The 72,089-nt window shown below is 44.2% G+C and overlaps 1 protein-coding gene across 4 annotated transcripts; it reads left to right on the top strand.

Annotated features, from left to right (window-relative positions):
• Nucleotides 1-1,712: 1,712 nt before the first annotated feature.
• Nucleotides 1,713-45,973, top strand: FEM1C (fem-1 homolog C). Of its 4 annotated transcripts, none has more exons than XM_054032228.1 (3): nt 1,713-1,730; nt 18,368-19,087; nt 39,715-45,973. In XM_054032228.1, exons 2-3 carry the CDS (start codon nt 18,544-18,546, stop codon nt 41,022-41,024), a joined length of 1,854 nt encoding a protein of 617 aa, XP_053888203.1. In that variant the 5' UTR covers nt 1,713-1,730; nt 18,368-18,543; the 3' UTR covers nt 41,025-45,973. The 4 variants fall into 4 exon arrangements, with proteins under 4 accessions (XP_053888203.1, XP_053888202.1, XP_053888204.1 ...); XM_054032227.1 differs by lacking the exon at nt 1,713-1,730 and adding an exon at nt 17,450-17,574; XM_054032229.1 differs by lacking the exon at nt 1,713-1,730 and adding an exon at nt 17,617-17,634.
• Nucleotides 45,974-72,089: the final 26,116 nt, after the last annotated feature.

Here is a 72,089-nt window from a genome sequence, read left to right on the forward strand (position 1 = left end):
ACCAAAGCGACACACAGGTGAGCAGCATACGGACCTGGTCTGAAGCCGCATGCATGCAGGAGATGCACCCTTGCATCCGGGGTTACCCTCGAGTGAGATACCTGGTTTGCTTACCCCAGCCTGTGGAAAAGGGTGCCGATATTCAGAATACTCTCCCTAGGTGCGTGTAGTGAGCCTCTTTGCCAACCACTCAGACCCTGTGTCCCTTCTTGCCCATTCATACTTTCTAATCCTCCCCCCACCCTACCATATTTGGGACTCTTGCTGACCTGTGTGCTAGCCAAGGGACAATGAAAAAGAGGTGTATGTGACTTTGGTGATTCATGGCTTTGAATGTACTCAATACTGTCTCTGTTCATTGTTTCTTTGGGTTCTGCAAATGTGCCCTCGAGGACTAACTCCTATATACTGGCAGAGCACCTCCGTCAGACAAGGAGGCAAACCAGGAGGAATAAGGAGGATATGTTTAGAGAAGTGCTGCAGTCAACAGATCCAGCACATAGTGAAACAAGAGCATGGAGGGAGACAGTTAATGAAAAACTCAGGCTGGGTAGCCTGGAAAGGAGACTGGGCAGGAGCAGATGGTAAAGCTACTCAGATGCTCAAATCCCTCATAGTGCTGCAGGCTGAACACATCCATGCATGACTCCCCTTGCAGCCAATACATAACGCTGTTCCATGCCCTCCTCATACTCACTCAACACCTTCCTTGCATGTTCCCACTCTGTCGCCATATCCCTTGCACTCCACCCCTAGAGAGTGGTTTCATGATGAAATCTTGAAATTTTGCGAACAGGGGCTGCTAACAGGGAGTTTCGCAAGGGAGTTTGGAAGGGGAGCAGGAAGGGGGCGAGGGTCCCTTGCCGGTTCTATCCGTTTTCTCTCTATTTCCCTTAAAACCTATAACCAACTACATTCAAAACTTCTTGCTTAAACAACCCTTTCAGCGGACAGGGGGCTGCAGACGGGAGTTTGACAGAGGGAGGCTTACGATGGTTAGGAAGACCCGCAACACCTGTGCCAGCACTGCTTCTGTCTCTTCCACCTGTGCCTGTAGCCAGACAGAGCACCTGAGCATGGATGCTTCTACCCAGATCCTGGTGTGGTTTTGCAGAGACTGTAACTTGCAATTTCCACTTACTGATATCCAGGCTGGGGGGACCATCCAATGTGAGAGGTGCCTGCTGGTGGAATCTCTCAGGCAGCAGGTGGGAGAGCTACAGGAGGAGGTGGCTAGGTTGAGGAGCATCCGAATCCACGAGCAATTCCTTGACGGTGTCCATGTGGAGACAGCTGAGGTAGCTGTCCCAGTACACAGGACTGCTGATACACCACTGGTGGAGGAGGAGATGGCTCAGGGTGGACACTGGCAGCTGGTTACTTCTGGCAGCAGGCAGTGCTCCACCCCTGCTCCGAACCCTCCTGCCGTGGTAATAGGTAACCGTTATGCTCTTCTTGATACAGGAAAGAAGGAATCACCCCCTACAGTAAAGGAGGAGAAGCCTCGTACCCCTAAGGCTGGGAGGTCTGCTGCCACCACTGCGAATAGGAAACGTAGGGTAGTGGTGGTCGGAGACTCTCTGCTGAGGGGGACGGAGGCGCCCATCTGTCGCCCTGACATTTCATCTCGGGAGATATGCTGCCTGCCGGGAGCCCATATCCGAGACGTTACGGAGGCATTGTCGAGGATTATCCAGCCCTCTGATTACTACCCCATGCTACTCATCCATGTGGGTACAAATGATACTGCGCCGTGTGACACTGAGCGGATCAAGAGTGACTACAGGGCTCTGGGAGTACAGGTGAAGGAGTTTGGAGCGCAGGTGGTATTCTCTTCAATTCTTCCTGTCAAAGGTAGGGGCCCAGGCAGGGACAGATGCATCATGGAGGTGAATGCCTGGCTGCGAAGATGGTGTCGCCAGGAGGGCTTTGGCTTCCTAGACCACGGGATGCTATTTGAGGAAGGACTGCTAGGCAGAGATGGTGTTCACCTTTCGAGGAGGGGAAAGACCCTATCTGGACACAGACTGGCTAACCTAGTGAGGAGGGCTTTAAACTAGGTTCGATGGGGACAGGTGAGCAAAGCCCACAGGTAAGTGGGGAACATGGAGACCGGGGAGATGGGTTGGAAACGAGAGGGAGTGTGGGCTATATTGGCAGAGAGAAAGGAGGGTCAGGACAAAACTGGGAGGAAAGATCAAACCAGTATCTTAGATGCCTATATACAAATGTGAGAAGTATGGGGAATAAGCAGGAAGAACTGGAAGTGCTAATAAATAAATACAACTATGACATTGTTGGCATCACTGAAACGTGGTGGGATAATACACATGATTGGAATGTTGGTGTGGATGGGTACAGCTTGCTCAGGAAGGATAGACAGGGGAAAAAGGGAGGAGGTGTTGCCTTGTATATTAAAAATGTACACACTTGGACTCAGGTAGAGATGGACATAGGAGACGGAAGTGTTGAGAGTCTCTGGGTTAGGCTTAAAGGGGTAAAAAACAAGGGAGATGTCATGCTAGGAGTCTACTACAGGCCACCTAACCAGGTGGAAGAGGTGGATGAGGCTTTTTTTAAGCAACTAACAAAATCATCCAAAGCCCAAGATTTGGGTGGTGATGGGGGACTTCAACTATCCGGATATATGTTGGGAAAATAACACAGCAGGGCACAGACTATCCAACAAATTCTTGGACTGCATTGCAGACAACTTTTTATTTCAGAAGGTTGAAAAAGCTACTAGGGGGGAAGCTGTTCTAGACTTGATTTTAACAAATAGGGAGGAACTCATTGAGAATTTGAAAGTAGAAGGCAGCCTGGGTGAAAGTGATCATGAAATCATAGAGTTTGCAATTCTAAGGAAGGGTAGAAGGGAGAACAGCAAAATAGAGACAATGGATTTCAGGAAGGCAGATTTTGGTAAGCTCAGAGAGCTGATAGGTAAGGTCCCATGGGAATCAAGACTGAGGGGAAAAACAACTGAGGAGAGTTGGCAGTTTTTCAAAGGGACACTATTGAGGGCCCAAAAGCAAGCTATTCCGCTGGTTAGGAAAGATAGAAAATGTGGCAAAAGACCACCTTGGCTTAACCACGAGATCTTGCATGATCTAAAAAATAAAAAGGAGTCATATAAAAAATGGAAACTGGGACAGATTACAAAGGATGAATATAGGCAAACAACACAGGAATGCAGGGGCAAGATTACAAAGGCAAAGGCACAAAATGAGTTCAAACTAGCTACAGGAATAAAGGGAAACAAGAAGACTTTTTATCAATACATTAGAAGCAAGAGGAAGACCAAAGACAGGGTAGGCCCACTGCTTAGTGAAGAGGGAGAAACAGTAACAAGAAACTTGGAAATAGCAGAGATGCTTAATGACTTCTTTGTTTCGGTCTTCACCGAGAAGTCTGAAGGAATGCCTAACATAGTGAATGCTAATGGGAAGGGGGTAGGTTTAGCAGATAAAATAAAAAAAAGAACAAGTTAAACATCACTTAGAAAAGTTAGATGCCTGCAAGTCACCAGGGCCTGATGAAATGCATCCTAGAATACTCAAGGAGCTAATAGAGGAGGTATCTGAGCCTCTAGCTATTATCTTTGGAAAATCATGGGAGACAGGAGAGATTCCAGACGACTGGAAAAGGGCAAATATAGTGCCTATCTATAAAAAGGGAAATAAAAACAACCCAGGAAACTACAGACCAGTTAGTTTAACTTCTGTGCCAGGGAAGATAATGGAGCAAGTAATTAAGGAAATCATCTGCAAACACTTGGAAGGTGGTAAGGTGATAGGGAACAGCCAGCATGGATTTGTGAAGAACAAATCATGTCAAACCAATCTGATAGCTTTCTTTGATAGGATAACGAGTCTTGTGGATAAGGGTGAAGCGGTGGATGTGGTATACTTAGACTTTAGTAAGGCATTTGATACGGTCTCGCATGATATTCTTATCGATAAACTAGGCAAATACAATTTAGATGGGGCTACTATAAGGTGGGTGCATAACTGGCTGGATAACCGTACTCAGAGAGTTGTTATTAATGGTTCCCAATCCTGCTGGAAAGGCGTAACGAGTGGGGTACCGCAGGGGTCTGTTTTGGGACCGGCTCTGTTCAATATCTTCATCAATGACTTAGATATTGGCATAGAAAGTACGCTTATTACGTTTGTGGATGATACCAAACTGGGAGGGATTGCAACTGCTTTGGAGGACAGGGTCATAATTCAAAATGATCTGGACAAATTGGAGAAATGGACTGAGTTAAACAGGATGAAGTTTAACAAAGACAAATGCAAAGTGCTCCACTTAGGAAGAAAAAATCAGTTTCACACACACAGAATGGGGCGAGACTGTCTAGGAAGGAGTACGGCAGAAAGGGATCTAGGGGTTATAGTGGACCACAGGCTAAATATGAGTCAACAGTGTGATGCTGTTGCAAAAAAAAGCAAACATGATTCTGGGATGTATTAACAGGTGTGTTGTGAGCAAGACACGAGAAGTCATTCTTCCGTTCTGCTCTGCTCTGGTTAGGCCTCAGCTGGAGTACTGTGTCCAGTTCTGGGCACCGCATTTTAAAAAAGATGTGGAGAAATTGGAAAGGGTCCAGAGAAGAGCAACAAGAATGATTAAAGGTCTTGAGAACATGACCTATGAAGGAAGGCTGAAAGAATTGGGTTTGTTTAGTTTGGAAAAGAGAAGACTGAGAGGGGACATGATAGCAGTTTTCAGGTATTTAAAAGGGTGTCATAAGGAGGAGGGAGAAAACTTGTTCACCTTAGCCTCTAAGGATAGAAGAAGAAGCAATGGGTTTAAACTGCAGAAAGAGAGGTCTAGGTTGGACATTAGGAAAAAGTTCCTAACTGTCAGGGTGGTTAAACACTGGAATAAATTGCCTAGGGAGGTTGTGGAATCTCCATCTCTGGAGATATTTAAGAGTAGGTTAGATAAATGTCTATCAGGGATGGTCTAGACAGTATTTGGTCCTGCCATGCGGGCAGGGGACTGGACTCAATGACCTCTCGAGGTCCCTTCCAGTCCTAGAATATATGAATCTATGAATCTGGAGTTACACACAGCTGTGAGAGCCTTAACGGAGAGAGACTGTTCATCATTGCCATGTCCCCCGTTTCGCCAAAAAAAAAAAAAAAAAAAAACATGTTTTATCCTTTAAATAAAAATGTATCCTTATTTGTTTAATGCACACCGTAGTTGCTGATAAAATTCAAACACAGTGGCTATAGGCAGGAACATTTGCTCACTACAATTAAAGCTCAGGAAGCAAGCATTACTAGGTTCATTTAAGGTGATAAGTAAATATTGCCTGGCTAAATGCATCACATAACGACACGCTACTGGGAATCGTTGTCAAAATGCTCCTTCAAAGCCTCCCTGATTCAAATAGCCCAACGCTGAGCCCCTCTAACTGCCCTGGTATCTGGCTGTTCCAAATCAGCGCTCCACCACTGGGAAAACTTTTCCCCTTTGCGTCCCCAATATTATGCAGAACACAGCGGGCTGCTATGACCATCATAATATTTTCTTCATTGAGGTCTAACCTGACAAAAAGGCAGTGCCAGCAACCTTTTAATCAGCCAAAGGCACATTCAGCAGTCATTTGGCACCTGCTGAGCCTGTGGTTGAAGCACTCCTTGCTGCTGTATAGGTTCCTGGTGTAAGGCTTCATGAGCTACAGGAGCATGGGATAGGCATCATCTCCCAGGATCACTATGGGCATTTGCACATCCCCCACTGGAATCTTCTGGTCTGAAAAGGAAGTCCCAGCGTGCACCTTTCTATACTGTCCAGTGTTCCTAAAGATATGTGCATCATGAACTTTCCCTGACCAACCTGCATTGATGTCAGTGAAATGACCCCAGTGAAACAATCCACCAGTGCCTGGAAGACCATGGAGAAGTAGCCCTTTTGGTTGATGTACTCCATCACATGATGGTCTGGGGCCAAAATTGGAATGGGTATGCCACCCCACCGCAGTAAAGGAATCCCATTGCCACAAAGCCATCAATTATTTCCTGCACGTTACCCAGAGTCACAGTCTGTAACAGGAGGTGGTTAATAGCCCTGCGCACATGCATCACCGCAACCCCCCCCCAGTGGACTTTACAACTCCAAACTGATTCGCAACTGACTGGCAGCAGTCTGAATTTGCCAGCTTACACACTGCGATCACCACTTGCTTTTCCACAGTGAGGGCAGTTCTCATTCTGGTGTCCTTGCACCGCAGGACAGGGGTGAGCTCCACCCACAGTCCCCAGAAGTTGCTTTGTATATCCGAAAGTTCTGCAGCCACTGCTTGTCATCCCATACATGCATCACAATGCAATCCCACCACTCAGTGCCTGTTTCCTGAATCCAGTACCCACGGTCCACCCTGTGTGCAACTGCTCTGTGAATGCCAGCAGCAATTTTGAATTCTTTCTTTCTGTTGTACACAGCAGAGCAGGCACCACAGATTCACTTTCTGTTTCCTAGCTCATGAAATACTGCAAGACCAGCCATGTTGTGTTCATAACACTCATCACCAGACTGGTCAGCAGTTCAGGATCCATGCTTTCAAGCAGAGATGGCAGGTGCACAGTTTACAGGGGCTGTTCAAAAACAGTGCAAAACAAAGTTGGAAGCCCATGGAATGATGGGACAGAAAGAACTGCATCATGGGACCACGATGTACTGTGATCTGTTCCCATATCTCCCAGTAGCAGAGCGTGGCAAGTTGCACAGTAGGATAACTATCCACGATGCAATACTCTCTCTCTCGATGCAAGAGCACTGACTGTAGACGCACTCCACCAACACAAGGACATGCACAACCAATGTAATTAACACCACATATGATCGTTGAAGTAACTTAAGTTGACTTAACTCTGTAGTGTAGACAAGGTCTTAGGCTTTGTCTACACTGCCAATTGAACAACAAAACTTTTGTCATTCAAAGGTGCTTAAAAAAGCCCCCCCTGAAAGACAAAAGTTTTGCTGCAGCAAGTGGCAATGTAAATGACTTACTGTTGGTAGGAGCGCTCTCCTGTCGACAACACAAACCCCGCTCGTAGGGGGTGGAAGTAACCGCATTTAGACTGCCTGACTTTTAGCAACACAGCCATGTCGCTAAAAGCTGTGTAGTGTAGCTAAAGCCTCAGTGTGGTATCCAGCTGATGACTGCCTGTATCAGTCCCTGGATATTAGACAGACAAGGCGGGTGAAGTAATGCCTTTTACTGGACCAACTTCTGTTGGTGAGAGAATGTCTTTTGACTGCAGAGGTGGTTATGGACCACTCGACCTTGAATGGTCCCTCAGAATACGTACTATCTACTTCTGCTAAACAATCGGTTCCACCTTGCATTTAGCTGTGATGCTGGAGTACCTTTTCCAGACCTGAAGAAGAGCTCTGTGTGGCTCAAAAGCTTTTCTCTCAGTAACAGAAGTTGATCCAATAGAAGATACTACTTCACCCATCTTGTTCCTGACAATTAAGTGAATGTCTGGCTGGGAGTTAGTGTTACTGACTTCAGCCAAATCAAACTTCTGTTGTCTGTCGTAAGCTGAAATTCTGTTATGATTCTTGTTCAGCACTACTTTCGGGTCGGACACATTCTAATGCCAGCACAATGCTATAAGATGCTCAGATACCCTAGTGCTGAATGTGGTATTAAAAAGGTACATAGAGATTTTTATGGCAGGGAGATGAAAGTAGTATATGTATGAAGAAAAGCCCAACAAAGACCCACATTATCCAAGTGTAATTATATTGTCTGTATAATTATATATTTTGACTGATTATAGATTATAAGTGATGCATTTTAATTTTCCTAAAGGGCTAACAAAGTGCTAAGGCTATAATTAACATGACTAGGCTATTTAGTTGGTTGTTTCTTTTCTAAAAATGTACCCATTACAAAACTTCTGGGAGCATGTAGAAAATACCTATCAACCAAATCAACAAATGGCATAACATGAACTGTCCTCATTACTATCTCACCCTAGCCCCATCCATCACTAAGACAAAAGGCAGAGTAAATACATAAGCCTTCCATTGCTCCCTGAATATCAACAGACTCTAGCTCTGTGGGACCAATAAAGGAAACAAATTCCAGAGCCAAAGGCCCTCCACTGAGAATGCATTTCAGCACTGCCACTAGTCCAGGGGTCGGCAACGTTTGGCACACGGCTCGCCAGGGTGCTTACCCTGGTGAGCCGCGTGCCAAACGTTGCCGACCCCTGCACTAGTCCCTAAGAACTCAACTCTGAGCCTGTTAGGAGCACCTCATCTGATACATATTGTCAGGATGATACATAAGGAAAGAGGCAATCTCTGAATAGCCAACACCCAAAGGATTTATAGATATAAAATGAGAGCCCATGTAATCTATGGCACTAATAAGCTCCCTACAGGTAGCACTACAAAGCAAGCAAACAGCTGCAATCTGCTGTAACTAAAGCTTCTGAGGGGTCTTCGTGAGTAGCCCTATATAGAGTTCATTTTAGTAATCCAATTTGGAGAGCACAGAGTAGGCATTCACATACTACATAACCTGGATAAAGGAAGAGTTGACAAAATAAATAACTACTGCAAAGCCTAAATAAGAGTAAAAGTTGTAACTCCTTAGTCAAATGCAGCTAGCAAAAGGAATTTATGGACACCACTGCCACCCAAGAATGCTAGAGAAGATAGAAATCCAGGAGGATTTCACAAATTACAACTCTCTTTGACAAAGGATAGGCACAACTCAATAGGCAGTTAAGTCAGAATGAGAATGACATCAGCGTCTCTGATGATTGCTACTGCTGGAGAAGAAACTGGGCCAACCTGCCTTAGGCACCCAGATAGTGAGACAGAGGGGAGGGATAGAAACTGGGAGAGAGAGGAATGGTACAAACAGGATGTTGCAAGTCCTTTCTATATTCATTCCTTCACTCATTCCAGATGGCCTGTTGGGCTTTTTATGAACTGATGCCAGCACAATTTCCTCTATAAGTAGAAGATCCAACTATCATTCTCCCTGCTCTACAGCAGTATATTTGGCCTCAGAGGACCAACCAGAACATCAGTATTTGGACCACATGACACCTACAAACACTGGGGTTGCTGATGCTTCTCAAGCCAGAATGCAGCTATGCTTCTGAACATAGCTACCCTATCTACCCCTATTCTCAGTTTCTCTAGGGCAGGGGTTCTCAAACTTTTTTGCTGGGACCCCCTCTGAAAATATTTCAGGCTGTGATGACCCCCACCCCTCAAAAATTCCATGCCATGCTACCCTTACTTCTATGGAGCTGCTGGTGTTGGTGCTGCTTTCTGAGCTCTCCGCCCCCCCAGCTCTGAAGGCAGCACCACCATCAGCAGCAGCGCAAAAGTAAGGGTGGCAATACTATACCATCTCACGACCCCCACCCAGCCACCACAATAGCCTTGCAACCCCCTTCTGGGTCAGAACCCCCATTTTGAGAAATGCTGCTCTAGAGACAGGTTTAAGTCATCACACAGCAGATTAACAGGCAAGTTTTTATTAATAATTTAACAGGCAGCTACTCCCAGACAGGTCCATGGGCTAACTGGTCACATGCTCACTTCCAGATAGCTACTCCCAGATGATTCAAAACAGGAAATATGAGCAGAAAACTAAACAGTAAACAGAAATGAGCCAAAACAGCCCATTGCATGTGAGCTCTGAACACACACTGCATTTCCATATATACTACTACCTACCTTGGTGCGTGCACACAACCGACTGCTGTGAATTTTGATTTTTTGCTAGGAATATGAGAGACGCTAGTAAGTATGACAGTGTGAGAGGTCATGACTAGTATAAATTACTAAACACTTGTGCTTTTGCAAACTTCCAATGACAGTTACAGCTGCAGATGTCTAAAATATAAAGACACTTATAGCAATCTGCATCTGAAGCCAAGGACTGAAATACTATCACAACGTTCTCAGTCAGTTATTAGCTTCTATGGGAACTGCAGTGTTTCAATCCAGATCGTTGCCTAGCAGTTGTATTCTGTTTTCTTTGCTCACTGTGTTCATACTATGTGGTTCTTATGCTAAATGGAACATTTTTTTGATATTGCCCTCTTCCCCCAGCTTTTTTTTTTTCTTCTACTGATGTTTATTTCAGGAAAATTAAACTAAAACAGAATAACACTGCATGGGTGCTAGCTTTCAACCACAATGTACCCTATTGAGCCTTTAAAGCTCTTTACCAGTTTACTGTGCTCCCTGAATAATCAGCTATGTAATTACTCTCTGCAGTGGAACTAATTTAGGGGTCCATACCAATGCCCAGGGGGTGAGGTATGTATACTCACATGCATCACGACGAGTCTGGTAGATTCTATTGTAAGTAAAATGTCTGTTCTGTATTTAGAAAGCAGGAGGTGTTGGGTGTGGTTCTTTACCCACTATGAAAATCTTAGATTTAACATGAAGATTTAATGCCTAGAGCTTTGTATCTCTATATTTACATTATGGGGTATATCCCTTCACTGTGCTGGAGAGCAAGGAGAGGAGAAGGTGTAGGAGGGTGCTGCATATGAAGTAAGGGGTGGGAGGCAGAGGGAATCTGACATGATGTACAAGACTGCTCAGATAGCTACACTTCTGTAATGCACCAAGGACCATGCCACAGTCAGTAGGAGAGTCTTTTGAAGGTAAAAGGGTGTGGCTAGGCTGCAAACACAGCAGAAAATTAGTCAAACAACCAGGGGTGCTGGATCAATTTATATAGTGAGGTGCCAAAAGCCATTGAACCAAACTGTATATAAACCCGGTATATAGTGGAAACCACTTCAAGCCAGGGAGTGCAGCAGCACTCTAGTTCCAGTGCCTATGCAAACAACTTACATGGTTCCTCCTTAGAGAAGCAGCAACACATGCCGAACAAGCCAGTTTGGTAGTCCATAAACATTCCTGCCTTACTATGGCAAAATACCTCTTGTGCTTGATGTGGCAAGCAACATGAAAATATCATGCTGTGCTGCTGTCTGCCTCCAAATTTGCTGCATTCAAACTGCAAGTTGAGTTGCTAGACATATACTATAGTTGAGATTTTTCATAGCAATCTAGGGCAGCATTTCCCAAAGAATGGGACTGCAAAGGAGTAGTTGAGGGGGCATTGAAAATGTATAAATTAAGATGAATAGGCCTTTTACATCACATGTTTAGGGTTACTAGGTGGGGGGAAGTGCAGAATTGCTTTCATTTTATCATAGTGGAGGCTCAGCTTTCAAAAGACTAACAAGTCCTGGTCTAGAGAAGCCATTAATTTTACTGGTAGATGTGGGTCTAAATTCCCTAGCTTGCTTTGAAAATCTCAATTTATGTTAATAAACCTTCCAGGATCTCCTGAAAAAAAAAAATACTGATCTTATGCTGTTTGACTACGGACCATCAGAATAGTAAGCAGAAATGTAGATTAATTAGACAATTTCAACATTCTGGAGTTTCCCTTTCAGAGTATCAATGTACCTGCCCTATTTGTACTTTCACAGAAACATCCATTTCACGTGGAGCAGCATCAGTTTCACATGGTATACTTGAACAACCCAACAATGTGTATTACACAAGCCTTCTGCTTCTAAACAAGTGTATGCCTTTTGGGGAAGGTCATCATCATCATCATCACTCCCATAACTGCATTGGTCACTGGGGCATCATCACTGATGATAAATCAACCAATTAACTCCACCCCTGACGATTGTGTGTCAGTGCTTTGGTTTCTGCGAAGTCCATTCCTGTCCACTCTTTTATGTTGTCAATCCATCTCTTCTTCTATCTACCTCTTCTTCTCTTCCCCTGTACTGTCCCTTGGAGAATGACCTTGAATAGGCCAGAGAATCTTGTTACATGGCCGTACCACTTCAGCTTGCGCTTCTTCATGGTCGTCAGGAGGTCTTCATATGACCTAGCTCATTGGGTGATAATGTTGCAGACCTCTTCATTAGTGACATGGTCAACGTAGGAGATGCCCAGGATTTTACGGAAGTATCTCATCTCTACTACCTATATTTTCCATTCAAATTCTGCCGTAAGGGTCCATGTCTCATGTGCATACAGAAAAATGGAGCTGACTAGTGCGTGCAGCAATTTCAGTCTGGATTCCAGGGAGATGTTCTTGTTCCTCCAAATTGGCTTTAGCTTTGCCACTGTTGCTGTTGTTTGTGCAGTTCTTGCCAGAATTTCTGCCTTTGATCCTTCATCGGTGATGATTGCCCTCAAATACTTGAACTGTTTCACTGTCTCCAGCTCTTGTCCATTGACAGTGATATGTGAGCTGATCCCGTCATGTTTGTTTGTCATCAGGTTGGTTTTCTCTGCACTGATTTCCATACTATATTTTGCGGAGGTTTCATCCGATCATTTCACAAGGTTGGCAAGTTCATCTTTGCTACCTGCCAAGCTGTCAATGTCATCAGCAAACCGAAGATTTGAGATTGTTCGCCTCCCAGTGCTGACTGTGCATATGTGATCTTCTAGGGCATCAGTCATTATGCACTCCCAGTAGATGTTGAACAGTGTGGGCAAAAGAAGGCAGCCTTGCCGGACTCCAACAATGGTGTGAAATCACTCTCCTATTGTGCCACTGATGAGAACTTCACTGCTGGCCTTGGCATACAGTTGTTTAAATGTATGAATAAGTTTATGACCAACATTGTATATCTTCATGGTTGCCAAGAGAGCTTTGTGCCATATTCTGTCAAAGGCCTTCTTGAAGTCAACAAAACGTGGTAGATGTCCTGCTGGTGTTGTAAGTGCTTGTCACATAGAACACGAAGGTTGAAAATCTATTCTGTGATACTTCTTCCAGCACGAAAGCCAGCCTATTCTTCAGCAATGATATTCTCAGCTTGTGGCTTCAATCTGTTCAATATGACTTTCAACAACACTTTGTGGGATGGCTAATCAAACTTATGGTCCGGTAATTTTGACACAATTGCAGGTTGCCTTTCTTTGGCAGAGTGATAATTAGTGACTGTGTCCACATGGAGAGCCACTCACCGGTTTGCCAGATCTTGTTGCAGATCTTGGTGAGTACATCTATTACTATTTCTCCTCCGAATGTAATCAGTTCGGCTGGGATGTTGTCAATACCTGTAGCCTTTCCGTTCTTGAGTTATAGGTACAAACTTACTTCCAGCTGCTAACTCACATTAAAAGAAGCTAAAAATATATTAAGTATTTTCCTTTAATATTACTTTTCATGTAACCGATTGCTGTAGTTTCCACAGGGATAATATACAATCATAAATGGGAGATGAGATGTCTGGCAATTGTAAACAGAACAGTACATATCCGCAAGACAAACACTCTATTAATATGTGGTACATATTATCAGGGACCCCCTGATTTAGAGAATGAATAAATGCGAGACCAAGAATAACTCAGGGTGAGAAGGAACCCAGTGGCAGTGATGGAAATGATCACTTCACATGCTGTTGCTAACACCTATCTATAGCCGGAATACTGAGAGCATGTCAGAGGAAAGAACACAACAGGGTGCCTCATAAAACTTTAAACTGAGGTCTTGAAGGGTGAAGTGGTAACCCCGAATCTGTTTTTAGGAGGGCTTGAGGTACAATAGACTAATACATTAGTCTGGAGAACAGCAAAATACATTAGATACAGCAAAATGGCTTTGGAGGATCCATTCTAGATCCTAGTGGATCCAGATCACAGTAACTTTAATACAATTTGGCATGATTACTGTCTCTGTTTTCTAGAAATAGAAGGCCAGGTATTGCAAGTCAGGTACAGTCTCAACAGAATAGCGTGGAAGCTCAGGAATGGAATATCAGGGGATGATGCAGGTCAGGATTTAGCAGGATTGTCAGAAATATACCTACAGCCCTTTAAATTCTTCACTTTCATGAGTACTACATTTATAAAGCTATTGAAAGAATTAAAAAAGATATATGGATGCCTAAGTATGGAAAGGAACTATGCATGGGAGAAAAGGATAGCAGAAGGGCTCCACACAGGTTGCCACTGCCATTTTATTTCTTTCTTTCATTCATTCATCAAAGCCTGCACTCAGGATTTTTCAATTACTTTTCTAAAATATCAAGACAAATCCTTTATTTCCCTCAGAAATTTGCCACAACATTCCTCCAGTCTTATTTATACAATGCCAGTTCTGTGTCTACAGTTTCTTACAATCCAGTGAAGCAATGCTGGATCTAGTACTTACCACCATTAATATTCCCTCGGACATCAACAGGACTACTTACAGCAGTGTACAATGGCCCAGTCCTACAGTGAGTTTCATGCAAGCACAGAGGTCTTCCCAAGCAGAGCTCATTATTGGATCAGGGCCTCTGAGGAATAGGAAGTGTGTGAAAGATTATGTCCTACATTTTCTCCAGGTGATCATGTGGAATACTCTAAAAATTAGAAAGACAAGACCTATTAGGTTATCTTATCTCCCTGCCAGCATAGAATTGTTCCCTACAGTATATTCTTTGTATATACAATCTACAATCTAGACTGTACAATATACAATCTAACTTTAAATGAATAAAGCCGTGGGTTTCCACAAACTATTAGGTAACTATTCCAATCCAAATCCAATCCTCATCACCAAAAGTTCATTGATATTAAGCATACATTTTCCTTTGCTTAATTTCATCCCATTACTACTCATGAAAATCCCTGAACCACCTTAAATATTCCTTCCCTCCCTTTCAATCTTGTAGACAGTTCTATATTCCCCGTACCCCTACTTTAGCAATTAACCAAGCTGTAGATATTTACTTCTTCTAATCTTTCCTCATACATTAATACAACCAGGCCTTTAATCATTTTAACTGCTCTTCTCTGAATTCCCTCCAATTTGTTTTAATCCTTCTAATTCCAGGGTTCACAGAAATGTAATCAGTATTCTAGGTGTGGTCTCACCAGTGCTGTATACAAATGCACTAACATCAGCCTGGTCTATGATATGTTGCCTTTTTTACTGTATTTTTTTTGTCACTATATTGCATTGCAAACTGATATCTACATTACTGTCCATCCGTTGTCTCTCATAGGTCTTTTTTTGGTATCACTACTATGTATCTATCCCCATCCCTTCTGTGGCTTACAGATAACACATTTGGTTATTACCTGGGTTGCCCCTATTCCCATGTTCAAATGCAATCTTGTATTTTGAATAGGCCTGATTCTATTCCCACTGAAGCTAATGGAAGCAGGATTAGTTCTGCATCTGCTCCTGACCCTCTTCTGTTTCCTCACCTCTGCCCTAGCACCATGTCCCTCTCAGATTCTTAAAGGGGCTCAACCTGCCATCCTAATTCTACCCTTCTCAATGCTCTCAAAAGAAAATACTTCTACACCTTGAGTGAGGAAAAAGTATCTTGTTCCCTGCCCCCACTCTACCTTGCCCAATGGCTGCACAATCTACATGGAGCCATTGTGGCCTCCATTCTACTTCTGATCCCCCAACGCTTGACACAATCCTCTGCTGCTGCTTGGTGTGAGAAAATGCAAAAGGGCGAGAATGGCAGGAGGGTAAGTTCTGGGTGTGTTCACAAGAGAGCTGACCATCTCTCTTTCCTAGCACTGCATTCTTCAGAAGTCCCAGGTTAGCTGGCCATTTCTGATGGAGCAAACAAATCAGGCTAGCCATTATCCTAAGGGCTAACAAGCATTTCTGAATTCTGAGGACCCAAGTTTGGCATTTTTAGGGATTTATCCTGTTTAACAAATTCCACTGTATCATAGCATTACCTCATCCTGGGTGATTTCCTATCCACAATAAATTGAGAATTTGTAAATGTCCTTCAAGTGCATCTTCCAAGATATGGGACAGACCTGCACAACTCAGAACAGGTAGTAGCCTATCAACACAATAGATAATATTGAGAAAGAGAATGTGTAAATGCCAATGTTTCTGTATCTATCAGAGATGGTTTCTGTGGGAAGAGGGAAAGGAAGGGGTGGGAGAGGTCCAAGCAGCCACCCTAATTCCCTCCCTACTTTTTTCATAAACATCCCTAAGTCTCAGAACAAAGCTGGCATTGCAGCATCCATTTGGAATTACAATAGAGCTTCACTTTTTAAAGTGTAGTTAATTCTATGAAAGGTGCCAGATTGATAGCCCCAGGAGCTGCTGAAGCAAGTAGTATGGATAGCAGCAGTGCAAACTTCCCCATGTTGCCCCACTAACATACTCCAATCATAATGTGAAAAAACCACTTCTAGGGCTAAGAAGAGTTTACTTTCTATGCTCTTTCAAATCCAGCCTCCTGCAAAGGCTGCTAACAAAGCTGACAGTCAGCACCTCACCAGTCCCCTGAGCCATCCAGTCCCCTTACTGCATGCAGGCTTGCTTGAGTGCAATCCTGGATTCACATAGTGGCTAAACACACTGATAGCCACTATGCAAAACTCCAGGGGAACAGTCCAACACAATTAGAGTGACCATACGTCCCGTTTTGGCTGGGACAGTCCCTTTTTTAAGGCCTGTCCTGGCCATCCCACCTTTTTTGGCAAAACTGGGCATTTGACCCATTTGTTCTTGCCAAGTGATGTTCAGTTGGCAAGAGCAAACTGGACAAATACACAGGTGGGTGGCAGGGAGTCTTGGGCTGGCCCCTCACACACAGGGGGTCCTCTGACCAGCCCTGCGTGGGCAGGTGGCACGGGGGTGTGGCTTGGTGGGTCCCGCATGAGGGGGGGGGGAAAGGGAGGCCTCGGGCTGGCCCCGTGCATGCAGGAGGCAGGGGGAGCTTGGGCCTGGTGGGGGGCCTTGGGCCAGCACTGTGCAGTGTCCCATTTTCCCTTTGGGGAAATACGGTCACCCTAAACACGATGCTCAGCTCCTACATTTCTGTTGCCTCTGTAGCTCTCAAAGCACTTTACAAAGTGGGAAATAAGTTTTCAGACTGGGGAAACTGAGGCAGAGAGGTGCAGTGACTGGCTTAGGATGGACCATTGCCTTGCCAGAGCCCTCTCGTCCCTACCACTTAGTGGTGCTGGAACAATTTGTATAGTGGGGGTGCCGAGAGCCTTTGAATCAAACTGTAAACCCTGTATATGATGGTCACCACTTCAAGCGGTGGGGGGGGGTCCTACAGCACCCCCCACTCCCCTAGTTCTAGCACCTATGCTACCACTGGTCGGCTTCTGTATTCCAGGCGCGGGAGGCAGCACACGCGGCTCCACTGGGTGCCCGTTAGCCCCCTGGCGAGCTGCGCTGCAGGGGGAAGGCGCAAGCCAGCTGCAGGGAAACTTAAGCACCCTCCGCCCCCAGCGGAGCAACTCCCCCTCTCTGCGCGCTCTCAGCCTAGCTTGAGCCAGGCGAAGCCCCGCCCCCCACGCGGCAGTCCGCCGCTCTAAGTGGCTGACTGGGCGGCGGCCCCTTCCCTATTGGGGCTCCTAGCAGAGGACAGTTCGGCTGCGCCTGGGCGCTGGGCTGGGCGCTCGCCGAGGCTCGTTGCTGTGGGGACTCGCCTGTCATGGAGGAGCTGGATGGGGCGCGGGGCGCGGCGGAGGCTTCCCGGTGAAGGCGGCTCCGGAGAGAGGGAGCCGGCGGGGCGCCCGCGCCTGGGGAAGGTAGCTCGGAGCCTGTTCTGGGCGGGCGGGGTTCCCGGGCCCCAGCCGACAAGGAAGCAGGTCCGGGGGGGCTGGGAACGTGCCTGGGCAGGGGCGACGTGGGGCCAGGAGAGGTGGCGGGGGGCGAGGGGCCGGCGGGGCTGCCTCGCCCGGGCGGGTGCGGAGCCAAGGTCGGTCTCGTTCCCCTTGCCTGGTCCCAGATGTGCCCCCGCGGGCGGTGAGCCGGTGAGCTCGGTCGGGGGCTGCTTGGCGGAGGAGCCAGGCCAGAGAGAGCGGTCGGCGGCTCCCTGCCCGGGCTGGGTCCGGCAGAAGTTGGTGGAGCTGTCGCGGCTCCTTATGCAGCCGGCGCAGAGGGGGGGTTTTCCTACAACCCGTGTGAATGAGGCAGGGGGAGGATGAGCGCTCACTCCCGCCAGCCTCCCGAGAGGGGGCGCTCCCCAAAGCCCGGGGAAGCCCCCGAAGGTGGCACTTCCTTTCCTCTCGGGAGAATTGGTGCCGTGTATAGCACAAGCAGTGGGCGGTCAGTTTGAGCAAAGGCGTAGGAAAGTGCCATTGCATTTAGTGCGGTGGTTTTCACCCCTTTTTTTCTCTTGCGGATTACTCAAAAATTTCGAATGGAGGCATGTACCCCTTTGGGAATCTTAGACAGTCTGGGGATCCCCAGGGGTCTGCGGACCACAGATTGGAAATCACCCCCCAGTCCTAGTCCACGGACCCCTCAGGGTTGAAAACCACTGATTTAGTATATTAAAGAGGCAAAAAAAATTGTTTTAAATTTTTTATTCTCTTGCAGGTTGCTGAGCACAGTCTGTGTAATTGTTAGGACCTAATTCAGTTCATCAGAGCCTTCATGTTTGTTCACAGAGATAACACAGATCTAAGAAAAGGGTGTGGGTCTTCTGTTTGGACTCTGTAGTTCCAGTAGTCCCATTATCTGTGACACTGAAGGATAAAAGCGGCACAGACTAAATGGATCTAAAGACAGCAGTGTTCAATGCAGCTCGTGATGGCAAACTGCGGCTCCTTGCAAAGTTACTGGCAAACAAAACTAAAGAAGAGGTGGCCTTGCTGATGTCTGAAAAAACTAGTGGTGCTACACCACTTTTGATGGCAGCCCGTTATGGACACCTTGATATGGTGGAATACTTGCTGGAGCATTGCTGGGCTTCTATAGAAGTTGGTGGCTCAGTGAATTTTGATGGTGAGACCATTGAGGGGGCTCCTCCATTATGGGCAGCTTCTGCTGCTGGTCATTTGAAGGTAGTCCAATGTCTGTTAGATCATGGAGCATCTGTCAACAACACAACACTGACAAATTCAACCCCACTTAGGGCAGCCTGTTTTGATGGGCACCTGGAAATAGTAAAGTACCTTGTGGAGCATAAAGCTGATTTGGAAGTATCAAACCGACATGGGCATACATGCCTGATGATCTCATGTTACAAAGGACACAAAGAAATTGCTCAGTATTTGCTTGAAAAAGGCGCTGATGTTAATAGAAAAAGTGTTAAAGGTAAGATCAATATCCTATTTTTCTTGTAGCAAAGTTCCTGAGACTATCTAGTTGTTAGTTTTTTTGTTTGGTTTTTTTTTGGTAGGAGACCACTGTCCAAAAATGTTCATCTGACTTGATAATGTAAATTATTCAAAGTGCTATCAAGAAGTTGAAATTATATTATGTTTATAGTTTGTATGTAGTTATGTAAGTTTTTCAGTTTGATCTTCCAGTGTACCTGCTGTTTCCTTACTTAAAAAAACAGTTACTAAATTTCATTCTAAATCAACAAGTTTTAATTTATAAACCCCAGTTTTTAAAAGATTTTGCTACACAGATTCATACTCCTGGCTAAAGTGTGTATGTAAAAAACTAATTGGCTTTTTGCTGAAAACGTAGTGGGTCATGTGATAACTTTTTAAAATAGATAAACTTATATCGTGCAAGATTTGTTCGTTTGCAAAACAAATATATTGTGCATTGAATAAAATTCACTGGCCTGCACTGTTAAGATCAGAATAGGGAAATGGAGGAAGTCTTTTCAGTATTTAAAATTTCCACCCCTGATTCTTGAATTCTTCAGTTGATCTATTAGCTACAGTAACTAAGAAATAGGAATTAGGGTGAAAAATAAGGACCAATGCGAGTGTGATCATGCCAAAAGAGAGTTTCAGTAAACAGTGGTGCTGTTATCACAACACATGTCTTTTTGCTTCTGTTTACAATGGTCCTGCCACTATTGTTCAAAGTGAAGACTTCTGCCTTTTTGCTATGATCATAGTTGCATGGACCTCTTGTTCTAACTGTGGGCATGTTGTTGCTTTTTAATTGCATCACCAGTGCACTTACTAATGTTGTATTGACTCACCAGGTGTATTGGTTAGTGCAGACTACCACGCATTTTTAACCCCGGAAAGATGGTCCGTGTTTGGACAGTGATTTCTGATATATGTCAAGGGTATTTCCCCTTAAAGCCTGTGTATGACATAGCCAGAAACAGGAATTAGAAGACTAATTTTATTATTAACAGTTTCCCAAGCATGAAATATAATTTGACAAGTGACCTTTCTAGTATATAGTTTGTGTGATATCTTTAATACTTGTTTAAATGAAGACTTGTTAGCAGAAAAAAAGATGAACACCTAAATGACACTTTAACTGACTGAAACAAGGTGGGTGAGGTAATATCTTTTATTGAACCAACTTATGTTCATGAAGGAGACAAGTTTTCGAGCTTCCCAGAGCTCTTCTTCAGATCTGGAGAAGGTAACCAGAGTGTCACAGCTAAATATAAGTGGGACAGATTGTTAAGCATAGTGACTTAACACATGTTGCAAGAAACCACTTCAAATGAAGTGGGAATTAACACCTCTGCTTGTCTATTCTGCCAACAGAAGTTGATCCACTAAAAGATATTACTTCACTACCTTGTGTCTCTCATATCCTGGGACCAACATGGATACAACAGCACTGCAAATGTTCATTGACTTAAAGACATACTATACAAGTGAAAATATGTGGGGAGTAATATAAAGAAAGCTAAATGCTAATTGGTGGTAGAAATATGAGATACACAGTGGGCAGAATGTAATAACTTACTTCTGCTTGTAAGAAGAATAACTTCCAAGCCATAAAGCCACTCATGAGTCACTATGGACTTGTGTATTGTTCCAACTATTTACTGAGGGTGATTACCAGACAGCTGCGTAAAGGTCTGATGTATCATAAAAGCATTTATTTAGGCCACCCCTTTTTCTCTCTCTGCCAGTGGACTGTTAAAGGTCTCAGATTTACTGATCCTTAATATCCTCTTTTATACCAGTATGCAGACATTATTTGTTCTTTGCTCTATTTAAACGACCATCATATAGACCCCTACCTATAAGCATTTCTGGTCTCATCTCCTCTATTATTTTCATTTCTTCTCTTCACTTTATTCAATTTCTGCATGACTCATAACTTAAGCACAATTGCACAAGTCTCACCCATTCAGCAGTACCCAAGAGAGTGTTCTTCTGCTGTTCACAATATTTTGTGAACAGCAGAAGAATACTGCTGCTAAAGGCACTTGGTATCAGAACTATACACCTCTCTATTATGCCAAGCATTCACCTTTCCTATAGTATTGTCACACAACCATAATCTAAAGATGAGCGCTTTTAAGGTGAGATTTTTGAAGTGCTACAGCATAGCTGATCCTTGTGTTACGAAAAAAGTGAGTATCAGATTGGATTTGTTATAGCCTAGTAAAGGCTATTACATTTTTTTTAAAGTGTGCGTATACATATATAGTGTATTTTTATGTAGTATGCCCTGCCTTTTCTTGCTCTTTGGAAATAGACTCTACCCATTGCTAATGACATCAGATGGAGACTCCTCTCTCATCTGTCTACACTGTTCAATATGTCTGTTGTTGAAATAGTATTACATTAACATGCATTAGGGAACTTTTAGTGCACAACCAAAGGGTCTACATGAGCTGTTTTTTGACCAAACTGTTGGTGAGCTTTAGAATTCACACCCCTCTAGTGCTCAATACCATGCTGTATAGATGAGTCCACAGAGTTTTCTTGCTTCCTGAAATTCCTTATTCTGAGTAGTGCTGGAGGGGAAGAGAGAATCTGGCCAGGCATATCTTCAGTTCCTTCTCCCATTTTATAAGAAAGTGTCACCTTGATGGTGAGTAGAGAGGCCTCATAGTAGGAGGGAGGGAAAGAAAAGTCCAGGTTGCTGCTTTTTATGAACAAAGAAACCAGTTACTATAGATGTCCCTGTTGCTCTTCCTACAACTACTATGTTCTTTGGATATGTTAATGTTTACTTGTCTCTGCTCACAGGAGGGAGATTTTAAGGGAGTGTATCTACTAGGGCCTTGTCTACATTACGGGGGGAGATTGATCTAAGTTAAGCAACTTCAGCTATGTGAATAATGTAGCTGAAGTCAACGTACTTAATCTACTTACTGTGGGGTCCACGCTATGTGATGTCGATTGGAGACACTCTCCCGTCGACTCCCCTTGCGCTTCTCCTTCAGATCGGTGGTCAATTTAGCGGGTCTTCACTAGACCCACTAAATCGACTGCTGATGCATCGGTCGCCGGGCGTCGAACCCCCCGGTAAGTATAGATGAGCCCTAAGTATCTGAGGAGTAGGTTTTCCCAATATTCTTTTACTACTGGCTTGCATGTGTTGAATCTTGCCCCTGCTTCCTAAGCTGGCAGTTGTGGGAGCCTTCTAGCGTTTGCCTTTGCCTTACACCTGCTAAAGCTTTTCTATTTAATTATTTGTACAGCACTTTTTGAAGATGTAAAGCTGTCTAAGGTTATGTCTACACTACCGCTGTAAGTCGACCTACGCTATGCAACTCCAGCTATGTGAATAACGTAGCTGGAGTCAACGTACCTTAAGGCAGGTTACTGTGGGGAGGTCTACAGGAGAAACTCTCCCCTGGACTTACCTTACTCTGCTCAATTGGAAGACAAGTATAGGGATCGACTGGAGAGTGATCTGTTGTCGATTTGGCAGGTCTTCACTAGACCCACTAAATCGACTGCTGGTGAATCGATCTCCAAGCGTGGATCCTGGCTTTAGTGTAGATGTAGCCTAAGACTGCTAAATATATCTTCATTAAATGGGGTACCGCTAGAAAGCTGCTGTTATAAGGAGCACCAGAGGCTGTCTTTCCAATATTTTCTTGAAAACAGGAGGGGGGGACGGACATAAAGCTCCAAACAATTTAAATATATAAATGTGAATTATAATGTACAGTAACTCCTCACTTAACGTTGTAGTTATGTTCCTAAAAATGCAACTTTAAGTGAAACGATGTTAAGCTAATCCATTTTCCCCATAAGAATGAATGTAAATGTGGGGGGTTAGGTTCCAGGGAAATTTTTTTTTTTTTGCCATACAGTACAGTACTATGGTTGGGAGGTGCCCTCGCCTTACCCCACACAGGCACAGCCCACTGGCACTGACTGAAGACAATGAGGCAGGCAAGGAGGCTGAAGGTGCTATAAGCTAGGAGAAGCACGTTGCGCAGCAGCAGCTTCCCCTACTCTGCAAGCACCAGGGGTGGGAGCCTTGGCCTGCCGACGCCCTCCCTTCCCCCAAGCTCCCACCCTTAACCCATCTCTTCTTCCCCCTTTACTCTGCACGCTGCGTCCTCGCTCCTCCTCCCCCCCACCCCCGGCCTCCTGCCTGCGGCAATCAACTGGCTTGCGGCATTCAGGAGGGAGGGGGGAGGAGTGAGGACACGGCGCGCAGGCTCCCCCTCCCACCCCTGCCTCCTGAACACCGCAAACCAGCTGATTGCCGTGGGCAGGGGAGGGAGGGAGAGCTGTGCCACGTCCTCGCTCCTCCCCCCCTCCGTCCTGCCCGTGGCAATCAGCTGGTTTGTGGCAGTCAGGAGGCAGGGGAGAGATGGGCAGCCTGTGTGCCAAGTCCTCGCTCCTCCCTCCTGAACACTGCAAGCCCACTGATTACCATGGGCAGGAGGCGGGGGGGGGGGGGGGACGACTAGGAGGGGGAAGGCACTGATCCGCGGGGTCTGCCGGCGGGCAGGAGGCGTTGTGGGGAGAGGGGGGGGCATAAGGAAGCTGATAGGGTGGCTGCCAGCTGTGGACAAAGCAGCCAAATGACGTTATAGCGAAGCATTGCACAATTTTAAATGGAGCATGTTCTGTAATTGAGCAGGGACGTAAGATTGAAACAACATTAAGCAAGAGGACGTTAAGTGGGAGTTACTGTACCATGCATGATTTTCCATTTACCCCCAGACCCTCACTTCTGGAAAAATGACTACCCACTTGTTAGTGACGAGTATTTTAGGGCTGGGGAAGATGGGGTGGGTTATGGGGTAGGTTCTTAGAGCTCCAAAAATCAGGATGGCAAATTTCAATGAAAAGATGGATACTGAAGCAGTTAAAAATGATGGACTTCACTGGAATGCGTGAGTAGTCTAGCAATAGCATTCTGGACTATTGAAGCTTAGAAAGTGGAGATTTGGGAACAGCATATGATGAAGTGCAGTAGTAAAGATAGTAAGTGATTAAGACAGGAGGATTTCAGCTGAGTCAAGATCAAGATAAGAGCAAATGATAACAGTGCCTCATAGGTGGTGATGGCAGTGGGCGAGAGGAAAAAGTTTAAAATGCACGACAGTGCTAAACTATGGAAGATGATTCAGTACTCAGAAAATTTCAGAGTTATAGGCCATCTTGGTTCAAGGTGTATTCAACTTTCACTTTTTACCACCATTTTCTAGAATCCTCTTCTACAGTTTCCATGGATTCTTATGGAGGATAGAGGCAAGAGTTCAAATAGTCACAAAGGAACTTGTTTAGAAAGTAAGGGACTATTTTAAAATATTTTATTTAGGTCACACAAAAAGTATGGATGAGGGGGAAAATGACAAATAGGACTTGAAAAACCTTTTTGCCCACTCAGTATTGTGTATGGATGAGGGAATATCTACAGTTTCTGTAGAACTAAAGTTTTAATTTGAAAAACGAAACTTCCAAATGTGAACCAATTCAGCACTGTCTTCCTAATGTTGTAGACTGTTCCAGCATAACTACTCTTGGCTTTAGCAGCAGCAGGTTGAAATTAACAATACTGTTGTAAGTTTCATAGAAGCTTCTGGACAGTAGAGGAACTGTCAAGAATCATGTTGCTTGGGTAATCGGTGACCAGATGTCCCGATTTTATAGGGATAGTCCCAATTTTGGGGTCTTTTTGTTATATAGGCTCCTATTCTCTCCCCCCCCCCCCCCCCCAACTCCTGTCCCGATTTTTCACACTTGCTGTCTGGTCACGCTACTTGGGTAAGCTATGAGTAGTAGCACTGGAGTTTTTCGTGGTGAGGACCACAAAACCAGGCCTTAAGTGAAGGACAGATCTCTCAAGTGTACTGGATTTTTCAGGACTGTTCTGCAATTTTGGATGAATTCAGCTGACTGTTCCCCACTCCACTGGGAAGAGTGGCAGTGTTATGTACACACTAGGCAGCACTCCCTTCCTAGAGTCAGAAACAGGACTCAAGAATCTTGATCCAAGCATTTTGCTATTGAATAGCTGTGTAACCCCCTGGCAAAATGTGTGTGGCATGCCTTTCTAGTGGCTGATTAACTACAGGAGTAAACATTTTTTTTCTATTGAAGTGGTAGAGGTCTGTGCAGATCTCTGAAGGCTGAGGATTCAAACCCTGTTGATGATCCATGTGGGTTCTTTTTAAAACACTAGTTTATTTAATTCTCACAGTAAGAAAACCTTCTGTAAAATCTGTTTTTTTAATGTAAAAACCATTATAAGTGGTCAATTATAACATAACACTCAACAAAACACAGGTGTTATAATTTGGTCATTTGTCATGTTACAGATTGACACGGATAAAGGATGAGGGGTAGAGTAGTGGAAATTCCACCATCCCTTTTCATTGGCCAGGATATTGGGGTATAGTTGATGGACCCTGTCTAACAGCCATGAGGCTCTGTATGGTGGTGGGGTTGTGGGGGAAAGAGAGCTGCTGCTTCGAAGGATATGAAAGATAGTCTGAGTGGAGTCCAGGAACAGCACTCTTGTGTTTCTCAACAGCTGTGAGTAAGGAGTCTCTTTAACTAAGGCATTGCTCCTGGACCTTATTGACAGCCTTCCTTTCCCTGTCTCCTCTTTTCCTTCAGACCCATTCATCTCTGGCAAGTAGGTGTCTGGCAAATTTTTCCCTGCTTACCAGGAAGGGGTAGAGAAGACAGGTGTAATGGGTCTGTCAGCATGAGAGATTTTTGGAGAAAATCATGTTTTGCAAGCTGTAAATTCTGTTATGGCTGCGAATAAGACCTGTACCATAAGAACGGCCATAGTAGGTTAGACCAAGTATGGTCCATCTAGCCCAGTATCCCATATTCCAACAGTGGCCAATGCCAGGTGCCCCAGAGGGAATGAACAGAACAGGTAATCATCAAGTGATCTCCTGTTGCCCATTCCCAGCTTCTGGCAAAATCCACAAGATGTCATTGATGTAAAATCCAATATAGCAACTCTCTAAATTAACAGAGAGCTGCAGACTTTGTTCAGTTTATTTTCTCCTATGGATATGTATACAGACTTGAATCTGTGGCTAAGTATGAAGACTGTATTAAGGCTTTAACTTAGGTGGAGACTGAAACATGTTTAACGTTCTCTAAGCTGGAGGGGAAAAAAGCAAAATTGCTGCCTCTAAATACCTGTTAGCTCCAGAAATGATGAAATAGGGTAGAGCCACTCTGGTCTGTTCAAAATCAGCATGTGGTGTATTGTATATTAAAAATAATTAACCTAATTGTAAATATCAAGAAGTCTGACAGGTTTGTTTCTCTCCTGAGTTTTCTATCTTGCCTGCTTGCCAAGCTTCATTTTGAAAAACAAGGCTCTGCTTCCTGGCCTTGCTGTAAATGTGTTCTATGTCTTTTTCCTGGATGTATTACATGACACATTGCATTACATTTGTGAGGATATTTTGAGCATGAAGGCTATGTGAAACTAAACTGTAACAGGAATGCATATTACCCAGCCCAATAAATTAAATAGTGAAAGAAGATGCAGTTAAAAGAAGGGAAATGTTTAGTTTGCATTGGGGGAGGGGTGTTGAAACTAAGTGATTCAAATACTTTTATACTTCATAAATGTTGAGACATCAATAATCTTGAAAATACAATTTAGAGAGAGATGCATCTGTGAACAGAAAGATCTTAGTTCCATAGCATTTATTTTTGTGGTCTGAGAAAGTAGATTAGATTAAAACATAACCATGACTTGTGGATATTAGTAACTTGTCTATTTCATTATCCCGTTGGATTTTTTTTAAGCTTATTCATGAGGGCACAGCTTTAGTTTTCTTCCTGCAATACCATACTATAAAAATTCTTAATGTTTACTTATGGTGGTTCAGTTGAGTATCTTCCAGATAAAGCCATAATCAATAATGAATGGTGGCACCAATTACTTAGATGATTGCATTATTTTGTTTATATTTATTTTATAATTATAAAGCAGTAAGTGTAGGAGGAGAAGTACACATCAATAAAACGGAGGTCTAGATCCACAAAGGGACTTAAGCATTGTAACGCCTAATTTTTAGTCCAGATCTGCATTAATGAGATAGGCTGGATTCAGCTGTGTTGCTCAGGACTATGAAAATCCACAACCCTGAAAGATGTAGCTAAGATGAGCAAACCCCCCCCCCCCCCCCCCAGTGTAAACATTGCTGGGTTGATTGGAATAATTCTTACGTTAACCTAGTTGCCACCTCTTAGGGTGGTGGATTAACTACAGTGACGGGAGAACCCTTCCCCTCACTGTAGTAAGTGTCTACACTAAAATATTACAGTGGCCCAATTGCAGCACTGGTGTAGCAGTTTAAATGTAGATATATTATGCAGCTGGGCATTTATGGCTATAATCCATAGATCCATGGCAGGTGTTTAGGCTCACTATACAATGCTTGGGGAGAGTTAGGTGCTTGAGAATGGGCTTCCTGGGAGTCAGGCAGCTGAGCTGGGAGTCACCTAGCCAATAGAATATGCAGAAGTGAGGCGCTTAGGTGTCTAATTCCGGGCTGCAGGGAGGCACCTCCCTCCATTGGGATTCACAGCTGTGAATCCTTTCCTATGTTAGGGGCCTAAGATGGGTTAGTCCTCTCATGAAAAATGAAGAAGGTGGTGTTTTTCTCCTTATACACTATAGCAGGGGTGGCCAAACTGTGGCTCGCGAGCTCCATGCGGTTCTTTTAGTTAAAGTGTGGCTCACAGAGCCCCATCTCCCCATTCTCCACCTACCAGACTCAGGGGGCTGGGGAGGGCGGGAGCTCGGGGATTCTGCCCTGCCGTGGAGTAGTGGGACTAGGGGCTTCTACCAGAGACGACTGGTGCCTGCTGTGAGTTGGGGGGCACAATTTAAAGGTTTGCTCCCCCCAACAGCTTGAATCACACACCCCAGGTACTCCCCCCTCTTACCGCAAGTGGCCCCTCCCTGCAGCTCCCAGGCGTTAGCTCCACGTGGACAGGTAGCGGCAAAGAGTCTGGAGCTGCAGGAAGGGGCCACTGCTTTAGCTCTGTAAGGAGAGAGAACCACGAAAGCAGCAGCTCTTCCCGTGGCCACAGCTCCCAGTTTGTCAGCTCCAGCAGCTGCCTTGCAGGGAGGGGACCCGGTGGCACCATGTGACTGAGTGGGGCCAGCAAACCCTGGAAAAAAATTGGGGAGTGGGGAGATCATGTGGGGTCAAGTGTCCCGCGCCATGCGTCACCTCTGGCTTTTGCCCATCAGGGAGGGATTCTTGGGGCTTCAACCCTGCAGGGTGTGCCTGCTGGGGCTCAGGGCTTCAGCAGGAGGAGGCTGAAGCCCCAATAGGCACCTCCTGTGTGGCTGAAGCCCTGGAAGGCATGCCCTAGCTCTCAAACTTCTGAAGATTGTTGTATGTGGCTCGAAGCATCAGTAAGTTTAGCCACCTCTGCACTAGCCTGGTGGTTTGGGCATTCACCTGGTATGTGGGAGACCCATGTTTCAGTCCCACTGCTTCAATTAATATTTACTTGTACAATTGGAAGAGTTTCCATAGGAGCGATTGGGAGACCTGCCCCAAAATATCCCACAGCCCAGTAGTTAGGACACTCTTCCTGAGAGGTGGGTTCAGATTCCTGTTCCATGTCAGCCAGAAGAGGTATTTGCTCCCACCTCCCAGATGAGTCCCTAATCGCTGAGCTGTTTGGGTATAAGAGGAGCACCACCTCCGCCATCTATGGGGTTAGGCGCACTCTGAGAACACCTACTGGATTGACCCCCCTGCAGGTGAGAGAGGTGGGAAAATGCCTAGATTGCAATTCCTCTGGAGTTCAGGCATGAATTAGAGTGCCAAGCCACTCGGTGGCATTGGGACCTAGGCAGATTTGTTCACTGGCAAAAGTTTAGGTGCCATAGAACTTAGGCACATCCAGAATTAAGTGGCAGCTGAGAGAGGGTTTAGAGGATCTCAGTGGCACCTCAGTGTTGGATTTAAGTGCCTAAAGTCCCTTTGTGGCTCTACCCCTGAGGTTTATATACATATCAATATGTTTATATAATTAGTCTTTAAAACTAAAGTAATAAATAAATTTACTAGATGACTTATTTCCTTTATGTGCTTTGCTTGAAGTTAGTGCAATATAAACACTTAATCTTTAAATCAAGAAGATCATTAATTTTATTGGGTCCTGGACATGTGAAGATTTATGCACGTGCCTAACTTTACACATTTGAATAATTCTGTTGAACTCAATGTGACTACAAGTGTGTGATGTTAAGCATCTGAACCAAGTATTTTCAGGAGTGGGGCCTTGCACGTGAAATGGTAAGAATGACTTAATTTTAATTTTCTAATATTGTTTTACTAATCCAGAAACAAGATCAAGCTTTAACTAAATCTACTTAATACATTTACAAAATGATCATTCAAGTCCAGCCAAATCACTATCTGTTTTACCGCTTCTCTTCTTTTCCCTTCCCTGTCACAGGCAAATTATTTATTTTGGAATGATTGGCCTCTGATAGCGACCTGGATGTGGGGGAGAAAAATAGTTTCATTATAAATGTGAATCTCCAGATGTACTTTGGTAGCACTGGAGAGTTAAAGAATTAGTTGCACTGAAATATGTAGCATTTGTGTATGCTTTTTCATTGTATTGGCTATTTTAAAGAGGGGCTCTAATATAACTGTAAAATGTAAAGACCCAAAGCCAACTGAGATTTACTGTCTATTTGGGAGGACTAGGTGAGAGTTGAAATTCACTAATATCTTAATTTTTTTTATTAGTAAAGGAAGTTGCTGACTTCTTTAGGGTGAAACAGTGGTGTTGTGCAAATAGGAATAAATTAAAAAGCTGTTGCCCATTTAAAAACAAACAAACAAAAAAACCATGATTAACAATTTAATGTATACATGCATCCACTTCTCTGATTAACAATTCTGGTTACATTCTGTTCTTTCTGGTAGTTTGAGGAGAGCATATATGCCCTTCAGAATGGCACATGTTCATGTTCATTGTCCTACTGATCCACGTGAATATCCAGAATCTAGATGTGTGGTCAGATTCCATAACTCTAGGAAGGAAAAGGAATTAGACATGGTGTAAGAAAACTAACTTGTAAAAGAGAAGACACTGATTTGAATAGAGATTTCACTTTGAGCCTTCTAAGGTGGTGATAGTATCATAACTACATTTTTTTAGAAAGACTTTAAAATGTTTGACACCATTTCTTTAACATACATTAACAACTGTTGTATGTTGTTTCCCTTGGAAAAGTGGTGTATGGAAACTACATATCAAAAGAGAGGTGCTTCACATAGGCTTTTCCTGCCTTGCTAGCTGTCTCCTCATTTGATCTAGCAAGAGAGTTATAATGCTGAATTGGTTACAAATTATTTTTGTGGCAACAAACTAATGTCATGCTTGTGACTTAACTGCAGTCTCACACTGAAAGAATGCTTACTTCAACATGCACGTATAACAGGGGACAGAGAATTATTAGCAATATAACTAGCCTTTTGTATGAATATTTTTCTAAACAAACCATCCTCTCCTCCACTCTAATTCCTATACTCCTCAGTGTGAAAATTCTTCACAGATGCTAACCAGAGTAGTCTGCTAATTATCACTTAGTGGCTATTTGTCATATTGATATTTGAGCCACTTTATAGTCTTAATTCATATTTAACATTTGTACTTTTTATTAATAGGTGTGTTTTTGTGATACTTTCAAAATTCTTTGGTAAAGCACGGAATATCCTTCTTAAGGATAGAACTAGTCCTTACAGCCACCACCCCATCCTTCAAATTCCCCCTCAAATTGACAATTGATGATTACTAGATAGATAACTGATAGACTTTGTTAGACTGTTGCCCCTTTTGACCTGAGCAGCTAATCAAAGTTGGGGCCCTGGAGATGTTCCAGTTGGAAGTAGAAATTGGTGATAATCAGGTATTTCTTTAATATAGTTCTATTTATTTACAAAGTCCTGTGTTTCTGAATCTAGAAGGAACCAAGAACAAAAGGAGCAGTTTCTTTAGCCAGCCCCAAACCCAAAAGTTCTGTCTTGCTTTTTCCAGGGTCAGACTGTGCTTACTGGCTCCTGTGTCCTATTAGGCTTTTTGTTTTCCTCTGCCTTTTCTTGCTGTTCTTGTCTGTGAGCGGCCTTAGTATCTGTGTGTTCTCTCACTCCCACACAAACACCATCCCAAAAGCTCCTGGGCAGGTTCACACACCCCTTTTGGTTTAGGGTTGACTTGTATTTATAGTTACGTTAATTGATGAGTGAGTTCATACTTCTCAACCTCAAAGATGCTTTAACCCAACCCATAACAAGGTTTCACTGAGTTCACAATATATTATTTCTAAAATGTAGCCAAACCAAAGCCATCTCTCTGTGCATCTGTCTGGCCAATGTAAACGTGTATTCTTGTAACCTTTCCCCTAACCTCTCCTTGTCTCCCTTCTGATTGTTACGAACACTTGTTGCATTTCATCTTAATTTAGTTTAAAGTTTAGAGCTGGTCCACACTGAAAACTTACATCGGCATTGCTACATCTCTTGGGTGTGAAAAATCCACACCCCGGAGGCATGTAGCTATGCTAACCTAACCCCAATGTAGACAGCGCTGAGTCGATGGAAGAATTCTTCTGTTGATCTAGCTACTGACTCTCAAGGAGGTGGACTAACTACAGCAAGGGGAGAAATCCTTCCGTCGCTATAGTGAGTGTCTAAACTGAAGCACTATTGTGAGCTGGTGCTATAGAGCCCTGCAAACCCGTGGATATCTGCTGAATATCTGCGGGTATCAGCATCCGTGGATTATGGATCAGATGCAGATATAAATTTTGTGTCCGCACAGGGCTCTACTGTGCTGTTCTAGTATTTTAAGTATAGATGTAGCCTTAGATCGGGGTGGGCAAACTTTTTGGCCTGAGGGCCACATCTGGGTATAGAAATTGTGTGGTGGGCCATGAATTCTCACGAAATTGGGGTTGAGGAGGCGGAAGGGCTCTGGCTGGGGATGCAGGCTCTGGGGTTGGGCTAGAAATGAGGAGTTCACGGTGCGGGAGGGGGCTCTGGGCTGGGGAAGGAGGTTGGGGCACGGGAGGGGGTCAGGGTGCAGACTCCGGGAGGCGCTTACCTCAAACAGCTCTTGGAAGCAGCGGCATGTCCCCCCTTCCTCTCCGGCTCCGATGTGGAGGTGCGGCCAGGCAGCTCCGTGCACTGCCCCGTCCGCAGGGGCTGCCTCTGCAGTTCTCATTAGCCACAGTTCCCAGCCAATGGGGGTGGCACTTGGGATGGGGGCTGCGTGTGGAGCCCTCTGGTTATACCTAAATGTAAGAGCCGGAGGGGGAGACATGCTGCTGCTTCTGGGAGCCTTGGCACGTGCGTGTGGAGCGGTCTCCGACCCTGCTTCCCGGCTGGAGCGATGTGACCCGCAGGCCGTAGTTTGCCCACCTCTGCCTTAGAGGCAGAGACTGTCTCTTACTGTGCTTATACTGTTCTCTGTACAGTTGGATCCTGTAAATACTATTGTAATACAAATAACTAAAAAACAAGACCCAACTACTTCTGGTAGTTCCAGCCTGATAACTGGTAGAACAATGATTTTTTTCAGCACAGGTAAAAAGGAAAATTATCTGTTTGTTGATGGAAGTCTAGTCTGAGAGGGCAGTGAGATTCTCTGTGGAATATTCTACTTTTTTCATGGTTCTCTGTGTGTCCATTTATGGTAAATTCATGAGATTGTAAAGATGTTTGATTTAGAATTGAATCTATTCAGCTAGCTGCTAATTTTAGTTTTAAGTGTGTTGGGTTTTTGCTATGTGTCATGACAATGTATGTCTCTTGCAGTGTTTTAGCCGTGCTCCCGCCCCCTCTGTGCCCGTGCCACTGCCCCACCACTTCCCCGCCCCCAGTCAAGCCAGAAGCTGGAGGGGACCTGGGGAGCCTGGAGCCCTCAACCTGCCGGGCGTGGGAGGGCCCAAGAGCAGCCCCATTGTAAGACCCTATTTTCAGTTACTTATAACTTAGCCATACTTTAACCATTCAGGCTGAAACATTTTATGCTGGGTGTCTATCTTGGGCAGAATTTTGTTTTGGAAAGTATCAGTGAAAACAGTTTAACCATTTTCAAGAAAGAGGTTAGGGAAAAATGTTATTTTGCCAATATTCAAAAGTTCTTACGCTTGTTCTATTGAGAAATTTTAGCGCTTCCATTCCTTGGAGGAGGGAATCAACTTGGGGTTAGAGGTGCCTTTTGCTGTTCTTGTGAAAACTCCCAAGAATTTGGCTCAGTTGTAAGCCTCTGGAAAAACAACATTTTCACATCTTCAGTAGATCTTTGTTAGAGGCTGGTAGCTAAATTCTCCCAAGTTTCTATCTACAGTGAGCATGCCCCACTCCAGGGCTGAGCACGATTTTTCCTGGAGTTGTCCTCCCCACTGCCAGGGCCACAGTGGTCCTGGCCACTGGCATTGTGAGCAGTGAGACACTGTCACATGTAGTCTCAATTCTCCTCCTGCTGGTGCACAAACAGTTTGGAAGAAGAAGCACAGAGACTAAAGAGGGAGCAGGCTCTGGAGATCAGGGCAGAAGGGTCTGTAACTCCTAGACATGCTTCCTTCTAGAATCAGAAATAGAACTTGGGATATCCGAGTACCTTTGTTCTCTGCTCTCTAACAAATCCATGTAAAACCGATTGGCTAAAAGTGTCCCATCCTTCCTCTAGTGGCTGGTCCACATAGAGTATACCAGCCTACTACTTCTGTTGGTTACTCTATTAGCTCAAATGGTAGAAATCTGTGATTTGGATCGAATGTTTCTAACACTGCTGATGACCCATATGGACAGTGAGAATGGTTCTACATGATGTTTTGTTTTGTTTTTTCAGTTTGCTTTTTTAAAAACCTGTGAAATTATAATTTAAAAAAGAAAGCTACAATAAACAGATGTTAAAATGGCAAAGTCTAGTACTCAAAAGTTAGGAAATGCCAGAATTAAAGTTACTTGTGCCTCCGTATGTATATGCATTAGGATGCAGTCCTTAATTATATGATTATATACTATTTTTTCTAAATGCTCCCTGCCTCATTCAGTGCCCAAGTTGAATGGTAGTCACTGAATAGGTAGCTATTAAATATTTGTTTTTACCCTTATTCATGCCTCTTAAGAATACGTAGTGAAGAAGAGTGACTGGAGGGAGTCTACCCTGCTTGGTATTCTTGGTCATAAAAGGTATGGACTTAAGGCTCTCTTCCATAAGATATCACTACCATGGCTGTGGTCCTAATGATGCAAGGAGGGATAGCTCAGTGCTTTGAGCATTGGTCTGCTAAACCCAGAGTTGAGAGTTTAATCCTTGGGGGGAACCGCTTAGGGATCTGGGGCAAAAATCAGTACTTGGTCCTGCTAGTGAAGGCAGGGGGCTGGACTCAATGACCTTTCGGGGTCCCTTCCAGTTCTATGAGATATACACATATATGTGTGTATATATATAAAAATAAAAGGAAAGTTCTTCCTGCTAAGCATATAGCAGGCACTGCTGGAAACAAATACAAGGAAGAGAAACTATGCTGCCTGTGACAGAGTAGCCTTCCCCTTAAAGGCAGTAGTCCCTAGTGGTCAACCAACCTTCCCAAGAGGCATGGCTCTTTACGGATTTGAAATGTCCAAGATAAGGATCTTAGGGGGATATGGATAGAGAGGAAGAGGTCCTGGGAATGAATGGTGCTTGGGAGGCAATCCCACCACTGTATCTTTAAGGGGCTTAGGGGAGGAACCTTGCAAAGACAGGGGCAAAGCTCCCCTCCTCACTCAACCAATTTGGAATTAGCTGGGAGATAGGGAATAGCATATATGCTGCCTTTACTACCTCATAATAAGGCAGACACCAGCAGTAGAAGATGGGCCTACTGACCCCCTGAACCTGAGGGCTAATTAGGGGGAAAGTGCCAGCTGAGAGAGGAACTGGCTAAGGCCCTCCTGAGCACTAAATTACAACTCAGATCCAGGAGAGCTAGGAATTTCTTGTTTAAAGAGAGGGATAATAAGTGACTGAATTTCCCAGCTCCAGGAAGAGGACTGGGGCTCCTGCTGTAAGGAGAGAGACAAAGACTGAACGGTAACTGAGGGGATTGGGAACAGAATTCAGAGGGTGGGCTTCAGAGGAAACCCTGAAAGCCAGAAGAACCTTTTGTTTATTTGGGACTTTTGTCATGGACTATTTTTACAACGTTTTATAATAAACCAGCCCAGGGAGGGTATTACTGAGTCAAGAGACTTGAGGTTGACTGACTGGGTTGTTGAGAGGGAAAACAGGGAGTACCTGAAATGCCACCCTCTGCCTAAGGGGGCACTGCAGGGAAGTCATGTCCTGGGACACTGCTGTCAAGTTGGCATGACTCCAGTGGGTTCCCTTCTGGTAAGGGACATACCTTGGTAGTAAACATAGTTATCCACATAAACTAAATAGCAAAAAGACAAGATATTCTCAAGAACATTGGACATTGTTGAACTGTACAAGATGCCCTGGGGACAAAAGTAATTAAAATTATCATAAGTGCAAGTGGAATTGGGGGGAAATTTTTTGTTCCTTTTGTGAAATAAAATTTGAAAATAGAACATAAGGTATGAAAGTCTTTTTTTCATGTATGTGTGCAAATTACATAATACCAAATATATTTTTATACATAATAAAACCTACAACAGTGTCACTTTTTTTGTCTCCATGTCTGTATACAATAAATGATCAGAAAGTAGGAGTTACTTCAAAGCTAATACCTCAGTCCTGGTCTTAGTTTGTTACTCCCCATATATTGTTCCATTTTCTAGATATGTCTGGCACATTTTAGTGTTTGACTTCGGTTGTAGTAAATAAATGCTTTGCAATTCTAAAATTAAGGAAAAAATTAACAAAAATTGTAAGGTAAATCAAATGTGTTTAGACTGGTAGGACCCAGTTTCAGGAAATATCCTTGTCCCAAAATTCATGTGGAGACTGTGAGACTGTCACTTTGATTTTAGTCCTATTTTTGGGACAGTTGGCTTGTCTGAAATATTATGGCAGAGCTTTCATCAGAAGGCACAGCTGAGAACCTGCCAAAAAGGAACACGGGAGAATGACACTTCCTTATAAACTATACAAGTAAAATCAGACTAAAATGAATAGCTAGAGAACACCAAGGAAAAAAGCACATTGTGAGGATGTGGATATTTAGTTGACAATGCAACCAAAATCAGTATTAAAATTTATGTTTATAACGCTTTTTGAAAAACAACTTACTGGACAAGTGTTGAAATGAAAGATTTTTTTATTCATAGTTTTTCATAGTATTTTGTAAATTACAGGCCTGAACCTGAAAACACTGTCAAGTATAGTACTTCTGCTGCTGGAAATCAATAGTGCCACTTCTGGTAGTAAGCATAGTAGTAAGTGCTGACAAGACCAGGATCTAGGTTGTTTTTTTTTTTCCATGAAAAGATTAACATTTTGATAAGCTTTATGGCCGTTGCCAATTTATAGTAGAATATTTATTTTCACAGGAGAGTCATCTGTCTTTTTGGACTAAACCATTTACAGAGTGATCAGTAACATTTGAGCATTTTCCATCCTTTGTTTTACAGACGGTTTTTTGTATAAGAGAGACAGTTTTATTATTTATATTCCCCACCCAACATTCTGATCCTTCCTCCACTCCATTACTTGGTTCTCAAAATATTTTATTTTGTGCACCACCAAGAAAGGATCTGAAGACTGCAAGTGCTCCACAAAACATTACATTTTTTTGTGAAGTGACATCTTATACTAAATTGTGGATAATCCCAGTTGTTGTTTTGGTCTCACTGTCCTGTATTCCCTGTTAATTCCTAATGAAGTCTTAGGCATCCATCAAGGAGGAATCCTCTGGATCCATACATGGTTGCAATAAGTAGAAGAGAGATGTCTGTTAGAATAAAAGCCTCATAATCCCATTTTCTTTTGAGACCTGTCACTGGAGTTTGGAAATCCTTGGCAAATTGGGTAGGCTAATCGGGGACAAACGAATTTTTCCTACACTCTCAAGGACAGTAGGGATGATGTGACTAAATTAATTTCATACAGTGATGAGAAGTTGAGTTAGGACACTGCAAATGTATCTTAGTGAACTATAGTTCATTCAAGATTAACTGTCAATTAGAGAAGTCATGTAAAGGTATATAGATTCTGTAAATGACTATCTGAAACTATAGACACAACAAGGTGAGTGAGGTAATATCTTTTATTGGACTAACTTCTGTTCGTGAGAGAAACCATAAAAAATATTACCTCACCCACCCTTCTCTCTCTTATCCTGGGACCGATGCAGCTACAACGCTGCATATAACAATATTTGATACTATGTCCTAAGTAGGTGTAATTTGAAAATGTTTGTCTGCTGTGCTAAGGAAAAGGAGGGTCTGTCAGAGAAATTGGTCACCACCCTCTGATACTGGGATTGATCTACAATCTAACGTAGAGTGGCCTGTGCAACAATGACAGCTGGCTGTAGTTCTAAGAGACTACACCAATTGAGCATAGCTGGAGCATAGCATATGCCAACTATACCTGCTCCCGACCCTGACACACCACCTACGTTTGGGTTGAATGTGAGTGGGTGGTGCAGGAGGCAGGTATATTGGCTTTATATCAGCTGGGACTTCCCCCACACCAGAGAATTTCCTAGCTGGCCAGATTTAGAATTTTTGTCCTCTCGGGTGGCACAAAGCCATTAGAATGCAACTGAGCATCTGGCCCAGAGAATACACAAACAATATGGAGCAGGAGAACATGGTGAAGTGGCTGGCTGGAGCAACAATAATCCAAGCTGCAGAAGCTGTAATAGTAGGTTCCAGTGGAAAACTATCATTTCTTCTGTTGGGAAAATGACTGACAATAAGATAATATACCTAATTTCCTGTAGAGTGACCGTTCCACCAAAAATATTGATCAGCTAGCAAGGAAATAATAATTCTAATAGGTTATATGATCCTCAATTGACTTCCAGTTAATTCTGATGCTGTGGGAAATGTACTGTTTGCTAGAATTTTCACTGCAATTGTAGCTGGATTTTTGTGTGAACTTTGATACTTTTCTAATTAGTGTCCTGTTAATGCAGTAGGAGTCATGTGTTAAAATGGAACACATGCATGTACCAGATGAAGAGCTAAAGAACAGCTTGTGTTAAATTGTGGACTTTTTAAAGAAATCAGCTGTGTTAAAGACAGTTTGGTTATCTTTTTTTTTGCTGGTGAAATGTACATATTTAAACTAAGACATTCAGCTACAGTACTTCCGGAGTGTATGAAAGATTTGGTGGACTGTAGCTTCTAATGTTTCCTTTCAACTTTGCTGCAAGCATGGCTTTCGGTGAAATGTCATTAATGCTTGCTGTCATTTTTCTGGATTCTTCCCACACACAGCATTAGAACACTTAATACATTTTACAAGATATACTTGGAGTGTGGTACTGATGGGAAATAATCCACAGCTAAAAATAAATTCTTCAGGTGTGTGTTACAATTTCCACTCTTGTGTAGATGACACCCATGATATCTTTCAAGAAACAATGTGCTAATGTTTTCTTCTATTAACTTATTCTTGGCTTTGGGAATCCTAACCAGAATAGCAGGGGGATAAAGCTTGGGACTTTAGGATAAAGACTAGATGGACAAAATGTTATATGCATTTTACTTCATCAACCCAGTGTCCGTAGAATAATTTAATCAAATACAAAGGTGAGAGTGTTTGAATTGATATAGATTAGACAAAGAAATAGCCATACACCTCTACCCCGATATAACGCTGTTCACGGGAGCCAAAAAGTCTTACTGCATTATAGGTGAAACCACATTATATCGAACTTGCTTTGATCTGCCGGAGTGTGCAACTCTTCCACCCCCCCTCCCCACCCCTCCCCAGAGCACTGCTTTACCGCGTTATATCTGAATTCGTGTTGTATCGTGTTGCATTATATCGGGGTAAAGGTGTATTTCCTAGATTATTTAAATGTTATGACAGCATCAAAAATCCTCCATTGGGATTGGAGCCCCATTATACTAGTGTTGTACAAATACAGAAAGTAAGCCTTTCAGGGCAGGGATTTTTCTATCTAAAGACCCAGATGAAAGGTAGGGAATGAGTGTACCGTGTGCAAGTAAATGAATCTGCTGAAGAGTTGGCATAAGTTTATGTGTATTGGGTATTTTTAAAAAAAATCAGGTAGAGGAAAGGAGGAAGGATATATGAAAAGTCTGGAAGGATAGAGGTAGCATGTTTAGGGCTAATGTTTTATCCTTAAAAGCAAATATGAAATTACCACAGAATGGAGGATTCAGGATTTGTTTTGTTTTTGGAGTAACGAGACAAAAGTTTACTTGAAACATCTTTAATTTTATCAAGTAACTTTGCACTTGTATAGCTGCTTGACAACCTTGGTATTTTAATTAAGTCCAGCGTATTCCAGCTATTAACTTGCAGCTTGCCTGTTTTGACATGTATGCACTGAGTATTTCTCCTTTAGCTGTTAGTATAGCTCTATAAATTTGCCATGATTTTTGTGCAATTATGATTTTCTTTTCTTGTCAGGAAATACTGCATTACATGACTGTGCAGAATCTGGAAGCTTGGACATCATGAAGATGCTTCTTAAATACTGTGCAAAGATGGAAAAAGATGGCTATGGAATGACTCCCCTTCTATCAGCCAGCGTGACAGGTCACACAAATATTGTGGACTTCCTGACACAGCATGTACAGACCAGTAAGGCAGAACGTATTAATGCTTTGGAGCTTTTAGGAGCAACATTTGTGGACAAAAAAAGAGATCTGCTTGGTGCTTTGAAATACTGGAAAAGAGCTATGGACATGAGGTACAGTGACAGGACTAATATCCTCAGCAAACCTGTGCCACAAACACTAATTATGGCTTATGACTATGCCAAGGAGGTGAATAGTGCAGAAGAGCTAGAAAATCTTATTGCAGACCCTGATGAGATGAGAATGCAAGCGCTGTTAATTAGAGAACGTATTCTTGGTCCTTCTCACCCAGATACATCTTATTATATTAGGTACAGAGGTGCTGTCTATGCAGACTCTGGAAACTTTAAACGATGCATCAACCTATGGAAATATGCTTTGGACATGCAGCAAAGCAATTTAGACCCCCTGAGCCCTATGACAGCCAGCAGTTTACTATCATTTGCTGAACTCTTTTCCTTCATGCTACAGGATAGGGCAAAAGGCCTCCTAGGCACCACCGTTACATTTGATGATCTTATGGGAATACTGTGCAAAAGTGTCCTCGAAATAGATCGGGCTATCAAACAAACTCAGTGTCCACCTGACCAAATACAGCTAAACAAAGCTCTTTCTATCATTTTGCATTTAATTTGCTTGCTGGAAAAAGTTCCTTGCAGTCCAGAACAAGACCATTTTAAAAAGCAGACTATTTACAGGTTTCTTAAACTGCAGCCTAGAGGAAAGAATAACTTCAGCCCACTTCATCTTGCTGTTGATAAGAATACTACATGTGTGGGTCGTTACCCTGTTTGCAAATTCCCCTCTCTACAAGTTACTGCTATACTGGTGGAATGTGGTGCTGATGTAAATGTCAGAGACTCTGATGATAACAGCCCCTTGCACATTGCTGCACTGAACAACCATCCAGACATCATGAATCTTCTTATCAAGTCAGGTTCACACTTTGACACCACAAACTTGCATAAACAAACTGCTAGTGATTTGCTGGATGAGAAGGAAATGGCAAAAAATTTGATCCAGCCCATAAATCATACTACATTGCAGTGTCTTGCTGCTCGTGTTATAGTGAATCATAGCATATGTTATAAAGGGAACATCCCTGAAAAGCTAGAGAACTTTGTGTTGCTCCATAGATGATAGTATGACAACTGTTGAAGCACGAGTTGGTGACATTAATTGTTGCTTTCTCAAGCACTGTTGTGATACACCAGCGTTCATTTAGCTTGACCTATCATGTTCTCATTGGCTAAAGCATCATTAGCATCAGATCTGCAGAATTGGCTACCCAGTATTTAATATGAATATGCCATATAATATATTTTGTGGATTATTTAGAAATGTAATGCCATATTTAGACTCTCTCTTAAAATTGTCTGCCAAAGGCTTGTCTACTCTGGTTTTATTTGCCTGTTGGGTGTTTGGGACGGAGATTAATATTTTTCACTGGTGTCTTTTTACTATTACTGGTATGTGGATTTTATACAGTTGGAAGGTCATCTTTTTTTGTTTTTGCTTGTGCATTTCTACTCAAATTCTGTTTTTTTCTATGAACTCATTGCTAAACTGAACAAGTTGTATGGACTTGTTAACATTTGCAATTACCATAAGTGCTTTATCTTCTCTATGCACTGGCTTAAACATGACTGTTGTGTGTTAGCATATTTCTATGCAGCAGTTGGCCAACTTCAGCTCAAACAGCATTTTTTGCAGTTTTATGGAGCTTTTTCTGAGAACACTTCCTTCACAGCATGACAATTTTTGGAGCTATGTGTCAATTGTCCAAACTTTTTGGGTTGACTTTTATTCTAGCTGTATCTGAGGTTGCTTTCTCTTAGTCCTCTGGAAATGTGCTAAATTTGGGAGAAAAATCTATTCTTGTTCTCTTGGTAACCCAATTGAGATTTAAGTCTAAGTCATTCTGATACATCATGCAGCAAAGGGAAGAGTCCTTATCATGTACATCTGACTTTTTCCCTCTGCACTAATGTCTTGTTTGTGCTGATTGTGTGACTAGATGTAGAGAGTTTGCTCAAATTTTTAACCTCAAACTTAATAATACACTTGAATAAGAAATAAATTGAATGTATGCAGTAGTCTGAAATTACAAATCAACTTCCTTACCTACAAAAGGAACTAAAGCATGTTGGTGGCATGATACCTAGTCAAACCAGGTTTAGACATCTAGTATAATTATATTACCTTGGCAGAGAGCCACTCATTATAATATATCTCAAATTCCATAGCAGTGTCCCTTTCCTTCATTTTAAATATACCCTTTTAGATAATTTGCATGCATTTTTCACCTCTCGTATTGTCAGCCATACTTAAACACCAGAGGTTGTGGTGTGTACATAGCTTCTATTGAAAGTTACCTATTTTTATAATATTTGCACAACAGCTTAGCTATCTCAGCAGAAAGGGCTCTTTCAACTTGATTAGAAATCCACAAGTGAAGATTCTAAATGAGTAAGATTCAGGTAATTAATATAATTCAGCACTTTATTGTTGATTCAGAGTAAAACTTATTCTGGCACATTAGCCCTACAAACGTTTTTAAAATGTTCTCAAGAGAGAAAATTATTTTGGGTTGAGTAGAGTAAAACTTACTGCCAGCCTCAATGGTCAAGCACAGCGAATGTCATTTGACTTGGCATTTATTTTCAGTGATGGTCAGTAACCATACTTAATGGGTTTTTTTAACTCCAGAAATTCAGTGGGTTTATCTGGACTTTCATCAGATTATGAACTTGCAAAGATAATAGCAGAGGAATTTCAAAAGCCAAATTAATGACACTAAGGTGACTTGAGCTTAGTGGTTTTAGTTTTTTAATTTTATTTTAGAATATTTTTGTCTTTGATGTTTGTGAATGTCATTAGTGATGAGTACATCCTTGACAGTGTGTAAAAAGGCAGTGCTTTCCTTACCTTTTGGCTGTTTAGGTATTCTCTCTCTCTCTTTCTCTTAGCTTGTGATGGAAAGTGAAGCGGAGTGGCTGGGTCACCCTCAGATCTTGATGACTTTTAAACAGCCAGCAGTCATGTCAGAAGCACTGTCTTTTATACATATTTCAAAGTTTGAAAACTGCATAAAATATATTGAAACAACTTTCTATTTTTTGTTCCATGGCACATTTGCATTGTTTGTATGAAAAGCAAAGTATGAGTTAACTTAATTTCACAAGGATATGAGTAAATTTCTATTCAATTATTATCTGAATTTCTTTGATTTATAATTATTAAAACACATGCTACACCAATTGTTGATCGTAAGAACAAGTTTCATTACTTCAGCTTCTTATTTTCAACATTCTTCCTCTTTCGCTTACCATTCTGCAAGAAGATTTAATTAATAATCAACACCACACTGTAGGAATGAGCCACAGTGTGGTTGGAGCTCCAACATGGATAATAGAAAAAGAGATTCTAGAACATTGTTTTTTGTATTCTAGAATCTGTGCTGCTCTTCATTGTTAATAGTTTAAATTTCTAACTTTAAATGGGATAATGGATAGCTATAGTTATTTGGTTGGACAGTTTTCTCCAAGAGTTTTACCTTTTGAGAGTCCAGAACTGTGATTTAAAAACAACAGGAATACTGTGCTGCTATTATGGTGCTAGCAAAATTTCTGAATTAGAAAACATACCCATGAGTTTTCTGGCTACAAAAATCTTAGGGAACAGATCATTTTCTTTAAATAGTGATCCAATGAAGGTTGCCAAGTCTTAGTATGAAAGTTTATTCTACTGTTTGTTTCTAAAGAAATGTATGCAAATATCGTAAAGTATGGGAGCGACTAATCTCCTGTGCATGTTTTCCCTGTATCTCTACCAATGTACCTCTATCCTGTCCTACAGCACCTCTGTTATTCCGAATTTTGCGTTTGTAATGGGATGAGGCCACCTAATGAACTTTTATGATCTCCAGGTATTTAAACCTAGGCTTCCAGAGGGTAATGGCTGGCACATTTAAACCTATCTGCCACTTAGCCGCCAACATTTACATTACCTTTTCTTAATTTTTATTTCACTTTCAAATTAAAGCAGTCCAGACTCCATTGGAAGGTAATAAGTTAGGGTGCTGTGGGCTTTCATTGAGTTTGTAAATAAGGCTCTAAATTTAGCTGTCCACCACCTGTAACAAGGTTCTGATTACTTTTGTTCCTGGTCGTGTTACTCCTTTAATACTGGGAATGGAGTTATCCTAGTGCAACACAGGGATGCAAAATGCAGCAGCACTGTTAGCTGGAATTGAAGTATGCTAAGGAACTAAGGACCTTCAGAACATGATGATGAATTATTTTTTTTTCTCCTTTCTGTCATTATTTACTTAACACCCTCTTTCCCCTTCCCTCTGTTATCTTCCTGTTACATATTTCTGTAACTGGAATGTACTGTTCCAGAGGTACCAACCCAGTGCTACACGTGAGTCAAGGACATTATATACAACCTTATGCATTTTTGGGGTACAACACATTTTAAAGTATTTAAACAATCTACAGCATGTTCCTAAGAAGATGGGATACCGATACCCCCTAAGAGGCCTGCTTGTTGAGCGATGTGAAGGTAGATTTTTTTTATACATATGTGCGCGCACACACACACACACACTCAAAGGAGTTTTTTATTTTTTATTTTTTGTTCTTCATCCCACTTAAAGTTTTCATTGGAATACTTCAGCCAGGGAGATGAGAATTACAGTGGTATAAAATGAAACTTTCTTCTTCCCCCTCAGAGTGTTATGGTGAAATTTATATTTCTCTCTCTGTTTTTGCCATCCTAATAGCAAGTACTCTCCATATGTTTGTGCTATCTTTGGTGGTTCTGACTTCTGTAGTGCACAAAGTAAAGATACTTTTTAAAGTATGAGTGTGATGGTGTTTCAGCAGATGCAAAAGGTAGACTTTCTGACATTCAAATTATAATTTAAAGTCAATATAGTGTCTGTGAAGGGGGCTGAACTGAAAGCCATCTGTTATCTGCAAATTATGTACAGCAGTACTAATGTAAGTTTTCCCTCTCTGTTCCAGAACTAAACATCCTTCCTGCACTGGAGGACCAAAATTTTTGAGGGAAAGGGTGAATTTTTAGTCTTCATCAGTACTCAATCCTTAGTGTCTCAGATAGCGTTTTGTTGTGATATAGACATCCATTCTTTAGCCACTTAAATGAGACAGTCAACTCATTTCATGTAGGTCAGCAAATAGCTGACGGATGCTAAATTCCAACCTGGTTTTGAGATACCAATCGCAATCTCTCAGCCATCCAATCTCATTCCAAACCCATTCTGCAACAGCTCTTGATAGAAAATATAGGTAAATATTTCCTAGCTTCCAAAACAGTCCTCTGTTGAGAACTGCTTTTAAAACTGGATGAACATAAATTATTTCCATTTTTTTGAAAAGCTATTTTAAAAAAGGAATGGAATGTCATGGCAGACTTTATACAAAAGGATAAAATCCTTATTAGGAAAAACATCTGTATCACTTCAGTTTTCATATCAATTGCAAAGTAATAGTAGCTGTGTATGTGACTACTTTATGCTGCAAATTTCGTTAAATGATATTTCAAATGGAAGGAGTAGAACACTGACTAGGTTATGTAATTTTGACAAGTGAATATGAAGACATTGTACTAATGTTGATCGTCTTTACTGTAAAGTCAATTGACAGGGCATGGTAATTGGTATTACAAAGTAACAGTGGGAAAAGCGTTGATGGCAGTACATTGTAAAAGAGGGAAAGAGATAATCTGATCTAGTTTGAAGGACACTATTTTATACTGTACAAATCCCTTGGCTTCTGTAAATGTGAAAATAACTGTTGTATGGATTTGGACCCTTCGCTGATGGCAAAGTGGAAAAGTGATTGTTTACCTGATTTTTTAACTCATTTTGTATAAACGTCCCATCATGTCACAGACTTCCTATGCAGGGCTAGCTCAGTGTATTGAAATACTGCAATTTCTTTTTTACGTGAAGTAATTAAGCTTTAATAGAAATGTAAAAAAGGAATAACAAACTTTTCTCTGCTCTTAATCTCTTTAGGATCCAAAATACAAATTAAATTAAAATTGTTTTGGAGAACAACTGACTGAGTCTATATGTTTTCTTTAAGGGCTACTACAGCCTTTCTAAGAAAGAGGGCATTTTCTGTCAAGGTAAGAATGGCTAAACACTGATGCTACAGCTTTCGACATTTCCTCCTGCTGCTATTAATGACTGTATCCAAAAGGGAACTACACATGACTGCTGTCTGTAATGGAACTGTTTGAGTTCTGAATACAGGCATCGGGAGAAAAATTAACTTCAAGCTTCCAAAAGACATTGTAGCTGATGGAGAGAAAGTACACACAATTAACAGACTGTTAATAGTGCCATTTTAAATGTTAAATATTACATCTGCTTATGTTTTTACAGCATAACCAAACCTAATTAACAGTTTTCAGAACAAACTTTAGGAAGACTCATAATCTGTCACCAAAAAGTTAGCAAAAAAGTGTGGTCTCTGAAGCCTTTTTCCTGAAGTTTACAGAATAAAAAAATATAGGGAACTGGAGTGCTGGGAGTGGAGGTGTATAGAGCCATGAGATGATCTTCTCTCATGAGCGGGCTGCAGAATGCAAAGCTTTGAACCATGTTTTCATTGTTTGTTTTATTTGGGATCTCTGGAGTTAGATTATTTTTGTAGTGCCCCAAAAAGAGTAGTAGGCAGTGCTCAGTACTCTAGTTTGCTCATTTAGATTTAGACATGACACAATGAGTCAGAGTAGCAAGCAATAGGGAGAGGATGAGGTAGACCAAGGAGTTGTACAGTGAGAATATGCAGTTACTCAGATAAGCAGCTGCACATTTTAATGGTTCAAATATATGTTTTTTCTCAAGTATATTTGACTCATTTTTTGGGGTAACATAGAAGAAAGGAGTTTTGTCCTGTGTGAGGCAGAAGTTCAGTAGAATGACCAGGGCATTGGTGAGGCAAGATGTGGCTTCTGTTCAGTCAAATCCCGTATCTAACTTTGGAGGAAATAGCAATGGGAAAACGTGTGGACCAGCAGCATTATGGCTCTGCCTGATCTCGCATCGTAAACATAAACTGTTATACAAACATAGATTTGTTTTTCTGTTGTTTGTGCTTGGTTGTCATTTCTTACCATTGACACAGCACAGTCTTTGTTATGCTTTCAGCCATGTTCAATGCACCATCTATCTAACTCAAGTGCAACCTCATCTGATGTTTTTCCAGTAGCTTTTCCCCCCAATGGAAAATAAAACATGGTTTTAACATGAACCAAATAGGAAATATTGAAGCGGAAAATAAAACGTTTATATAAATTGTATTCTTAGCTAGATTGCCTATTAGTCTTATGGTCTGATGGATAATGAGAGAACTTATGTTAGTAGAAAGAATCTAGAATTGGGACATTGCTGCTGCTGGGCCATGTTTAGGGGTAGAGAGCAGTTTATGAGCAACTTGCCACTTCCAGCCTTGCTACAGCAGACTTTTAGATGGCTGTTCTACTTGTACAAATCCAAATTAAAGTTGACAAATTACAGTAACTCCTCACTTAAAGTCGTCCCGGTTAACGTTGTTTTGTTGTTACATTGCTGACTAATTAGGAAACATGCTTGTTTAAAGTTGTGCAATGCTCCCTTACAACATCCTTTGGCAGCTGTCTGCTTTGTCCACTGCTTGCAGGAAGAGCAGCCCATTGGAGCTAGCTGGTGGGGGCTTGGAACCAGTGTGGACCAGCAGCCCCCCTATCAGCTCCCTGCTTCCCTAAGTTCCTTGTGCGGAAGCCGCCCAGTAGGCTATCAATTGCTGACAGATCAGCTGTCCCTCCCCTCACTGCCATGTGCTGCTCCTGCCCTCTGCATTGGAGCTGCTCCTGGGAGCTTCCTGCTTGCTGTGAGGGGGGGAGAAGGGGGCTAATAGGATATCCCCCTGCCCCCTACTTACCCCTTCTCTATATAGAGCGGGGTGGGGACACACCATGAATTGAGACCTTGCTGGCCGCAGCTACTGTCTCAACTTCCTGATCGACTTAAAAAGACAATGTACTTAGAGTGGTGTCAGAGTACTTAAAAGGGCAATGCGCATCTCTCTCTCTCTCTCACACACAGGGTGTGTGTCCCTGTCTGTCTGCCATGCTGTCTCCCCTCCCTCCATTCGTGCTACCTTGTAGAGTGTGAGGCTATATTAACAATGTGCTAACCCTTGAGGGCTCAGCCAAGTGCTAGTTCATCATTTAGCAGTAAGACATTCCCTGGGAAATATCCCACCCTCTGACTTCACCAAGCTTCACAATCATCATTGCTGTGTACAGCATTAAATTGTTTGTTTAAAACTTATACTGTGTGTGTGTATATATTTTACTTAAAGTTGCATTTTTCAGGAACATAACTACAACGTTCATAGAATCAAAGAATATCAGGGTTGGAAGGGAGCTCAGGAGGTCATCTAGTCCAACCCCCATCCCCAGACAGATTTTTACCCCCGATCCCTAAATGACCCCCTCAAGGATTGAACTCACAACCCTGGGTTTATCACGCCACTGCTCAAACCACAGAGCTATCTTCTCCCCTCCCCCAAGAGAGCAGGATTTTCAGTACAAAGGGGAAACTACACAAACACAACCCTGAAGGGACTCAAACCCTCAATCACCTGATCCGAAGTCAGGTGCCTTAGGCTACACGGTGTTACCTTAGAATTGGATCATGCTGTCCATTCCTTCTGCCAATGTAGCATGTTGTTGCTGATTGGAGAATGTATCAAATATACTGAACATGTCTGTCCTGTGAGACCAAGCTTCCTCAATCTATAAATTTGTCATTAATTTCACATGCATAGTCTCTTGAAAAAACAGGAACAAGTATTAATTTTTTTGTTGTTTAGTTCCTATACTGTGCCCGTCACTGTCGTATCTGAGCACTGGGGCAGCAGCGCTTTTACAGATCATTTTTCTCATGCTGTTGACTTCCAAGTTACTGTGCTCAACTGTGTTCTATTTATGCCATGGAATGTAATTGGAAACATGAAATCTGCAGCAGCACAAACTCTCCAGAACCACACAGAGGTTTATCTGCCTGTTTTCCTAAATAAGGTGAAAGAACAATGTATGTCAAGTTTGTCTGGAATTAATAGTTGTAGACAAGTTACAAAAGCCTGCTAATCAGGTTGGGGAGAAACAGTGAATTCAAATTTAACTCTTTGAGCTCTGATACTGTTGACACTCGCGTTGATGACAACTTCAGGAGGAGTTAGGTTCGGGGAAACACTACGTAATCAGATTTGTATGGAGTGATGCAAATAAAATATCTGATCTACTCAAGAAGGACAACTCTTCCTTACTTTAACATGCTTAAAGTTGTTATGAAATGGGGCTTGGGAGAGGAAACTCTTCAGTGGCTGACAAAGGTTAAGACTTGGAAGGATTATGGCTTGAGAAAACATACTTGCCACCTACCATTCTGAAAACTAATCATACTAGTCGATGTGGAAAAATCCCTGTACCATCACACTCCATCCCAGTCCTTGGTCCGGGGTGTTCTCCTCCTACCCCTTCAGAGAGCACTACCTCTCCCCAGGGCTCAGCCCGCTTGCAGTATCCAAGAGCTGCAACCCGTCTTCCCTCTTAATTTATTTTTCTGTGTATGGAATGAATGAGTCCTGCTAAGGAAATTTAAAATTGGGGAGCCCAGTTTCTCCTATACCTGATCCCTTCATCTCTGACCATCCCTCTCTGTTTCCTCCCCAAGCTTTTCTGCCGCTTAATTCCCACTCTCCTCATTCTCTTCCCTGCCACTTCTGTACCCCTTCTGTCTTTGTTTCCCCCCTCTTCCTCTCTCCCTTCTGTCATCACACTTTTTTCACAGCTGCTGCCTGCTCTGGTTGATGTTGAAATGGGAATTGAGGGCATCAGCAGGATTGGGCCCTTGCTAAATCTTAAGGTTCTTGTACTCTTGCTCCTTACAGTGTACGGGTTTTTTGTTTGTTTTTCATTTAAACAAAACTGTATTGGGAAATGGGTGTGTCAGAAGAGACATGGGCTTCACCATGATCCTAGCTATGCTTTGTCTCCAGCCATTCTCCAGCTACTGAGCAGAAAAATAACTTGGCAGCTGCTTACCATCACTGGAATTAATATAAGGTTGGGTTTGCCTGACTAGCTGTCCTGTTCATCACTGTTTATCTTCTGCAAGACTCTGGATGGGTACTGGGCAAGATCATGCCCTTAGTGAATTGTTATAAATCTGTAAACAAAGCACTCAGATAGCACTTATAGTGGATTCCTGTTCTTGAATGGAGGAAGGTAGTTAGAAGCTCCGCCCTCTATTTAAAAGCCTGTGATGTGGTGGTTCTAACCCACTGCACAATTTAGTACTTCTGAGGAACGGTCCTCAATGAGTCCATTTTTCAATGCATTTTAAAAGTTTCACTAGTTTTGTCTATTCAGGAAGTTCCAGTTCCTTTTTTGTGACCCTCTGTTGTACTTTTGTACTGCAGAAGCATGTGATAATATTAAGAATGTGCCATTCATCTGCTTCTTTTAAAATTGTGTCTGCTACGTAAAAGTGGGGACCTCGTTAAAACCAACCTGCACGTGGGAGTGAGCCTCCCTCTGCTGCTCCACAGCCAGGCACTAGTGGGGCTGATGCTAGCACTCTAGAAGTGCTGTTGATTTCATGTTCTGGGTTGGGCTTTCAAACCCCACCCCCAAAAAGGCTTCCGAGACAGAGATGTGGCCTGTTGCAGCTATTTTTAGAGCACCAGTGTGAGCCCTGCTAGCCTGAGTTTGGGGAGCTGGGCTGGGAGGCTCATTTCTGCCTGCAATATAGCAGTCCATAGGCAAGAGGGACCATTTCCTTATACTATTTGTAAAAAATCTAATCTGCTGGAGCAAAATAAAAAATAGCACTTTCCAAAATCCATTTTTCAATGCGTGTGGGAGGGAGATATTTCTTCTGCAGAAGGACCTCATACCATTTGATGCTATCTGGGCAATCAGATGGCTGAATTTTTGGAATTTTCCTGTGTGATCCTAATCTGGGGAAGTGTTTGATTCTGAAAATGAGAAAAACAGAAGAGGTTATGAGTTTTACAAGACTTTTTTTAAAACTCCTAGTACTCCCCCATCTTTAACTATTCCTTGCCTCATTCCTTACACACACACTGTAGTCTGCTGAAAGATACTATAAAATTATTGGATTTAGCACCAGCCATAAAAGTCTGTATCAAACAGTCTTTAATACCATTAGGAATCATTTCTTAAGAAGTTTCATTTTTAGTTTTTCTCAGGGGAGGGACCAGCACCTGTGGCTTGAGTTGTATAAATCACCAGGAAAATGGATTGTTTTATACATGGGTTATAAAGCATTTACAGTAACTTAGTGTTCACTTTTCATATGCCTTTAGTCCAAGAGTGGCATGACTGAAAGCCACAAGGTGACTTTAAAAAAATAAAAAAGGCCCATTGCCCTGGATAGAAAGACCAAGGGCTGAGGAGAAGCAATGGCATCAAAACTCCGTGTCCTATTAGTTCACCTGCTTGCCAGTTATTGGCCGCAGCGGAAGCCCAGATGTTCAGACAGGTGTATCCTCTTAAGTAGAAATGGTTTACAAAGATTAACATTTTCAATAACATGACACTTAAAACTGCACATCTAAACACTATTTTGTCTAGTGATAGATACTCTTAGGCCTTGTCTACACTACGAGAGTAGTTCGATTTTACTTAAATCGAATTTTTGGAATCGATATTGCAAAGTCGAACGTGTGTGTCCACACTAAGGACAGTAATTCGACTTTGTGAGTCCACACTAACGGGGAAAGCGTCGACATTGGAAGTGGTGCACTGTGGTCAGCTATCCCACAGTTCCCGGAGTCCCCGCTGCCCATTGGAATTCTGGGTGGAGCCGCAAATGCCTTCTGGGTAAAAAAAAGGTGTCCAGGGTGCTTTTGGGTAACTGTCGTCATCCGTCCATCACTCCCGCCCTCCCTCCCTGAAAGCGCCGGCGGGAAATCAGTTCGCGCACTTTTCTAGTCAGTGACAGCGCGGACGCCACAGCACTGCGAGCATGGAGCCTGCTGCAACCATCACTGCAGTTGTGGCCGCTCTCAACGCCTCGCAACTTATCATACACCTTTCCCTGAGGCAGATGCAGAAAAGTCAGGCGAGGAGGCTACGTCAACGCGGTGATGGCCTGAAGTCTGAGAGTAGCACAGACCTCTCAGAAAGCAGGGGACCCAGCGCCGAGAACATCACGGTGGCAATGGGTCATGTTGATGCCGTCGAAAGGAGATTCTGGGCACGGGAAACAAGCACTGAGTGGTGGGACCGCATAGTGCTGCAGGTCTGGGATGAATCCCAGTGGCTGCGAAACTTTCGCATGCGGAAGGGAACTTTCCTGGAACTTTGTGAGTTGCTGTCCCCTGCCCTGAAGCGCAATGACACCCGGATGCGAGCAGCCCTGACTGTCCAGAAGCGAGTGGCCATAGCCCTGTGGAAGCTTGCAACGCCAGACAGCTACCGGTCAGTCGCGAACCAGTTTGGGGTGGGCAAATCTACCGTGGGGGTTGTTGTGATGCAAGTAGCCAAGGCAATCGTTGATGTACTGCTGCCAAAGGTAGTCACCCTGGGAAACGTGGAGGCGATCATAGATGGCTTCGCAGCGATGGGATTCCCAAACTGCGGTGGGGCCATAGATGGAACTCACATCCCTATCCTGGCACCGGAACACCAGGCCAGCCAGTACATTAACAGAAAGGGCTACTTTTCCATGGTGCTGCAAGCACTGGTGGACCACAGGGGACGTTTTACCAACATCTACGTGGGATGGCCGGGCAAGGTTCATGACGCTCGTGTTTTCAGGAACTCTGGTCTGTTTAGACGGCTGCAGCAAGGTATTTACTTCCCGGACCACAAAATAACTCTTGGGGATGTGGAGATGCCTATAGTCATCCTCGGGGACCCAGCCTACCCGCTAATGCCCTGGCTCATGAAGCCCTATACTGGCGCCCTGGACACTGAAAAAGAACTCTTCAACTACCGGCTGAGCAAGTGCAGAATGGTGGTGGAGTGTGCTTTTGGCCGTCTCAAGGGGAGATGGAGAAGCTTACTGACTCGCTGTGATCTCAGCGAAACCAATATCCCCATTGTTATTGCAGCTTGCTGTGTGCTCCACAATCTCTGTGAGAGCAAGGGGGAGACCTTTATGGCGGGGTGGGAGGTTGAGGAAAATAGCCTGGCTGCTGATTACTCACAGCCAGACAGCCGGGCGATTAGAAGAGACCAGCGGGAAGCGCTGTGCATCCGGAAGGCTTTGAAAGCAAAGTTCCTGAGTGAGCAGGGTAACCTGTGACTTTAAAGTTTGTGTATTGAGAAGCTAAACCTGCCCCCGTTTCTTTGCCCAGTTAATGTTGACTATCCTATCCAGTTACATACCCCCTTCACCCCACTTCCAACACACGTTTCAAAATAAAAATAGTTCTACTTTGTTAAAGCACACCGTTTTCTTTAATACTGTATTCGCGGGAATTTTTTAAAACTGGGACGCAGACTGTGGTGCGGAGCGGGTGTACTGTAGTGGCGCGAATGCAGCTTCTAAACTCAAGGATTGACAGGCTCCGCTGCGGTGGGATGGTTGTTTCAACGGAGCCTGTCACCCCTCCTGATAGGGACTGTGTGTATGGGGGGGTCTATGTGACTTTGTGGCAGGGGGAGGACGGTTACAGATCCCCTGCTGTGTGGCTCTGTGATCCTGCCTAAGGACCGCCGCTTAAGATCTGTAACTGCCCTCCCCTGCCACAAAGTCACAGAGCAACCCACCCCCCACCACATAACATGAAAACAACCTCCCAGACTAACCAGGGTAACTAGTCACTGCATCACTGCACTATGTATGTGCCCTGCTGCTGTGCCTGCCCCCGACTATATACCCTGCCAAAGGTGACTGTCCTGTCGAATTACCAACCCCCTATCCCCCCCTCCTCCAAAAGAACATGATGGAAACAGTAGTTAACAGAAACGTATTTTTCATTATCAACCAAACATGGAACTGGGAAAGTGAAACTTGGACGGGGGCTTGTGTCAGGCGGGAAGGAAAGAACTTGTCAAATTTTGGGGAATGAGAGCCTTCTGCTGCTCGAGCTCTCTGCAGGGGTGGAGTGAGAGTTAGCAGGGACTCTGCCGCCTCTCCTTCTGTGCACTTTGGGTGAGGGGAGTATGGGACTTGGTGGCGGGGGAGGGCGGTTAGAGATGGACTGCAGCGGGGCTCTGTCCTCCTGCCTCCGTTCCTGCAGAACATCCACAAGGCGCCGGAGCGTGTCCGTTTGCTCCCTCATTAGTCCAAGCAGGGTTTGAGTCGCCTGCTGGTCTTCCTGACGCCACCTCTCCTCCCGATCCATGTTGGCTTGGTGCATTCGGGTCAAGTTCTCCCGCCACTGGGTCTGCTGTGCTGCCTGGGCTCTGGAGCAGGCTATAAGCTCCGAGAACATGTCCTCCCGTGTCCTCTTCTTCTTATGCCTAATCCGCGCTAGCCTCTGGGAGTGTGATGACAGGCTAGGTTGTGAGACAGTCGCAGATGGGGCTGTGGGAATGGGAAAAAGGGAGTGAATTCCTCAGAAAGATAAATGTAGTTGTGAACAAAGAACATAGTCTTTCTCTGTTAACAAGACCATGCACAGCACCTATCACATGCGCACTCAGCACAAGGTCGAATTCTCGGCCTTCGCATTCAGTGCCTGGGGTCTTCTACAGCACATTTGAGAAGCCTCTCAGGAGAACGGAATTTCTGTTGCAGGCAGACATGGTAAGCCGTAGACTTGTGGCAGCTTAAAACTTTAATATTAGCAATGGCCTCATTTCACATTGAAATCAATGTCGGTCCCTGCTGCCAGCAATTCGGCAAGCAGGAAGTCTGCTCCTGTCCCACACCCTCGCGGCTGTCCCCGGGAACGATCCCTTTCGGCTGCCCCTCTCCCGCCTCCACCGCGTGGCTGCAAACCAGCGGTTACAGTTCTGTAAAGGAACGGCAAAGCAGTCCCAACACTAACATTCCCCTACCTCATTCAAAGCAGGTCATCATGAGCGACATCACCCTCATGAGGATCTCTGACAGCGAGAAAGAGAGAATGCTCCGGGAAAGCCTGCAAAGACCAGGGCCGTATGCCGCCATGCTGTGCAGAGCAATGATTCCAGAGTACTTGATAGTCTCGTGGCGTGGCAACGTGTCCTACTACGGAGGACCCAATAAGGCCGCTCTCCCCAAGAACCTAATGCAGCGGATTTCCAATTACCTCCAGGAGAGCTTCCTCGAGATGTCACAGGAGGATTTCTGCTCCATCCCCGGACATATAGACCGCATTTTACTGTAGCTGCTGTAGCAGTGACTAACCAGTAGAGCGGCTTGGGCAGGACAATCATGCAAAACCGGACATTGCTAGATTTTTTTTCAATAGTTGCACTGCCCATGACTGAACCGTTAAGCTAATCAAACTAATCATGAGAAACCCATTTTTTAAATTGTTAATATTCCTGTTCTGTTACAAATAAATGTTTAGATTTTTACAACACTTACTGGCTGATCCTTCCCCAGATTCTGTGTCCGGGGTAACGGCTGGGGAGGGTTGGTAGGGGATCTCTGTAAGGGTGATGAAGAGATCCTGGCTGTCGGGGAAATCAGCGTTGTGAGCGCTGTCGACTGCCTCGTCCTCCTCATCTCCTTCCTCATCTTCCCCGTCCGCTAACATGTCCGAGGATCCAGCCGTGGACACTATCCCATCCTCAGAGTCCACGGTCACTGGTGGGGTAGTGGTGGCGGCCGCACCGAGGATGGAATGCAGTGCCTCGTAGAAACGGGATGTCTGGGGATGGGATCCGGAGCGTCCGTTTGCCTCTTTGGTCTTCTGGTAGCCTTGTCTCAGCTCCTTGATTTTCACGCGGCACTGCGTTACATCCCGGCTGTATCCTCTCTCTGCCATGTCTTTAGAGATCTTCTCGTAGATCTTTGCATTCCGTCTTTTGGATCGCAGCTCGGAAAGCACGGACTCATCGCCCCACACAGCGATGAGATCCAAGACTTCCCGATCAGTCCATGCTGGGGCCCTCTTTCTATTCTGAGATTGCACGGCCATCACTGCTGGAGAGCTCTGCATCGTTGCCAGTGCTGCTGAGCTCGCCACGATGTCCAGACAGGAAATGAGATTCAAACTGGCCAGACAGGAAAAGGAATTCAAATTCAAATTTTCCCGGGGCTTTTCCTGTGTGGCAGTTCAGAGCATCCGAGCTCGTACTGCTGTCCAGAGCGTCAACAGAGTGGTGCACTGTGGGATAGCTCCCGGAGCTATTAGCGTCGATTTCCATCCACACCTAGCATAATTCGACATGGCCATGTCGAATTTAGCGCTACTCCCCTCGTCGGGGAGGAGTACAGAAGTCGAATTAAAGAGACCTCTATGTCGAACTAAATACCTTCGCGGTGTGGACGGGTGCAGGGTTAATTCGATGTAACGGCGCTAACTTCGACATAAACGCCTAGTGTAGACCAGGCCTTAGTTGTGAAGAAAGATGCTTAGGCCTATGTGACAGAACATAATAGAAACAAAAATTAACTTGAACCTTTGCTAGACTGTGTTAATGATCTTACACACTGAAGGATTCTACAGTGCTTTAAAAACTGATCTGCAAAACTCCTGCATCTAGTTTGTCATCACTACTGTGCCGGTATATTTGGTGTAAACACAGCAGCTATTGTACAGAGCACAGCTATGGCTCTATAACTGTTTAACTACATATACACAATGAAACAGCTTCAACAGGAGACGTTTTGAAAAACATGCCCCACAACATCCTATAGTCCAGGGGTTAGAGCTCCCTCCTGAGAGGAGACTCAAGTTCAAATCTCTACATCAGGCAAAGGGGCAATTAAAACGGCGTCTTCCCCCATCCTGAGGGAGTGTTCTAACCACGGGGCTAAAAGTTACAAATGGGGGGTGGGCAGTACCATCTCCTTCTTTTCCTCTGGTGTTTCTTGCAAAAACCAGCTTCAGTGCCTAACGCCAGGAAAGGGTTCATGGCTGAGAATCCCAAGCAGTGATAGGTGTCTCTCTCCAGCCCCGACATACTGCCTAGTTCTCTGAGAGGGCAGGGCTTACATCACCCCCTTCTCCTCCTCAGCATTTCTACTGGCTATTTTAAGTGGCTTCCTTCTCAGCTTGCTGGCTTTTGTGAATCTCTCTCTGTCTCCATACATTGTACAGGGTGCGTAGGTACCTACCTCTCTCCATGCATTGTACAGGAAGCCTAGGTGCCTAATGCACAACTGTAGATTCCCCTGGGTGGCAAGAGATCTAGAAGGTAGGCATTGCAGTGCCTAAGTCCCTTTGTGGATCTAGCCCTTTATTTCTTGTACATAAATGAGGAACTACTCCTATGTCTTTACATCATAATGGTCACACTTGTTGAAAAGTGGAAGTGTGGTTTGCTTAGTAAAATAGCTCACTTGCAAAATAGCACAACTGTTAGGGTATTTGCTTCATTTTCCATAGACACTGAGGTTAGTAATTTTTTTATCTCCAGTGTCTGAGAAAGTTCAATACCTGTAAAATCTGCATGCTGCATAGTAGAAAGTATAGGTAGAATAGGTTTGGTGGGTATTTTTAATGTTTGATTACTACTATTAAATGTGGCAGTGGAGATATTTTAGGCTGGAGAATATTAGGTGGTGAGAGATGGTTCTTAAATAAATGGGGATTTAATGGTGAAAACACACCAGTGCAAGAATTAATAGCTAGCAATTGAAATAGCAGCTCACAGAGTTGGTACTTTTTCTCTTCTGCTTGCATCTTATCTTTTATTTAAAAGTAAATTAAAACTCAAACCTTTATGGTTGAGAAGATAACTTTCAAAAGTGAACTGGTGGCAAATCAATGCTGCCCTGGCTGCAGAGTGCCTGAAACAATATCTCTGAGAGGTGGGCTGTCTTCCAGTCCTTTCAGTGGGAAAGTTAACTATGCCACCCAATCATGACTAACAACACAGTTAACTATTTTGCTGCTGGCCAAAGCATTCAAGAGAGGAGAGGGAAGAGTAGAAAATTTGTGTAAACTATAGATTAGCTGCTTATATGGGTGTCATAAGTGGGTAGGGCACAGGAAACTACCATCACGCTTCCCCCCTTCAGGGCCAGCTCCAGGCACCAGGCAACCAAGCACATGCTTGGGGCGGCACCTGGTAAGGGGTGGCGGGGGGAGCGCGTCGCGGTGTGGCATTCCACGCGGGGGGGGCGGCGATCCGGTGGTGCGGCGCTCGGCGGGGGGGGCGGGCTCCAGCGGCGCGGCACTCAGCGGGGGAGCGGCGCGGGCACGGCACTGGGGGGGGGTTCCGGCGGCGCTCGGCGGGGGGGCAGGCTTCAGCGGTGCGGCGCTTGGGGGTGGGTTCCGGCGGCGCTCGGCAGGGGGGGCGGCGCGGGGCGTGGCGTTCAGGGGGGGTTCCAGCGGTGCGGCGCTCGGCGGGGGAGGTGGCACGGCGCGGCTCTCGGGGGGCAGCGCTTTTTTTTGCTGCTTGGGGCAGCAAAAAAGTTACAGCCGGCCCTGCCCCCCTTTAGGGATTCTAATAATAACTCCTGCAGAACATTATTTCTTCTTAAAATAATCCTTATGTTGTGGATAGTTCTAAATTCCCAGGTGCAGAGGTTCTATCCCATCACTATACATTCAGTTCATACACATTCCCTCTTCCAAATTTCTATGGACCCTTTTATAACTTCCACACTTATTATGGATCAGATGAGGGGCAAGCCCCTCCTCTAGCAGTGTACCTGTGCTGCTATCTGCTTTGCTATTGGAAAAATCATTGTTTCACTCGTAATAACAGAGGCCTGGTCTACACTAGGGACTTACCGCAGGATAGCTACGTCTCTTGGGGTGTGAAAAATCCACACCCCTGAGAGACAGCTATACTGACCTAAACCCCAGTGCAGACTGTGCTATGTCAACAGAAGAATTCTTCTACCTAACAGAGTCTATACTGGGGTTAGGTTGACTTAACTATGTCTCTGAATTTTTCACACCCCTAAGTGATGCCACTAGGTTCACCTGAGTTTTAGGTGTAGACCAGGTCAAAGTCTATTGGCTACTTCCCAGGAATCATCAGTAGAAGGTGAGATGTAATATAACACCACAGCACAAGAAGCTCCCTTGCCTAACCTCAAGCCCACTTAAAGGAGCAGCAGCTGCTGTAGCAGCTTTCCTTAAAGCAAAACAAGGAACAAATAAAATATTAAAACTTACTGGGCCCAATTCTTCTCTGCCTTGCCCCGTTCCAGTCATTTACACCTATGCAAGAGGCTGTGATATGCTACCAAATCAATCTTAATAGTTTACATCCATTTTACATAGGGGGAGATGGGTGTAGAAGAAATGTGGCCAGCCCCAATCATTCACAATCACAAGTCAGGCTTCAAAAGTTCATGAGATTGGCTTAAAAATTATGAAATGTTTTAAAAATAATAAATGTTATGTTCAGTTTGTCTTCTGGTTCCTGAGACACTAGGGTGCTCTTGGGTCATATTTTCAAGCTTTTCTACACAATCTGAGGGCTAGAACATTTCTATTTTTAAGAAACAAAAGTTCAGTGAGTTTCACCTAATTGCTAGGCTTCAGGAGCTGAGAGTTTAAGAAAACCCCCAAATATGAAAATTGGTGTGATGGAATGCCCCCTTGTATGCACACCCTATACACCAGTCGTGGGCAACCTGCGGCCCACCAGAGTAATCTGCTGGCGGGCTGTGCCACAGTTTGTTTACATTGACCGTCCACAGGCACAGCTGCCCGCAGCTCCCAGTGGCCACGGTTCACCGTTCCCGGCCAATGGGAGCTATTAGAAGTGTGCGGGCCACAGGTTGCCCACCACTGCTATCACCATTGTAATAATCTTTGTAAAAAATATGCCATGCAAGGTATCATTTGTAAACTAATAACTTGCTGGTCAATAATATCATGGTGAAATGTAGCAACGTTATATGTAAAGTCATGAACATAAGCTGAAATCACGAGTGAAGTGTGTTTAGCAGACAAGTCTGGGGATTGGGTAAACCTGTTTCTCAAAGATAAAGAATAAGCAGATGCCTCTGGCCAGGTGTCATCAAAGCTGTTGGGCAATCACCTATCAAGTGGCCATTCTTTGGCAAGGAAAGGGGGGGGGGGACAGATCTGCATCTTAGCAAACAATTGCATGGAATCTCTTTCACCCCCAGACTCCTTGTTTTCCGTTCACATAGTGGGAATAAACTTTATCTAGGGGTAACCTCAGGAAACTATAAAAGTGAGGGGCAAAACCACCCAAAGTTCTCTCTCCCTATTCAGCTCTCTCTTTCACCTACGAAAACAAAAGAGACAGCCGTTGGACTTTGGGAGCAGATCCTGACCTGAAATTTGGTCAGCCCTGTTGCTGGGAGCATGTGGTAAGAATTTTATCTTGAGCCAATTCTAGCTTGTTAAGTTTTAGTCCTTAAAAGTGTTTTATCTTTATTTCTCTTGTACCCATTTCTGACTTTAATGCCTTGTACTTGGTCTCAAAACCTATTGCCTTGTAGTAAAATAAAATTGTTTCATTCTTCAACACTAATCCAGCGTTGTGAATTGTTTGGGTAACTCCATTTAAGGTACCAGACTGTTGTATAGTGATGCCCTTAGAGGGGCAAAAAACCTAGTATATCTAGACAGTCAAGGAGAGGGCTGCACAGTACAGAACACATGGTTTAGAGGGAAAATTCAGGACTGGGAGTGTGTTGGAGTCACCCTGCGAGTAGTAATCAAGGCTGCTAGAAGTCAGAATGTGGCTGTTGTTTGCTGACAGGCTGCTGGGGTCAGACTTGCTGGACAAGGGCCGTGGCTATACACAGACACTCAGGATGTGACCTGCATGCTGTTTGTGAGCAGTCCAGGTGGGAGCTACAGCAGCAAAGCATTGTGAGGAACCCAAAATTGCAGGGCCGGGGTGACACAACTTCTCACTGATTTGGATTTCACCCCAGAAAGTCATAGTTGGTTATGCTGCAGAAGGTGCAAAACTGGAGAATCAGACCCTTTAGGTGTAAATAGGAGTAAAGCTGAGCACAGCCTCAGAGTAGTCTCCTGGAGTATTCTGTCTGGCAACTTGCCTTACAGGCCACTTCGAGTGCATCCTGCTTAAGATATGCCTCCCCCACACACACTTTTTTTTTTTTTTGAACAAAAGAGTCATATCTACAAACCAAAAGAGAGAAAGCTTCTTTCCTTGTGTGTCCTTACATAGTTTACATTCTCCTAAATCCTTAATATACATCTTGTTGCATATGACAGTAAGTCCAGGGCTATAAGGGAGCTTCAGTGATTCTCCAAGTCCTTTTCACTACACCCTCAGAGCTGTGTGCTTTCCTCCTTCTGGTGGGGAAGAAGCTAGTGGAATTGGTGAAGGGATACGGTAGGGAGAAGAGGCAATTGTTCCGGCCATAATTCCCTTCCTCCTGACCCTTCAAAAAGTACTCTGCCTCAAATCAGTGGGATTAGGGTTGTGTGGGTCAGCAGAGATCGTGCCAACATATCAGCTGGAGTTCAGAGCACGCTCCCCTTGTGAGCTGACAAATACCCACACAGGTGTTGAGGGGGCTGGAAGGAGAATCAATTTTGCTCTGCACCTGCTCATACACATCCAACTCAGCTTGCAAGGGAAGAGCCACACAGGTGAGGTGGGGAGAACCAGTATCGCTGCCATGGGTGGGGCAAGGCTAGGGTTACCATACGTCCTCTTTTTCCCGGACATGTCCGGCTTTTCGGCACTCAAACCCCCGTCCGGGGGGAATTGCCAAAAAGCTGAACATGTCCGGGAAAATGGCGGCTCTGCTCCTCCCCGACTCTTCAGCTCTGTTTAAGAGCCAGGCTGCCCGAGCGCTACCGGCTTCGGGCAGCCCCCATGCCTCCGGACCCTGCGCCACCGGAGCCCGGGAGGGGAAGTGCCTGGCTGGGAGCGCAGGGTCCGGAGGCAAGGGGGCTGCCCGAAGCCCAAGCGCTACCGGCTTCATGGTTTGCCGGGCAGCCTCCAGACCCTGCACCCCCGGCTGGGCGCTTCCCCTCCCAGGCTCCAGCTGTGCTGGGGAAGCGCCGGCTGGGGGCGCAGGGTCTGGGGGCTGCCCGGCAAACCGTGAAGCCGGTAGCGCTCAGGCAGCCCTTTCCCCGTGGCTGGGAGTGGGAGAGAGGAGGGGGTGGGGAAGGGGCGGAGTTGGGGTGGGGCTGGGGTGGGGAAATGGGCAGGGCCAGGGCCCGTGGAGGGTCCTCTTTTTTTATTTATTAGATATGGTAACCCTAGGCAAGGCAAGCCCTCACTAAAGAGTGGCAATTGCAGTGGAGAGCTGTTTTTTCCTTTTCTTGCAGATTCTAGTCAAGTCTGGTGGCCCATCCTTCCCAGGCTCTATATGGTCAAACCTGTCACTTTTGTGTGGGTTTCATTACAGAGAGGTAGGATATAGTCCCTCATTTTTTTACATGTTCAGTCTATGTCAAACCACAATGTGTTAAAATAGGCTTAACTCACTCTTAGAATTAGGAATGCAGTATAATGTTCTATGCAACGGGAATCTTACCAGCTACTAGTATATAAAGTGATTTAATAGTACAAAGACAGTATCTACAGCAGCTTATAAAATGCTCAGACAAAATCCCCTTGTAGCTATGCATTTTCAGACACATTAATATTTTTCAAAAGATATTTGCAGCTGTCATAACTATAAAGGGAAGGGTAATAGCTGTCCTGTGTACAGTACTATAAATCCCTCCTGGCCAGAGACTCCAAAATCCTTTTCCCTGTAAAGGGTTAAGAAGCTCAGGTAACATGGCTGGCATCTGACCTAAAGGACCAATAAGGGGACAAGATACTTTCAAATCTTGGGGGGGGAAGGCTTTTGTTTGTGTTCTTTGTTTGGGAGTTGGTTCGTTCTCGGGGACTGAGAGGGACCAGACATCAATCCAGGTTCTCCACATCTTTCTAAGCAAGTCTCCCCTATTTCAAACTTGTAAGTAAATAGCCAGGCAAGGCGTGTTAGTTTTCCTTTGTTTTCTCAACTTGTAAATGTACCTTTTACTAGAGTGTTTCTCTTTGTTTGCTGTACTTTGAACCTGAGACTAGAGGGGAGTCCTCTGAGCTCTTTAAGTTTGATTACCCTGTAAGGTTGATTTCCATACTGATTTTACAGAGATGATTTTTACCTTTTTCTTTAATTAAAAACCTTCTTTTTAAGAACCTGATTGATTTTTTCCTTGTTTTAGATCCAAAGGGGTTTTGGATCTTGATTCACCAGGAGTTGGTGGGAGGAAGGAGGGGAATGGTTAATTTCCCCTTGTTTTAAATCCAAGGGGTTGGATTTGTTTTCACCAGGGATTTGGTGAAGGTTTTTCAAGGTTTCCCAGGGAGGGAATCCATTGAAAATGGTGGCAGCCGAACCAGAGCTAAGCTGGTAATTAAGCTTAGAAGTTTTTATGCAGGCCCCTACATTTGTACCCTAAAGTTCAAAGTGGGAATCTCAGTCCTGACATGGTGAATAGCGGTGGGATCATTTTAAACCCAAAAGCCAGTGAGATTTTTTTTTTCCTTCTAGCTGCTTGGAAAGCCGAGCTGGAAGTAGATAGATGCATATCTTATCTCTCCTTGCCTGAAGGCAGAGGTGTTAAGTTTTTTTTACAGGTCCTTTGTTAAGAGAAGGGTTCAATTAGCAAATGACTGGTAAAAGGTATTTACAAGCTGAATTGTTTTTTTTTCTTTTTACATCCTCCGGAGTAGCTAGTTAGAAAGTTACTGTTAACTCTGCAGCAGCCAGAGCTGAGAGCTTCCCAGTTTGTCAACTGCAAAGGGGGTGACCCAGCACAAGAAAACAGGAAAATGACTACCAAAGAAGAAAAAGCCAAAGAGGAGGCCCACAAGAGAGAGATAGAGCTGAGAGACAGAGAGGAGAAAGCCAAAGAGGAGGCCCACAAGAGAGAGATGGAGCTAAAAGAAAGAGAAGAAAAAGCCAAAAAGGAGGCCCATGAAAGAGAGATGGAGCTGGAAAAAGCCAAAGAGGAGGCTCACAAGAGAACTATGGAGCTGAAAGAGAAAGAGATGGAGCTGAGAGAAAAAGAGATGGAGGAGAGAGAAAAAGAAAGGAAGCATGAACTGGAAGTAGCAAAAGCTAAGCAGGATGCACCAGCCAATGCTAACAACCCCCCTCCAGGTACCACTTCCCATCCCAGAAAATTCCCCATCTACAAGGCAGGCGATGATACTGAGGCCTTCTTAGAAAATTTTGAAAGGGCCTGCCTTGGATACAGCATCACTGCAGACCAGTACATGGTAGAGCTGAGGCCGCAGCTCAGTGGACCCTTAGCAGAGGTGGCGGCTGAAATGCCTAAGGAACACATGAACAGTTATGAACTTTTTAAAAACAAGGCCAGACTCAGAATGGGGCTAACACCCGAGCATGCCCGTCGGCGGTTCAGAGCCCTAAAGTGGAAACCGGATGTGTCATTTACCCGTCATGCCTACCACATTGACAAAAATTGTGATGCCTGGGTATCAGGAGCAAATGTTAAATCTCTGGAAGATCTGCTTTCCCTAGTAAAAATGGAGCAGTTTTTAGAGGGTGTTCCTGAGGAAATAGAAAGGTACATCCTAGATAGGAAGCCCAAAACTGTAACTGAGGCGGGGGAGATTGGAGCCCAATGGGTGGAGGTGGCAGAAAAGAAAAAAACTAGTAGCAGTTGGAGCGAATATCAGAAGGGGCAAGCCGAAACAAAACCTTACCACCGGGGACAACCCAAGGCCCCACCCACATCCCAAGGGAAACCCCAGACGCCTTCTCACCCCACCACACCAGTCTCCACCAACCAACCTCGTCCCGGTGATACCTTAGCAGGGCGATGTTTTAAATGTAATGGACTGGGACATATAAAGGCTCACTGCCCCAAGAACCCCAACCGATTACAGTTCATTACACCCCAATCACACCAAAGATCCCCAAACCCAGATGCCTCTCTCATACCCTCGGAGCGAAGGGAAACCTTGAGAGTGGGCGGAAGGAAGGTTACCGCTTGGAGGGACACTGGGGCTCAAGTGTCAACTATCCACCAATCCCTAGTGGACCCCAAACTCATCAACCCAGAGGCTACAGTGACAATTCAACCCTTCGTGTCACAATCTGTAACCTTGCCTACAGCCACGTTGCATGTCCAGTACAAGGGCTGGTCAGGAATGTGGACTTTTGCAGTCTATGACAATTATCCCATTCCCATTCTGCTGGGGGAAGATTTGGCCAACCATGTGAAGGTAGCCACGAGGGTGGGAATAGTCACCCGCAGCCAGGCTAAGCAAGCTTTCACCCCCATCCCTGTTCCTGAGCCGTCCACCAGGGCCCCGTCTGTGTTACCGGAGACCCAGACAAAGGTGGTGGAACTGGATCCCCTGCCAACGACTGCAACAGCCGTAGTGGATCCAATCCCAGAGACCCAGCCACAGCCAGTCCCAGAACCGGAACTGGCAACGCAACCAGCACCAGAACCATTGCCAGCCCTGAGTCCAGCGCTTGCAAACCCGTCTACAACTCCAATGCCAGAGGGCACCAGCGAGCCTGAACTGGCAGAAGCAGCAGATAACCCTACGCAAGAGGCTCAGCCAGAGCCTGAGTTACCACATAGTGCACCAGCGGACAGCGGTTCACAGTCAATGGAAACAGCCCCAGCACCTGCATCACTTCCAGAGGGACCAAGCCCCAGTCCACAGTCCAAGGAGGAACTGATGTCTCCAGCATCAAGGGAACAGTTCCAGGCCGAGCAGGAAGCAGATGACAGCCTTCAGAAAGCTTGGGCGGTGGCGCGGAGCACCCCACCGCCTCTCAGCTCTTCTAACCGATCCCGGTTTGTTGTAGAACAAGGACTTTTATACAAGGAGACTCTTTCTGGTGGACACCAGGAAGACTGGCATCCTCAAAGGCAGTTGGTAGTTCCCTAAGTATCGGGTAAAGCTCTTGAGCTTAGCCCATGATCATCCCAGTGGCCATTCTGGGGTGAACAGAACCAAAGACCGTTTGGGGAAGTCCTTCCACTGGGAGGGAATGGGCAAGGACGTTGCTAATTATGTCCGGTCTTGTGAGGTGTGCCAACGAGTGGGAAAACCCCAAGACCAGGTTAAAGCCCCTCTCCAGCCACTACCCATAATTGAGGTCCCATTTCAGCGCGTAGCTGTGGATATTCTGGGTCCTTTCCCAAAGAAGACACCCAGAGGAAAGCAGTACGTACTGACTTTCATGGATTTTGCTACCCGATGGCCGGAAGCAGTACCCTTAAGCAACACCAGGGCTAAAAGTGTGTGCCAGGCATTAACAGACATTTTTGCCAGGGTAGGTTGGCCCTCCGATATCCTTACAGATTCGGGAACTAACTTCCTGGCAGGAACCATGGAAAACCTGTGGGAAGCTCATGGAGTGAATCACTTGGTTGCCACCCCTTACCACCATGAAACCAATGGCCTGGTGGAGAGGTTTAATGGAACTTTGGGGGCCATGATACGTAAATTTGTAAATGAACACTCCAATGATTGGGACCTCGTGTTGCAGCAGTTGCTTTTTGCCTACAGGACTGTACCACATCCCAGTTTAGGGTTTTCACCATTTGAACTTGTGTATGGCCGTGAGGTTAAGGGGCCATTACAGTTGGTGAAGCAGCAATGGGAGGGGTTTACGCCTTCTCCAGGAACAAACATTCTAGACTTTGTAAGCAACCTACAAAACACCCTCCGACATTCTTTGGCCCTTGCTAAAGAAAACCTAAAGGATGCTCAGGAAGAGCAAAAGGCCTGGTATAAACATTCCAGAGAACGGTCCTTCAAAGTAGGAGACCAAGTCATGGTCTTAAAGGCAATCCAGGCCCATAAAATGGAAGCGTCGTGGGAAGGACCATTCACGGTCCAGGAGCGCCTAGGAGCTGTTAACTATCTCATAGCCTCCCCCACCTCCAACATAAAGCCTAAGGTATACCATGTTAATTCTCTTAAGCCCTTTTATTCCAGAGAATTAAACGTTTGCCAGTTTACAGCCCAGGAAACAGATGACGCGGAGTGGCCTGAAGGTGTCTACTACGAAGGAAAAAAGGATGGTGGCGTGGAAGAGGTGAACCTCTCCATGACCCTTGGACGTCTGCAGCGACAGCAGATCAAGGAGCTGTGCACAAGCTTTGCACCAATTTTCTCAGCCACTCCAGGATGGACCGAACGGGCATACCACTCCATTGACACAGGTAATGCTCACCCTATTAGAACCCCACCCTACCGGGAGTCACCTCATGCCAAAACTGCTATACAAAGGGAGATCCAGGACATGCTACAGATGGGTATAATCCGCCCTCTAACAGTGCATGGGCATCTCCAGTGGTTCTAGTTCCCAAACCAGATGGGGAAATACGCTTTTGCGTGGACTACCGTAAGCTAAATGCTGTAACTCGTCCTGACAACTATCCAATGCCACGCACAGATGAGCTATTGGAGAAATTGGGACATGCCCAATTCATCTCTACTTTAGACTTAACCAAGGGGTACTGGCAAGTACCACTAGATGAACCCGCTAAGGAAAGGTCAGCCTTCGTCACCCAGGCAGGAGTGTATGAATTCAATGTACTCCCTTTCGGGTTGCGAAATGCACCCGCCACCTTCCAAAGACTTGTAGATGGTCTCCTAGCGGGATTGGGAGAATCTGCAGTTGCCTACCTCGATGATGTGGCCATTTTTTCTGATTCATGGGCAGAGCACATGGAGCACCTGGAAAAAGTTTTCGAGCGCATCCAGCAGGCAGGACTAACTGTTAAGGCTAAAAAGTGTCAAATAGACCAAAACAGAGTGACTTACCTGGGGCACCAGGTGGGTCAAGGAACTATAAATCCCATACAGGCCAAAGTGGATGCTATCCAAAAGTGGCCGGTTCCAAAGTCTAAGAAACAGGTCCAATCCTTCTTAGGCTTGGCTGGATATTATAGGCGATTTGTACCCCACTACAGCCAAATTGCCGCCCCGCTGACAGACCTAACCAAAAAGAAACAGCCAAATGCAGTTCAGTGGACTAATGAGTGTCAAAAGGCCTTTAACCAGCTTAAGGCAACACTCATGTCTGACCCGGTGCTAAGGGCCCCAGACTTTGACAAACCGTTCCAAGTAACCACAGATGCGTCCGAGCAAGGCGTGGGAGCAGTTTTAATGCAGGAAGGACCGGATCAAGAATTCCATCCTGTCGTATTTCTCAGTAAGAAACTGTCTGAGAGGGAAAGCCATTGGTCAATCAGCGAAAAGGAATGCTATGCCATTGTGTACGCGCTGGAAAAGCTACGCCCATATGTTTGGGGACGGCGTTTCCAACTACAAACAGACCATGCTGCGCTACAGTGGCTTCATACCGCCAAGGGAAATAACAAAAAACTTCTTCGGTGGAGTTTAGCTCTCCAAGATTTTGATTTTGAAATACAACACATTTCGGGAGCTTCTAACAAAGTGGCTGATGCACTCTCCCGGGAAAGTTTCCCAGAGTTAACTGGTTAACAATTGTTTTTGGAATAAAACATATTGTTAGTTTTTATATAATCAGTAGTATGTCTAAAGGTACATGTGTCTTATTAACTCTGTTTTCTCCTAGAACTCCAGGAAGAAATCACAGCCAGTGTGGAACCGAACATCCAACACTATCTGTGATTTGGGGGGCGTGTCATAACTATAAAGGGAAGGGTAATAGCTGTCCTGTGTACAGTACTATAAATCCCTCCTGGCCAGAGACTCCAAAATCCTTTTCCCTGTAAAGGGTTAAGAAGCTCAGGTAACCTGGCTGGCATCTGACCTAAAGGACCAATAAGGGGACAAGATACTTTCAAATCTTGGGGGGGGAAGGCTTTTGTTTGTGTTCTTTGTTTGGGAGTTGGTTCGTTCTCGGGGACTGAGAGGGACCAGACATCAATCCAGGTTCTCCACATCTTTCTAAGCAAGTCTCCCCTATTTCAAACTTGTAAGTAAATAGCCAGGCAAGGCGTGTTAGTTTTCCTTTGTTTTCTCAACTTGTAAATGTACCTTTTACTAGAGTGTTTCTCTTTGTTTGCTGTACTTTGAACCTGAGACTAGAGGGGAGTCCTCTGAGCTCTTTAAGTTTGATTACCCTGTAAGGTTGATTTCCATACTGATTTTACAGAGATGATTTTTACCTTTTTCTTTAATTAAAAACCTTCTTTTTAAGAACCTGATTGATTTTTTTCTTGTTTTAGATCCAAAGGGGTTTTGGATCTTGATTCACCAGGAGTTGGTGGGAGGAAGGAGGGGAATGGTTAATTTCCCCTTGTTTTAAATCCAAGGGGTTGGATTTGTTTTCACCAGGGATTTGGGGAAGGTTTTTCAAGGTTTCCCAGGGAGGGAATCCATTGAAAATGGTGGCAGCCGAACCAGAGCTAAGCTGGTAATTAAGCTTAGAAGTTTTTATGCAGGCCCCTACATTTGTACCCTAAAGTTCAAAGTGGGGATCTCCGTCCTGACAGCAGCATTGCTATTGTCAAGCAAATTCGCACCATCTGATTTCTCTTTTGGATGCGTCTCAGTACATTAAGCCAACGTTTGTTCTCTGCTATATTGGTGCAACTTCACTGACCTTGGCCTCTTGTCTTATATTTTCTAGTAGTCTGGTAACTAAGGGCCTCATTCTGCAAACCTTCCTCACAAGAATAGGTCTGTTGACATCAAGGAGGCTGGAAATACTCTCCTGAGTAATACCAGTATGAATGAGGCTTTCAGAATCTGGCCTTGAGTTAATGGCTGTGGGTCCACATGGTACACAGCATATTTTGTAGCTGCAGATTCCTCATCAAACTTTAAATTGTATGTATATTTTATGGAATCCTCCAAGTCTGCTGCTGGCTTTTATGGGAATTCTTGTTTTCTGCACATGGCTGCAAAATTCTGTGTGCGCATTGTAAGAGACAGACTGCGGTAGTGAAGTCTGCATGGTAATTTCTGCTTCCATCTTGGCTAGTGTGGAATTCGTTGCTATGCTCTGGAGAGTAAGTTCTGGAAATGCATTATAAATTGTGTGTATGGTTTAAGCTGCTAGTTGCCTACTTACTTTGGTAAATTGATGTTAAGGTTTATTTGATGAGTCACTAACTGCAAGTGTCTTCACCCTAGAATTTTCTAATGAATCTGATCTCATCTGAGCCTCTAATTTCTCCCCAACACTTCCTTGTCTCTCTAATCTCTCCTTGGCAGCTCTCCAAATCTCAGATGCACTTCTACTTTCCTATTGCCTTTCTGATCTCATGCTCCTCTGCTTGGAAGCATCAAATCTCTCAGATCTTTTCCTTGACCTGTTTGATCTACAGCAAGCAGGTCCTTGATGTGGGTGTGTGTATGTATGTTATTACACACACAAAATTAAGGTCAAGTACTCCCAAGTTAGGAAATGGGAGAATTAAGGCTGCCTGTGCAACTTTAATTCAGGCCCTGTGTGTGGGTATATTCAGGGCCGGCTCCAGCTTTTTTGCCGCCCCAAGCTGCCAAGAAAAAAAAAGGAAAAAAAAGCCGCGATCAGCGGCACTTAGGCGGCAGCTCTACTGCCGCCGCTTCATTCTTCAGCGGCAGTTCGGCGGCCGGTCCTTCCCTCCGAGAGGGACTGAGGGACCCACTGCCGAATTGCCGCCGAAGACCCAGACGTGCCGCCCCTTTCCATTGGCTGCCCCAAGCACCTGCGCTGGTGCCTGGAACCGGCCCTGGTATATTATGATAGTCTTTAATTACATGATCACATACTATTTTTTTCCACAGGACCCCTTCCTCATAGGCAGGAGGGATAGCTCAGTGGTTTGAGCATTGGCCTGCTAAACCCAGGGTTGTGAGTTCAATCCTTGAGGGGGCCACTTAGGGATCTGGGCCAAAATCAGTACTTGGTCCTGCTAGTGAAGGCAGGGGGCTGGACTCCATGACCTTTCAAGGTCCCTTCCAGTTCTAGGAGATAGGATATCTCCATTAATTTATTTATTTATTCAGTGCATAGGAGGGATAGTGCTCACCAAATGGGTAGTTGTTCAATATTCAATATCCTCATTCAATGTGTGACCCTGGATTTTATTTAACAAACCTACACTGACTACTACATTATTAATTTCCTCCTGGGTGGTTCTATGGCGCATTCATGAGATAATCTAAAGCTCAGCTTCTCAAAGGCGTTTAGGCACCTGACTCCCATTGATTTCAATTGGAGTTAGGCTCCTAAATACCTTTGAGGGTCTAGCCCTGATTGCTTCACAGATATTAATGCATTTATTTCACAATGCCATTGTGAGATGAGTGAGTATTGTATCCCCATTTTATAGCTGAGGCACAGAGAGATTAAGGCCAAAACTGTTAGAAGTTTCCACTAATTTTGGCTGCCCAGTATATACCCTGCATTTGTGTGAGGACAAACGCATGGCGAAATGTTTGGCTTACAGTGGCTGGAATGGTTCGTGTACTGCTTTTAGGCATCAACTATACCTTCATTCCACACTCCTTTATGTATGTCTTTTGAACCAGGTAGGCTTTTCTACCTTAAGTACATCATTAATACCTGTTCTGGTGCTCTATTGAACAGCAATGTTCAGTAGGAATAGGGCCTAAAATGTCATTACAACTCCTGTAGTAGAGCAATACAAAATACACTCATAAGCATGGAAAAATAATAGCACAGCTATACTAAGATCTGGAAAAAAGATGTCATTTTATTATCAGTTCTGTGTGTGATCCATAATTACATAGTGTACGCTATACGACTGGTCCATCTGGCAATGCATGTATTGAAATGTGATTTGAGTAACTATCGTGTGCTATGAGTCAGAGATGACTGTACATATGCTGCATGACAACATTGTAAATGTTAAGTGATAACTTACTAGAGCATAATGCTGAGCCTGTCATTTCAGGTCAAAAATGTTAAACATTCAGGCAACAGGTGCCACAGAAAAAACTAGATCCTCTGGGGAGAGAATACACTTTAAATAATCAAGTGACCACATTTGTTATGATTACTGGTTGCTGAGAGACCTACATTCTAGCTCTGCTATGAGAATATATAATCACAAAAATAGTTTTAGGTGTAGTCAAACTTTTGCAGCAAATCAAACGTATTCTTATAGTATATTAACTGATGCAGGT

This window comes from Malaclemys terrapin, chromosome 6, assembly GCF_027887155.1.
Source record: "Malaclemys terrapin pileata isolate rMalTer1 chromosome 6, rMalTer1.hap1, whole genome shotgun sequence".
Taxonomy (NCBI): Eukaryota; Metazoa; Chordata; order Testudines; family Emydidae; genus Malaclemys; species Malaclemys terrapin.

Bases quoted from the DNA above. Each gene is read 5' to 3' on its own strand.
- FEM1C (XM_054032228.1), top strand. From the start codon at position 18,544: ATGGATCTAAAGACAGCAGTGTTCAATGCAGCTCGTGATGGCAAACTG. The intron at 19,088-39,714 runs GTAAGATCAATA...TTTTCTTGTCAG, and splicing joins TAATAGAAAAAGTGTTAAAG to GAAATACTGCATTACATGAC.